This window comes from Pimephales promelas, chromosome 24, assembly GCF_988280905.1.
Source record: "Pimephales promelas chromosome 24, fPimPro1.hap1.1, whole genome shotgun sequence".
Lineage (NCBI taxonomy): Eukaryota > Metazoa > Chordata > Actinopteri > Cypriniformes > Leuciscidae > Pimephales > Pimephales promelas.
Genome location: NC_142792.1, coordinates 6,962,274 through 7,024,375, shown reverse-complemented (window position 1 = coordinate 7,024,375; position 62,102 = coordinate 6,962,274). Strand labels below are relative to the sequence as shown.

Below are 62,102 nucleotides of genomic sequence, written 5' to 3'. Positions count from 1 at the left end.
CTCTCTCAGCCCTCTTAGTCAGTGAGATATTAAACCCTCATCCTTACAGCTTGCTGTCCAGATCTTTGACTCAAAGGCAAACATCACCATATTTATTATGCTGGAGAAACAGCTTGTAAATTTGATTGTTTATCTGCGCTCACATGTTTCTCTTAAAATTGTCCTCAAATGACTCATCAGAGAATACTGAATCATGTTCTGGATGAAACAGGCTTTGCAACTCTTGAATATCTTATACATGACAAAAGTCTTCAAAGTTGCTGGCGAGTGTAGTTATTATCCTCTTAGCATCTGATTTTTAAGAAAGCTAATCAAGAGTAGCAACTTCATCTTGATTAAGGAGTTAAAGGGCACATAACACTGCCAATCTCCTGTTAATCTTGAGTACTTAAAGTGTAGCATTCTTCATATCTCTGAAGAGTCTCAAATTATCAGATTTGTAAAAGACCGACATGCTGCAATTCTTTCTGAAAACAGCAGAGCTCCTGAAAGCATGCCACGTGTTGTCTTTCTTTAAGGTAAAGGGTGCTGGGTTTGTTATTTTGTTATATAAAGTGATGACTTGAATGAATGGCCAAGCACTTTTCAAGAGTTTTTAAATTCTATGAATTAAGCTCTCTGACATACCTGAAACATTCACCAGTGAGACATTTAACCAAGCTTGATTCAGATCAGAGTGTTGCTTTTACATGACTAACAAATCCATACCACATAAAACCTTCACTCAGCGTTGGTTTACGGGGGTGAAATATTGAAAGAGATTTTCATTCATTCTCCACTGATACCAACCCACCATCACAACCAGAGAGTCTATTCATGGATGTAAAGCAGTCATTTCCCTTCAATAGGATTGCAAAAGCAGGTCTATGGCAGAGGTGTTTGTGTTATTTATAGTGGTATCGAGACTGTTGAAAAGTCATCACCTTATGTAATCAGGTGCACTGGGTTATATAAGAGGGGAGGGGCTTATATAAGATCACTGGACAGGAGTGAATGGTGTTCTGTGAATGATCAGGATTGACATTCCGATCACAATGTTCTATTGCACATCCCTCTTGTAAACCCTGAGGTTTAAGACATTTATAGTGAATGCTTTTTATTCTCTTTTTCTGTCGATTTTCCTCATCAGGATGAAACAGTGGGTTAAAGGAGCATTTCACCCATTTCAACATTAATCTTTATTAAAAGTGGATCATATATGTAGTCAAAATGTAAAAATAATTTTTGAATTTGGTGCCCTCTTGACCGAGAAAAGACAGAAAATAACTGAAGGGCGCATTTGAATGTAAGACAGCAACTCCCACAATGCACCACATTGCACAGCTCCGCAAGCCACACCCACTAATCCGGAACAGCGCAAACAGAGAAATCACTCTTCCGTCTACAAGGCTAATGTTAGCTGTCACCAGAGTTTGTGGGGACACTAAAGTGTCCCTTTAGTGAATGCACAGGTATTCATCTTAATAATTTATACGTAGTTTATGGGAGTAACTAAATAGGTGAAAGATGACGCTGTTGAACTAATTGATCTAATAAATGTAAACAGAAATATATTTCTTTCTTTCATTTGTTTCATTATTATTTCATTAAAACTCTCTTAGAGGCTGTGCTATATTGTGAGTGCATTTTCTTTTCACAGCTGTTTATATCAAATTGGTTTTAGCACAGCTGAAACACTGTATTGACCATTTAGAAGCTAGTACCAGAACTTTCCATTTTAGAATTGATAATTACAAGTATTCAGTCACAGCAAATTCCAATTAGAATGCACTAACATTATTATAAACCATTAAAACATGAAGAAACATGGATGTCAAAACCATAATGTGTGCCATGATTTCAAAACCATGTGCAAAACAACTAACTAAAAATAACACAGCATTCAGTATGCACTTGTCTTTAGATGCAGTAGCAAACACTGGAGCTTTTCTCTTTGTATGCATGCAAGGTGTTGTGCTGCTACTCTGCGGATGATCTGTGACCAGAATAACCACTGGCAGCAGCTGTACATGTTCCACCGCTAGCCTTTATGTGCTCACTGCCCTTTTGGGTCCACTGTCGATGTTATCAGACCTTTTCCTTCCACCTGCCCTGTCACACCTGACAGTGAGACACTTTTGAATACTTTGGAGACCAAAAGTGTGCAAAGATTGTTATCATGGTTGACTTTTGTGGTTTCCTGTTTAACTTTTATCTGTTTGCTCACACAGGTTTATCTCTACACACATTCCCACTGAGATGGATTCTTCGAGGAACAAAAAAACAGAAGCTGAGAAAGAGTGAGTAAACATTGTAGCCAGTTGCATTGCTTTTTACATTTGTTTAATACTTGTTTTTTGTGATTAGAGATCTTAATGCATGGGAAATAAAACAGTTTTTGTTGTCATTTTTATGAAACTTTTTTTAAAAAATAATGATTATTTAATTACACATTTTTCTTGTAAAGAAGACACTGAAATATTTCCACATCTACACTTTTTACACATCTACATACACTACTGATAGTAGTGTCCTAAAAACTATCCAATCGAGTTGATAAATTAAAAAAAAAAATCAACATTTTCACATCAGTCTAAAAAAATGTGCCTTTGACTGGACATGTGCATTAAAACATGATATTATATCTAGTGGTTCACTGTATAAATGTCATATAAGCTGTCAGGCTGATCGATGGCTATACGGATGTTTGTATCTGGATGCCAGGAGGTCACCAAAACAACCAAGTCAAACAGAGTGGCACAACAGCACAAAAATCAATACAATAACATTATAGGGACATTTCAAAATGTACCAACAGTCCAGGTAAAGTTCTCAAACCTCACTCAGACAGAATGCAACACAAAAGAAATTATATCTGGATCTGATCCCACAGTCAGTGTATTCAGCTGTCGCTTTTTCTCTGAACTCGCGTCCGCTCAAATATGAAGGTTTTTGGTGACAGGAGATAAATGGACCAGGCTTTCAGTTTACAGACAATGTTAATCAGAAAACGTCAAGGACAGGACGTTCTCATTCTGTGCCCCTTGACAAAAACACCATGTTCATGCGCGTAAACAGCACATGCAGATACAAAGAGGCCATAGAGATGTTCAAGGAACATACAGTAATCGTTCAGAAGGAGAAAGACTACTTGCTTTGTGACATATTTCTTTCTTCTAGTAAAGAAAACCCAAACCCAAACATATTCATCATCATCATCATAACAGCCACAGTCATCATTAATGATTTAAGTAATACTTATTTATTAAACAATTTTGAAGTAGAAGTAATCAGTTTTGATATTTACAGTTGCCATATGTCATGACTTCGGTCTGATCGGCTGTGTTTTTGTCTTTTCTCTGTGTCTGTGTGCTTTGTTGTCTTTGAGTACATGTGGTTTGTTTTGACAGCTCGCCATGTGCTCCGCTGTCATTGTGGCGTTTCCCCTCCCTCTCGTTATCCTTGATTATCTATTGATTTCACGTCACACTTGTTGCTGATTTATCCCCATACAAAGGTATACCCATACAAAGTCACTTCTCTGTCTTTCACTGCCCTGACGAGAATGTCGGTCTCCTCGGCTGTGAACGCTCCTGGCGCGCGCCTGGTAAACCCGCCGTTATAATAACAATCCGTCATGCAATATGCGCACCTGCTCTTACTGTAAAGGGTGTGTTGGATGGCGCTCTCATTGGTTTATTTCACGTTACGCCCAAACAACACCTATGAATAATGAAGCTTGCGCCGGGCGCAAGAGTCATTTATCCCGCCGGGAAAATAGCAACAGCGCCGGGATCCGCCCACAAAGATACTTGCGCTTTGACACTTGCGTTTCAGATCGTTAAAATAGGGCCCTGAGACTTGACTTGGACCCCATAGACTTTGAGACTTGACTTGAACCCCATAGACTTTGAGACTTGACTTGGACTCCATAGACTTGAGACTTGACTTGGAGCTCAAATACTTGAGACCTGACGTGGACCTCAAAGACTTGAGACTTGACTTTGATTTGGACCCCATGCTTGAGACTTGACTTGGATAGAGACTTAAAGGGTTAGTTCACCAAAAAATGAAAATTAAGTCATTAATTACTCACCCCCATGCTGTACCAACCCCGTAAGACCTTCGTTCGTCTTCGGAACACAAATGAAGATATTTTTGATTAAATTTGCGAGAATTGCGATCTGCTTACACCAGCTTACACCACTTCAGATCGCAATTCTCTCGCATGCGTCGTGGAAATCTAAGGAAGTATCGTTCTGGCCTACAAGGAAGAAAAGAAATAGTGGAATAAACTCGTTATTTTTTTTGCACAAAAAGTATTCGCGTTGCTTGATAAACATATAGTTGAGCCACGGTAGTCACTTGGGATATTTAAACATTTTCTTCATTGACTTTCTGGGCCGTCAAGAGGCAGTCCTTTAGGAGCCAATGTGGTAGTTATACAGCTCTCAAATTTAATCAAAAATATCTTCATTTGTGTTCCGAAGACGAACGAAGGTCTTACGGGGTTGGTACAGCATGGGGGTGAGTAATTAATGACTTAATTTTCATTTTTGGGTGAACTAACCCTTTAAATCCATACTTGTTTGGTACTTTCTCCTTATATGCATATTTGTCTTTTAACTTAGCTTATTCTGAACTTTTAACGCTAGATCTACTTTTTGGTTCCTTGTTTTTTTTTTTTTTTCATTTACTTAATCTCTTAAATCTAAGTCTGCTGCATAATAAGATAAAAAAATCAATAATGTTTTATCTACACATAAGTGGTTTCTAACGAAAACAGGGAGATAAACAGTAAATACTCCAATTAAGTGAAAATCAATTTCAAATATGGTACTTTAAGAGATGGATCATGATATGTACATGAAAGGCTGCATCATTGCCATAAAATCATTCAATGCAACACCTGGTGAAAACCGCCAACTGTGAGAACTGATTAGAAACTGATACGATAGAAGTTGTAACTTCACCTCCAGCATGGGGGAGGTTTTGCAATAGAAGAGCATTCTGAGAAACAGCAAAAGTGTGTGTCGACAGAGATTTGCAAGCATGAAAAAGGCAGCCAGCATGACATCAATAATGGCCTCTGATAGCTACTCCAAAAAAGACTTTAGCATGGTGTGTTTGCTCTCTTTCCTCTAGCGACAGTGAGTTTCTCGCTGGTTTAATTGGACTATTTAGTGGATTAGAGGATACTCAAGAGCTTGACACTCAGCGTAATGTGATAAAACACACAACAAACCTTGTTACTATATAATAGACATAACAATATTTATTTGTAGATAGGACTGAGTGATTTTGTTTTTTCATAGAGTCCACTATCTAGTCTTTATGAAAAAAGGCATTCAGGGTTTTCTGAGATTTGGATCAGCACTGAATCATTATGATGATGAAGTTTGAATTTCATGAGCTCTTGTTTCTCAGCCTCATCCCCTCTTAAGGGTCTTGTTTATGAATTGCTCCAACGGATAACGCAGTAATCATATTTGGGTCATGGAATATGCTTAAAATGGCAAAGATTGTGAGTCAGAAAATTGTTCTATGCTCAGAGCCAATGCATTATAATAAGGCTAGTTTACGAAAGCTGACCTGATTTCACAGCTTGAATATGAGTATTTGTATTATGTGCCCACATTACAGTGCCTGGCTTGACACTAAATCCCATTTTTAAAAGAGATAATACCCAGTGTTGTGCAAAAGATAATAAATAACATCCTATTTGTCAGATATCTGCCAAAAAATGTAGTAAATATACAGTAAGATGCTAGCAGCTTATGGAGCTTATTCAGGGTAGACCAAGAGATCAAAGTTTTGCTGGTTAGCATGACTTGGTTAGACCAAAAAGCCTTAATCTCTTTATTGATGATTATTCAAAAGTAGCCATGCATTCTGCTTAAAAACTATGCCAAAAACATCTAAATTTGTATCAATTGTTTTACCAATGTCCAATTCTTTGGAGGGGCTCTTAGAGGCATGCAATTGGTGTTTTTGTGACATGACCTTATGACCATATTCTTATACAATCAGTTTAAAGGGGATACGGTATATGTAGAATTCACAATCCCTTGTTGTTGGCGACGCTGTTAAGAAAATTGCAGCCAGCAACTTGTTTGAGACTATAGACTATATCTGGCAATGTGAGACTAGTTTGAATGAATACCTTTTCTTTGCATGATACAAGGTATTTCGGCATTATCCTGAACATTGTATAAGCATTCGTTTCATGTGTCATAGAACGGACAAGAGTCTCTCATGTGTGTGCGTAAATGTCACATCCTTTTGATGTTCCTGGCAAAAATGCCCCGAGTCCTTTACGTAAAAATCAATCTACAGTCTTCTACAGACAAACAGTCGTTTTTTACAAGCTGTTCACAGATTGGCTATAAAAAGCGAATACGTGAAAATTCTTAAATATAGCCCCTTTAAACACAAAGGCAACGACTTTCTGTACATTTCATTCATGATTATGTTCTTATGTACTTATAGTTGAATTAAATTCAATGGGTTTCATGAATAAGGGTCAGGTTTTTCTTATGAAATGATGTGCAGACAAGTTACAGTAGCTGTCACAATGCTATTCACAAGCTAAAGGCCTTCATATAGATCAATTCCATTTATTAATTCTGTCAGTGTGCCACTAGTAATGTAAAGACCCAAACTTTGTCTGTTCTCATTAAACTGTGAATAAAATGATCAAATTATGTGGTTAAATTTGACCCTTTCCATGGTCACGTCTTTGGCTGAAGTGAGTCCGAGGGGAAATACAGTGATTTAGTATTCAGTCCCATTCTACTCAATGCTTCAAATCTTTATTTTAGCAGTGCCAAAAAGTAATCTGATTTATCCACAGTTTGATTGCCCTCTCAAATCTGCCATAATGTCAAGAGCTCCACACACTTAAGCACATAGTGGAATAGAATAAACCTGAATGGGACTAGCTGGGTAATGGCTACAGATTTCTTAAACCATTTGTTGTTCAAAAGTGCCATTTTATCTTTAAAATATGAGAATGCTGTGACAATCCTTCCAAAGTGAAGCTTTTATGTGCAGTTTAGAGAATGCTCCATTCTTTAAACCACTTAAACCACGGAAACATGACTGTCATTGGATTGGATAACGAAATATCAAACTGTGTCATTTATAAAAATAAATAAATAAATAAAAACACATTTGCAGGCAAAAAGTTTAACAAGAATTTGGCTGTAAATTCTCTGAACAATAAAGCACTGTCTCTAACAGCAGAGCACTACAATTAAATAATCGCACTGCACTCCACTATCCAATTAACCCAAGACATGGTAATATTTTAAAACGCTTCATTATTGTTTATTATATTATTTTAGAAATAGTATTTTAAAGTGAAACATGAGCTTATTTTGATGTTCTTCGTATACTCTCAATCTTTCTTACTTATTTTTTTTTGTCTTTATATAAATCAGATTTTAAAAAGCTGAGCTTTATAAAAACAACAAGTTAGAATAGCTCTGCATTTCATTACAGGCTCAAATTTATTTATTTGTTTGTTTGCTATATTAAATCATCTCATATATTACATAAAATCATATTGCTGTTGCATTCTCGGGTGAGTGCAATAATGGTCTCTTTTCTTTTGGGCTTGTGTTTATCTTCGTCACATTCGACTTTCTTTGTTTTACTCTCCATCAGCTAGCATCCTCCCCGCATTCCTCTCATTATTGGATCAAAACTGCTTTTACATACATCCTGCATCATAAACAGCTTTTGTCCTTGCTTTTGGCTACCCTCTAATATTCAAAACAGTGGCGGTGACCCATAGCCAGATGTTATTCATTACAGCCAAGCAGAAAAGGGCCTCTTTTCAAGGTATTTTTGAGCTGTAAGATATTTACTTTACAAGCTGCCTTATGTCTTGTGCAGGAACAATATGCATAGAGCTTCTGCTCCTACAAGAAAACATATTGCATATTAACATCAAAACCAAAAGAAAAAAGTTTTTTTTCTTTCTTTTTTTTAATGATGCATTGCAATGTGGACGAAGCACAGGGAAAGCAATTATAGAAATTAGTGAGTGGCATGATTTGTGATACTCATTTTTGTTTTTGTCACACAGATGAATCACAAACACATGCATACATGAAAGAACATGACAGTGACTGTGCCAGAAGGTTTCACCCCTCTAACCTTTGGATTCATTTCCATTTCTCAAGCTGGGCGGTGTCTCTCCTATCACCCTAAAGGTTAATTGATTTCTCCCCTTGAGCACCGAATGCTCCGGAACACTGACATGAATAATAGAGCAGGACTGTGAATGGTGCCGACACACCTGGTGTGTCGATCGTGCAGATCATCTGTGTATTATGTCAAGATCATGTAAAACAGACGTCTCCACTGAGGAGGTGGAGAAAAAAAGAATTCAAACCCTCAATATGCTGGCTAAATCATGATTTGACCTAAATAAACGTTAATTTAGTATTTTTGTGTGTAACACTTTATTTCAATAGACCGTCTGCCTAATATCTACTAACACTTTCCTTTTAATTTTAGAAATTTAATGTGCTTTTCTCATTTGTTTTTTCCCCCCCAAAACAAGGGGAAAAATATTTCTATTTAGGTTTCTTTTTTTATTTCAGTTTTACTTTTTTATCATTTCAGCAGTTCAACTTAAACTTGTTTTATTTCAGTAAGCTGCCAAGGCAATGTTTTATGCGTCTTTTTTCATGTAATATTTATATTTTATTTTGGCTTTATTTCAATTAACACAAACAATATGAAAAAATATCTACTGAATACTGAATATTTTTTTTTACATTTAAGCTATTTCTCTTAACAAGAAGTTACAAAAAGCTGATTATCTTCCTGTAAGAGATTGTTGTGATTAAAAGATGATAATTTAGGAACATTTTATCCTTAGTGTTTTTTTTTTATTGTTTTTTTTTTAGAATGTGATCTCAAAATGGCGGCCACCGAATGAGGGAATGGAATGAAAGCCACTGATGACTCAAGGTTTCGTCTTATGTGAGTACATACATTTTTTACTTATTGGTTTTTAGTTTTTGCTCATTGGTTTTGAAGTGGGAACAATGCAGTAATTTTCCAATTATTCAGGGAGCTTAGCAATATACATGTACATGTAAAGGGCAGTTTCAATCTCACCGGGGAGCTGCCACATAATGAACGATGAAAATCTTATCCTTCAGGCCACAAAGTAAAGGTCACCACGGCCAGTTATACTCTGCCTGGGGTCAAATAAATGTCTAAATGCTTAAACTCAAGCGAGGACTTTTATTTGCGTGTTTGGTCTTGCAAAACTCTTGCTCTCCTGCTGTGTGCGTCTCTCACCTGTTTTGAGTCAGTCAGCAAGCAGGTGGCCAAATCTATGCCATTGCCCTGCAGGGTCTGCCCAGATCGATTGGTGACACTTTAATGCCTGTGGTGGCTCTTTCACTCAAAATATGTGTCCCAACGGTTCAAGAGAATCAAAATGTCTGGGTTTAGCTTATCATAAATACCTACACAACAATCTTTAGCATCATGTCTGCATCTAAATGAAGGGAGCCAAAAAAGAGGTTTTTGAACGGAACACAAAAAGGAAGGCTCGTGGTGATGGGCTAAAAGATGATGGGCTAGTTAGCAGAAACACCAGGCAAATTGATTTGCTGGCTGACAGCAGCAGCAGCAGCAGTGTGGCCGTGCATCATGGGTTGCATAAGCGATCTGCCATCATGATCAGCACAGCAGGAAGAAACATGCCAGCGCTCCACCGCCGGCGAGATTGACAGAGACGGGGTCGGTGGCATGGGTTACAGGAATTGTGAAGTGGAAAGCGGCTTAATACCTTTTGACATGCTTTGATGATTTTGACATCACCATGGTCTTGTTTTTTCTCATGTCTTCATTGGTGACTACAGAGTTAGCCTTGCTTAACCTCTTTAGCAACAAGCCAGCACTTTAAATCATGGGAATCGTTGAATCGTGGATATTTGTTTTAAATGAAAACTAGTTTTTTTTTATTCAAATGGCCTAACGTCTGAAATATATATGCATGAACTGACCTTGAAAAAATGTATAAAGATTAACATTCTTTGAAAAATGTGTCTTACAGTGATAAAGAAACAATGGTAAACCAATATTAATTGGAAAAAAAGTTATGCACAGTTTATTTTTTGATTTTGAAAAAAGTATCTTACGCTCACCATGGCTGAATTTATTTGATCAAAAACTGTAAAATGGTAATATTCTAATATTATAGCTATTAAAATTAATCGTTTTTTTTTATTTACATTTTGTTTTTAAATGTAATTTATTCCTGTGATGGCAAAGCTGGATCACTCCAGTCTTCAATGATCCTTCAGGATTCATTCTAAAATGCTGATTCAATGCTCAAGAAACATTTCTCATTATAACATTTTGTCTGCTTAATATTTTTTGTGGAAACTGTGAAACGATTTTCCAGGATTTTTTCAAAAGTACATTTACAGCATTTACGGCATAGACTGTAAAAAAATATGGACAAAGCGTCTGTGACGTCACCCATAGACTCTCTGAAGGACGGGTTTGAGGCTGTTTATGGGGGGTATGGGTGGCGCCATACTGGAAAATCTTGGGAAATACAAAATACAAAAGTTTCAGAAAGGATACAGAGGTGGTATGATGTGTTGTCAGATCATGGCCGATACGTCAAATTCACTCGGTGCAGCCCGTTATCAGCTGTCAATCAAAGTTAACCACCCTTATTTGTCATACATTTTATATCTAAATATGATCTAAACTAACGAGTTAGAAAAAAATTCACCCCCTCACAGTTGTCAGGCACGCGGAACATATTGAAGATTACAATAAATGTCCTGGGACCAAACTGTAAACATATGAATTTATGCTGTGAAAACAGATATTTTAACATGACGTCTATGGATATTTGCTCCCTTTTGGGACCGGCCTCTAGCGGATTTGAGATGTATTGCAGTTTTTCGCACTTCCTCGTTGGCTTCAGCTTTCAGATTAGAATGTTGCGGCTTGATTTACGGTAATTTTTGTAAATACATTAAAGTCTTTACTTTGTAATGTAATGCATCCTTAATGAATTAAAAAAAAATCATCCTCACATTAACTACCTTATTTGTGAAATGGCATATGCATATGATTTTCCACAAAAATGTTTTTGAAATCCATAATTAATTATAAATGCATGCTTCTTGGCAGCACATTTGCACTTCAATTGCAGTACTTTGGCTTAACAGCTTTCACTGTTCACCAGCAGCGTTAGACTCTCTGCCCTGAGATGGCTTTCACATCCGGTGACCCTACAGAGAGTTCAGTGGCAGAAGAAAACAAAGACGAATAGTAGCAGAAGTCTAGTAGTCAACCGCAGGGGCCAAATAAAACGAAATCAAGCATAGAAGAAAGCAAGCAGCCGTTGGCTGACAGGTAATAAGTATCGAAGTCTGAGGTTGCGCTCCGGTGTGCTCAGGATACCCGAGTCAATAACCATGAGACGTCCGCGTTCAGATGTTGACATTCAGCTTGACTGACTTGCTGGGAGAGGGAATGCCAGCTTCTACTGTAGAGTAACACACAAACACAGCTGTCCCTCTGGGTCTCCTGCGATGAAGACAAAGTGGCAGTGACTTTATTCGATTGATCCTATGTGCTGAAATCAATGCCCGTGCACACAACATGATCTAAATTGTCACACGCCTCTCCACAAGGCCAGATGGCAGAAGGTCATTTAAACCATGATCAGATTCACAACAGGTGAGCTTAAGCTTGTGTTCTTGGCCCCACGTTGTCACAATTTAGTGCCTCTGAACAATAGTGATTTGTTTCTTAAAATGATGATGGCACAAAGCATTCAAAAACGCATTTGAACAAGAATACATTATGATTGTTATGGTATTAACACATTTTTCTTTTTCAATTCATTTGTTGAAACTCATTAAAACAGCAGGAAGTAAGCGCATGGTAATGATTCAGGTCCGTCTTAAGCCATCTAGCAAAACGCTTCGGGTATTAGGGGAATTTTTCTGTCTATTAATATTTTTTAGTTTGGCTCATGGCTTTTGGTGCTTAGAAACCTTTCATTATAACTTTCCTCACATTTTAGGATCTAAAGTTATTTTTTTTCATGGATCAAGCTAGTGTATAACATGTTTGGTTTAAAAATAAAAAGAATAATTGTGTGTGTGTTTGTGAATATATATATATATATATATATATGTGTGTGTGTGTGTGTGTGGGTTTTTTTTTTGGATGATGGATAGATTTATGGGTAGGGTTTGTGTAAGTGGAGAGAATATACAGTTTGATATACAGTTTGATATACGGAATAAAAAAAACATTACGCCTATGGATAGTCCCCACAAAATAGTGCTTGTGTGTGTGTGTGTAAACTGCTATATTTACAATGCATCTTTTTTTTTTGTTTTTGTTGTTAAACAAATCAAAGCTAATGTACGTTTAACAATTAATTTGACATAAAAAGCCAAACTCTATTAAAAAGCGTAATAATTATGCAAGTAATTATGGATAGTTTGTTTATTTATTTTTTTATGTTTATGCTTTTATGTCCCTATACAAATTAATTTAAAAAAAAAATCAAAGCACTTTTAACTAGCAGGAGTTTCAAGCAAAATATTCTGCCTTCGAAGAATCATTCAGAGAATCAGAGAATGGGCATGGGCAAATATTTTGTAGATCTGTTTCTCACAACCAATCTGATTGTCCTGCCAGCATAATGTCAGTCACACACAAACACACGCACACACACACACACACACACACACACACACACACACACACACAAACATCTTCCTTCTCTCTCCTCTCTCTGCCCTTGTCTCGCCTTTTTAATTAACCTCCAGTCCACCCTTAAATCAATTCACACTGCAGAGACCGTCTTGCGGATAACCTATGGTTCCTCTCAGAGCCCTTCCATGATTGGCTGTCTCTCCTTCAGCACTTCCTGATTGCTTGACAAACAGCCATCCGGTTTGTGAAGCTGGAGGTGGCAGAAATGATTTTGTGGCAAATTCATTCTGATTTTACAGCATTTAACTATATAAATGGGATCTATTCACTTTTACCACAGAGATTTACCACAGGTCAGTGGGAGCAGGGATTGTCCCCTTTGGACCCCTGTAACTAAAGTAATAGGTTTCTACTTTTGTTTTAATTGGTCATTGAGCTGCTCTGTTGCAGAGCTGCAGTTCAGCCTTCAGAGCTATTAGAGCTGATTGAGGTCAGATGTTAATAGCAGACTAGTTCTCATATGTGAATCTGTCTGTGAAACCCATTACGGCAGCTGAGATCTACATTACTGTATATCAACACAAGAGAAACGGGGGGCAGATGAGACTGTGTAATGATACAATATGTGACAGGATAGTATAGCTGCTTTCGGTGTTTAAAATCTGATGTGACAACTTGAATTTCTAGATACAAGATTTTGTCTTGCTGATATTGCTGCTGTCTAAACAATTTGTCTTAGATGTTTGTGTGCTTTCTATATGATGGGTAAAAAGTCTTAGTTCTAATTGGATTTTTGGAAGTGACCTCTAAGATGGATCTGAGCGCTTAATTCTTACATCCAGTTGAGAAACACCTGGTCAGGCCAAACTGGGCTTCAAACTTAGCATTTGATTGCTGTTTTCTTTTCATTTGTCTTTGCATTCGTATGTGTGTTTGAGTCTAAGTCTAAGCATCTGTTTTTATTGATTTCGTTAAGCACAGAAAAGTGCAGAAAAGAATGCAAAATCATATGCAAGATTTCTCTTTGATTTAAAGGGTTTGCTTCCTCGTTCCTCCAACTGCTGTTGTCTCAGCTGCATTGTTTGATAAAAATGCAAGAGTGCCAATATGGCCACAACTGTGCCATTAGAAAACCAAGAGCAGACATCCATCTTTGTCCTCGGGGTATGTTGTCTAAGACTCAGCAGGTTTAGGTGTCTTGCTAGGATTTATCTGTAGCTGGTGCTGGATGCACAGTAGGTCTTGACTGGTTCTGTGAATGTGCACTTATACCTTCCTTGTTAGAGCTGTTCACTCGCACTCAGAGATGAAAAATGGGAAAAAAGTGTGAAATTAGTTGCCAAAGATCATTTTTATCAACCTTTCAAGCATTAAACCAAGTGTAAAAAAGTAGAAAACACCTGAGGATGGAGATTAAAAGAGGTGTGTGTGTGTGTGTGTGTGTGTGTGTGTGTGTGTGTGTGTGTGTGTGTGTGTGTGTGTGTGTGTGTGTGTGTGTGTGTGTGTGTGTGTGTGTGTGTGTGTGTGTGTGTGTGTGTGTGTGTGTGTGTGTGTGTGTGTGTGTGTGTGTGTGTGTGTGTGTTAGGGGACTTGGAGCAGGTGAGAGATTACAAATAACAAAAAAAGAGAAAAGAAATTAGCTAGACTGGCAAGAACAGGACTAGCAAGAGCAAGAAAAAGAGTGTGAGTGTGTGTGCATGTCTTATTTGTCCTGATGTCTGTCAGTTTGAGTGTTTTTCTAAGAGTAATGAAGGACAGGGCAGAAGGGATATTGAAAAGGTTTAAAGTGGCGCAGTCACTATGTGCTCTCTCTCCTCATAAACAAGGAGGACGGCTTGCACGCTGCAGAGCTAATAAAGTCTTTCTAATGGCCTTGAAATGTATTATTTACCTCAAAAAGCTGGGCTTTGTTCTCTGTAGTGAAAAACAGTTTGCAAAAAGATGTTCCACCATTTTCAGTGGCTGACATGGTGTGTGCTACAAAGCAACATTATTAATAATTAGTTACAAAACTTAATTAGAGTTTTGAAACGTAAAAGTTGTAAAGGTTACAAAAACATTTTTTTTACATGGATGATTAAGACATACATTTTAGTTGACGAGTATTATGAAAACCCTGAAAAACAGTCTGTCCTCATACACAGGAGCAACAGAGTTTGTAATTAAAAAGTGGTTTATTATGTTTAATAAATGGTTTAAAATCTTATGAATGTATGAGGTGGCAAGTTTGGGCCTTTAGTAAAAGTCTCACCAGCATGGGGCAAAAGTCATGCATTGTTTATAGAAATATTTCTGTTAAAAGTTAATTCTTGTTCAACACAATCACTTTAGCATTTTTTGTTGAAAATATACTGCCATTAAAATTTGTTAAAATAACAATTTATTCTAAAAAATACATAAACAAAATTATTTTTTCTCATATACTACTCAAATATACAACATTTAAAAAAACATAAAATATGAATCAAATTTAGCACAGAATCAACATTACGCTGCTGCCCGTGATTGCGTCAAGGATCAGCCAAATTTATAAATAATGATTTCAATAGTGTTAATACAGAGCCCCTAAAGGGACCTTTGCAAAAATAAAATATCAGACTTCCATGCTCATGAGAAATGAATTTCGCTGGCAATTACAGTACCATACTGTACTATACAGGACACACCAATGACTGCACACTGAGATTTCACTCATAATTGAGTATACTGAGACACTTAAGATTTCAACTTGCCATTAGGTCAAGTTATGAAATTCATTCAGAGGTCAATATCATATTCCTCAAACAGATTTATGGTTCAGACTTTCAGAGATTGCAGTCCAGGGCAGACAGACTGAGGGTTGAAGTCATCAGGAACAAAATCACTTCAAGCCTTCTGTCACTGCTCTTCAATCAAGTGTGGGTCTTTATGTGCGTATGCAGATGTAAGTGCTTAAAACCTTGAACATTTGCTTGGGAAATGAATGCCCTTCCACTTGATGCTCTAAGAGAAAGTATACCCTGACATTTCAGCTACTGTGTATGCACTACAGTATAAAGGCAATTCCTGACAACCCTTTATGTAATTTAGATAATGAAAGGATTGATTAATTGATTGATTGATTGATTGATTGATTGATTGATTGATTGATTGATTGATTGATTGATTGATTGGTTGATTCATTCATTCATGCATTCAACAAATCAATCAATGCAGACTAAAATAGCATTATTTAATTTTAAATCAATAAATGATATAATTTTGCATTCATGAAACTGCTCTAAGCTCTGGAGGACTATCTGCTTTGTGAAGATACATAATTGGATTTTCATCTTTCATCTTGTATGTTTTGATGTTGACATAATTTTTTATCAAAAATTTGTTTGTTTTGCTGGCATTTGGTTAATGCTGAGGATGTCTAGACATAGCCTGACCTTTATGAAGTTCTTGTTGGGTAAGACCTCAAAGCATTTGGCACAGTATTAGCATAGCCGCTGACGATCGTGCACATGTTTGACCTTTTCCTGAGACAACAGTCTTGTCTTGTGGTATGGTTGACTTTGAGATTACAAGTACTTGCTTACCCTTACAAGAACATCTCATTGTTTGAGGACTGTCAGCTGTTTGAGGTCAACCATATAGGTAGTTCTAGAGATAAAAATGATTTATCTTTAAAATCATTTTGCAAAGTAATGATTTATGTTGAAATGATTTTCATAGGACACATAAGACTTGGCCTAATATGCCTTTCTGTGTACAATCTTCTCGGCTTCCTCACAAAATCACACATTTGATGTTTTTTATTCAAAGCGTAAATGATCAATTGTGCTTCAAAGCAAAACCAATTTCCTTCAGAGTTGCCTGTTACATATGGATAATCAAATCCTAACCTTGCACATGCAAATTGCCCCTTCTAAGAGTTGCAATACATTTCACAGAATGTTTTTTTACAGGATAAACATACCTTTGAAACACGATTTTCAGCTATACTCAAAAGAAAATTGAAGCTAATCTATCCCTCGGTTTCACAGACAAGGCGTAAACCATGTCCCAGATTAAATTGCATGTTTGTGCTGTTTTAAACTTTCACTGATATCTTAAATTATGTCAGTGCCATTATTTCAGCCATTATCACTGTGTTTTTTGTTTGGTATCAGTTGATTTTGAAAATTGATCATTATTGGATATTTAATTGTGATAATTCTCACTTAAAGTTAATATGCAGAAACACTAATAATCTACTAACATGATATAATGTCATCTTTAGCAAAGCTCAGTATGTAAAGTGTACATTGTGATGCCTAAAGTCACATTATCATTTAAAACTATTTATGTCATGACAGCTCTCTTGAGTGTTTGGTATGGTAATGAATTTGACAATATTGATATGTTTGGTCTTGGTGGAAGAGATCCGCTACGCTGCTGTTATTAAAGCTGTTGTTATTGCTGTAGCCGCAGAGCAAGTTCAGGACTTGCTACTCCCAATACACACAACACACTGCTGTGCAAAATAGGATACATACATTACCCATAGCAGAGACAGGTGGAGCTGGGGAAGGTGGAGGGTTTCTGAAAGCACACTGCAACTAACAGAAAATGCTGACCTGGCTGTTTTTTTTAGGGTTGAGCAGTGAGCTCATTGGCTACTGATACAGCAGGAACCAATCAGCTGTGCCCTATAGAATGATGTGACTGCAAGCAGATTGAGTTAAGGACCTATCAGCCTGCATCATCTAGAGTTTGATGACAGAACTTTAAACTTTTAATTATTAGTCACTAACATAAAAAAAAAATCAATGGTTTATTTATTATAAAAAAGTTTGTATTAATAGTTCAATCATAAAAACTATGGGAATAGATTTAGCATGTTATTTAAGAGGTCAAACAGCCTGTGTCATGCGGTAATGATGTGATTGCTTGTAGATCGCATGTAAAGGATCAACCTGCACCTTTTATAGTTTCATGACTGAACAAACTATTTCATTTACAGACAGATTTGTAATATCAGCGCATTCCTTATTCACTTTGTTGCATACTTTTCATACAATTTCAGTGTTGTATAACTGCATTGCATACTTTTAGATTGGCCTTTTGTTGTTTAGTCCGTGTTTTTTCCCGGTTCTGCTGATTAATTATTGGATATTTAAACTTGGGATTGTGCCCAAGCCTTTTAGATGGTAGAAATGTAATGGTTTCAATGAGTTCAGTATTTCTGGCTGGTATGCATGTGGCATCGAGCTGCATCTGTGGCCTTTACATGTGAGCCAGAACCATCATTATGTAACGGTTAACCTTCAAGGTGGTTGCTATGTTGACACAAACTTCAAATGAGCGTTTGAGCTGGATATAATGATCTTGGTTAAAGTAATTATGTAATACTGACAGGCAATCAACTCCTTGCGATATCCCTCACCACCAGCACCTGAGCCAAACAGCGTCCAACACTGTTACATAATCGGCTTCGGTCATTAAACACAACAAATGTTTGCACAGGAGCCTCTTGCTAGATGTTTTTTTTTTTCACATTGTTTTCTTTAGGACGATGCGGGATGTCTAAAGAGGATTAGGCTTTACAAACATTTTCTGCAGAAAATCATTATCAAGTCTATTTCTTATCAAACTGAGCCCCCATATCGCCTGCTTCCAGGCTGATACTAGAATTAAAAGCTGCTCTGTTTTTACGGATACTGTAATTAATCATGCCATTCAAATTCAAAGTTGAGTAAGAATCATCATGCACACACACAGTACCGTAACTCATTCAAATGTTAGAAGGCATTTTGTTTGGATGACAAATCTACACACATTGGACTCCAATCAATGACAAAACTGTGTCTGAAACCGGTAGCTGTCTTGCTGTCTTGTCAATGTCTAAACAGGCAGTTTTTTGTATATGATTCTTTTGAACAACTTCCAAACTGTATTATAGGGTTGTGTGATACCATAGGTAGTGGTCAACATGCTGTATCACCAAGGTCAATATATCGGCTGAAATTTCCCATTGTTGATAATCATATCTCCCAAGTTTTGATCGATTGCCAGGACTTTTAGTGGGAGTTTTATTTTGACAGTGCAGAGAAACCACAGAGAAATTCACTATATAGTGTAAACCGGTCTTTATTTGGAGAAATTGTGATTCCCAATGTGCACGGATGTATGAGCGCATTATTGGGTACTGTGTTTACAGTCATTTTTTATTCAGGAATTTCTTTATTTGTGAAAACATTTCCTTACAGAACAGAAAATAAATGTTCGTTTTATGTAATTTTTCAATTTTTTAAATGTTAGCAATGTTGAGCTTTTCATTTACTATGTTTACATTAAATTGCTTTTAAACCCCATCTAGTTGAATGCTGATGACAAGATTGAATTTGGATGTGCTTTCCCCCCTTCCTGTCTACACCATTTGCAAAGGTATCGGTTTCAGCTTTCAGGTGTTGCCAAAATCAAGTGTTAAATTTGGCATGAAACAGAAGTTGTGATAGTCTTCCACATTGTGACGTATGTCTAAAGTTGAATTGATTGGATTGCTGTGGATTGCTATTGCTGATCTCATGTGACTGACAGGTTGTCCCTCCCTCACGCCACTAAACGTCATCAGAGTAGTAACTTTAATGAAGGTTTACTTGGACACATGAATTAAAAAGAAAATGATGTGCACAGATAAATCATTCCCATTCCCACGTGCAAGAGACCTTTGTAAATTCCCAGCCACTTACAAAGTATGATTTACAGCTTCTATCAGAATGTCATTTGTTAGAGTGCTGGACAACTGATCTAATGAGTGATATGATATTGGAACAGGTGGTCTAATGCGAGTCCCTCTGTAAGCATAATTATATTTATCTTGCAGATCTGTCAGTTTGCATAACTCAGGCTGAATGAAAATGAGAAGGGATTTGGTTTAGCCCGTCCCAACGGCATGAATACTCCTTTCAGATGTACAGTATAGGCAGCAAACGCCACCGTGCAAATATATCGGATTACTTCCATTTGCATGAAAACGACTTGGATTAATTAATTTGTCAATATTGTGTGTATTTTTCTTTTTTTGTTTTCAATGTGGCAATTAGACAGATAAGTGAGATGACTTGTTGGCAGCATATTGTGGTTGAAAGCTCTAGGGACAGATTCTATTTCATGCATTTAATTTGAGTTTCTCTTAAGGCAGGCGTTACTTAATTACAGTGTAACTTCAATACAGACAGATTGTTATTAAAGTGAATAATGAATAAAGGATCAGACGTATAAATCTGACCAGCCACTACAGCTTTATGTTCCATAAGTATGTAGACAGTTTTAGTCTTTATTCTTTCACATCTCTCATTCTCTCATCAGAAATGATGTAATTACACAGAGTAGCGGAGCAGATGAGATGGACTGTCTGAGAAGCTGTCTGTCGACTTCATTTATTTCAAAGGACAAATCATTATTATCACAAAAAGTATTATGCAGTTTGAGCAAAAGAAGTCAAGGAGACTTATGAACAAAGAATATAAAAAAGTACAGTGGAATTAGCAACAAAGACACTGGAGAAACTCTGCCATTGCTTGTTATCATTAAGAAACCATACCGTTTTTGAAGTAAACTTCACATTCAAATTTTGTAGTTTATATAAACATGCATAAACAGACAGAGAGACAGATAGATAGATAGATAGATAGATAGATAGATAGATAGATAGATAGATAGATAGATAGATAGATAGATAGATAGATAGATAGATAGATAGATAGATAGATAGATAGATAGATAGATAGATAGATAGATAGATAGATAGATAGATAGATAGATAGATAGATAGATAGATAGTGGTGACCTATTAGAACAGAGATGTGCAATGTCTAAATCATTATAGCTTGGCATAGCTCAAAGAATTAAACATGCCAATTGAGTGACTGAATATAATTCATAATCCTGTTTTTTTCTCTTGTTTTCCATGTCGGACAACTTTGTGAAGGTTGCATAGAAGTTTGCATGATTAATTGATAGTAATTTCCATAGTTTCATTTAAAAGTTAACAAGTAAATATAATATTTCAACCCATGGTAAAAAAAAAGAGATATATTGATGCTTTAACATTTGTTATGCATGAGTCACTGCTTGAGTCATTCAGAGATGGAGCAACTCTTAGTACTACTATGAATGACCATCAATACACTGTCTTAATTATCAGCAACTCCGTCTCCATCGCGCTTACGACAAACAATTAACATTGATGAGTTAAAAACATCTTTTTCTAAGAACTTTCTACAGCATTTAAAGTTCTTTCGAGAACATTTAGAGAGGGGAAAAAAAGTGTGCAGGACCATGAATAAATAATGTCCCTCTGGGATATGAAGAAGCTTGACTAAATAAAGAGCAATCTAACTGTGTTTCTTTCATGGAGCCCGAGATTCAACTCATCCATCTGACTACGTTATAGCCATTTCTTTACTAGGTGTCACAAAGTGGCTCCCCTATGGTGATTCCCCTGCTGATCCATGCTTGTTTCTTGCTTCCAGCTACCACAGATAATTACTGAAAGTCGCAGGGCCTTCCATTCTATGGAAGGCTATATGTAGACTTCTCCCTTTTTCGTTGGCTATTAAAGGCTTTAAAGGGACAGTTCACCCACGAAAGAATATTCTGTGGTCGTTTACAATGCATCACTATTTATAGCCTCATCATCTCATGGCGTAGGCCTACCACACTTTGTTTCGTCTGTGGAACATAAAAGGAGATATTCTGAAGACAAATAATTTCACTGAGGTCCAAAACAAGATTTTAAATAATATTTTATGTTCCACTCATAGTGACAGAACTTTTCGTTTAACACACTTATTGCTGAGTATATCGACCATTTATTCATGTCTTTGTGAATTATTATTAAAAGGTTAGTTCACCCAAAAAAAAAATAAAAAATACTCTTGTCTCTTATCTTGTTCCAAACCCGCAAGACTTTTGTTCATCTTCGAAACACAAAAAGATATTTTAAATGAAATCTGAGAGATCTCTGTCCCTCCATTGACAGTCCAACCAAATTACCACTATGACACTTCAAAAAGGTCATAAGGAGATCATAAAACATCCATTTGAATTGAACGGTTTTGTCCAAATTTTTTGAAGACGCTTGATTGCTTTATATGGTGAACAAATTGAATCTAGGCTTTATTTAAACATTAAACTAACGATTTGTAATGACACGAAGGTGAGTAATTGATGACTATTTTATTCCTCATCCTTCTTGAATGTCTTTCTTCTGCAGAACACAAAATATATTTTGAAGAATATGGGTGGAATAGCATATAAATTAATAATTAAAATTAGTAATTAAATAATAAATAATTAAGTTGCTTATACTTGACTCCTGCACATTCATTCTTGTGCGTGCACTGCATGGATGTTTGTGCATGTATTTTTAATCACATGCATTTCGACAAGTGCTCTATTTCTGTGAAAATGACATTCTTGCATGTGTTGAGGTGAGTGCAGATCAGTTGACCAGGTGAGAGGAAGATATTGCTGCTCTCCTTCCCGTTAATTAACGTGTTGTGTCCTTGGACACAGTGAGGTCATATCTGTGACTGTGACACCAGAATAGAAAGATGATTACATAAAAAGCCCTTTAGGTTCCAGTTTTGGTGTGGGATGTTTGCTGTAATGAGAGTCCTCTGTGGCGCTGGTTTCATTCAGAGATGGATTTAAAATGTCTCTTTTTTGTTATTGAGGATTTTAAATATCATAGGTATCTGCCTCTGCAGTATTCGCTTTGGCTAAATTAAGCAGTACCTGTGCCTACTCAAAATTGCTGGGATTCACATAGGATTTACTTTGATGCCAAGCCCGTATTCGTATTTTCCAGATTCATTAGCTTTTCCAGATTCAATGCTTTTAACAGTCCATTTTCTCCTGTTACGGAAGTGACAACTTGACCCAGATAGGGTACAAACTCTTGCCCCTGTGGGCAAAATAAGCGCAAATGTTTGTTCCATTGAGGAACAAGGACTAAAAATGATTCCCTGTGAGTCAGGTTGCCATGGACACAGAAGTGTCTCGGTCCAAAAGGGAGAGAAAACACACCAGATTTTACAGGTTAGTGGAAGTAATTTCGCTTGTGCTTTTTTTCAACGACTTAAGACAATAAATCATTGGATTCAGACTGCAAAGAGAGAACATCTAATCTCTATATCCTAAAACCACGAGTCTGTCTGGGAAGAACAATATTTGAACAGTGGGGACAGAAGGTCATTTTTTAGCACCAGTAAGCATCCAAGGCATAACTACATGGATAAATTAAATGCAAAAAATATAGGCTTAGTAAATGGGCTAATATTATCAATGTATTACAATAGGAGTCACATATGTGTAAAGTTGAAAGAAAGAAACAGCTGTTTCATCAAACTTCAACTGTAAATAGCTTGCATTTGCCTGCCATCTAGTGTGAAATGTTCGAAAACAATAGCATATTGTGATAATAAAGGCAGCAATAAGGAATATTAAGTAGCCTAGTCTACCAAAATCTGACAAAGACTTGTTTATTCCGCTACAAAGACGCTTGATTTCCCTCATCAAACAGCTCGGTATCAAATGGTTGTGGCACTGTAGGCTATACGTACGCTGTATTATATTTTGAACAGATTGTTATTGGGAAAAAAGTAAAAATGATCAACTCCTTCATTATCCACAAGAGGGCGACGTTCACCTTTTTGTCGGGAACTTTGGGCCGATATCAGATCATTTTGGAAACTTTTTGTAACCTTCCTTTCATTTGCATTACAATGTACTGTATATTCAAATAGTTAAAAATGTCAATACTTTAATAAGTAATTTTTTTGATTGCATCAAATTATTTTTTATGAATTATAAAAATGATTATAAAGTGAAACATTTAGTAAATAAAATGGATTTAACAGGAATATTGTTTGTGTGAGCATAATATGTAATAACTAACAAAATGGAGTAAAAGGTCCAGGTAATTTTGTTTATTTTAATTATTTAGACTATCAAAATATCAATCTGTTTACAACGAACCAAATGGATAAGAATAATAATGTAAGGGTAATTCATCTGAACTCAATTTGTACCCTCCGTTAAGCTTCATTTAAATCTCAACACGCTTTTGTCCTGTTGGAGATGTTAGTGTATTTAAACTAAAACCTTTTAGGACAAGCCTTAGAAACTCTGGAAACAGATACCACGTGATTAGACGACGTCTTACTGCTTCAGCACCAATAATTTAATTTATTTAAAAATAAATAAAAAGACGTTCATCGACATTGTAAATACTTTCTCTGGAGGTAATTAATCAGAGGAATTTGGAAATGGTTCTGGAGGAAATTAACAACGTTGGGTCGTTTATTGTTGTTGTGATTGGTTAGGCAGGCGCATGCGCACTCGAGCGCACAACTCTCAACTCAAGTCCGAAAGTTTCACTCCTGCTTTTGGAGTGAGGAGATGTGGGTTCAACCAAAGTCATATGAACACATTAATATGAGGGACGCTGGAGAATATTTGTTGATTTCGGACACATACATCTGTGAAGGAAGTTTACAATTTCACCCTCGTTAAGGACCCTCGTTACATTTGAAGGTAAGTCATATGTGATATTTGAAAAAGCGATTAAATAACGCACCTCATCTGTATCGCACCTGAGAGTCGTTTAATTGCTCGTTTTAAGATTGATGATAAGAATGATGTTTTTAGGCTTTCATTTGTTTACTTACTCATTGTCTTCTTTTTATCTCAGCTAATTATGGGTTGCAAACATTTTAAATACATTTATTTTATATAAAAAAGGTATTCGTTCAAAACTCAAATTTAATTGTCTGTTTTTACCTATTCACATTCGAAGATATTGGTAATCACTAAGTTAGAGATCTTCCACTTTTGTTTGTGAGTTAATGCTATCACTCACAGAAAAAAAGTGGAAAATTGTATCTTTATGGAACAGCTTGTCACTTGGGCGGTACCCTTAAAATAACATTTTTGTGCCCCCTTTACCCCTAAAAGTTGCATATTATTACCTTTACAGTAGCAATATTTACCTTAAGGTATTATGGGCCTTTTATGTGTAAATAAGGTACAATGATATTATTTTATGGCTACTGCCCTACTGAGTGCAGGAGCCAGAGGAACTTTTTTTTTTCTTTTTTTAACTTGTGAATGTACACATTCATTTGCAGAGCATAATTTGCTTGTGGGTGTGACTCTTGGTTGTGCACACAGTAAAGCAAAGCGCTTTCTTACTGTAACGACTCTAAACCTGGAGTCTGTGTATCCTGTGTTTACTGCGACTTCCAGGGTGGAACTGTGGCCTTTCATAGTGAAAAAGGTCAGCTATGACATCAGGGACATTTTTTTTTTCTTCAAATAAAAAACCCCAAATTGCTCCCATGCAGGCTTGAAGTGTGGGTCAGATGTTTCCTATCTTGTCCTCCACATGTTTCCTTGTATTCATTAAAAAAAAAGACAGACCAGCTACAATATGTCAGAATCAAAGCCATATGTTGTTGTGAGTGATTGAAAGAAAAGCTCTGTTGGCCATCATGATTGATCACACATATGATCACTTCTCCTTAATCACAGAAGTGCAGTGTGCATGTGGAAAGTTAAGGGTAGTATATATTTTTATTAAACTTGTAATAGATTGAATAAGAATGCATTTCTGTATCATTGAACAAGGGCTTTACTGATGGGACTGTTGGTTGGATAAGACCTAAATGGTTGATGTACGGTGAGTGAGGTGTCTCTGCTCTTCATCAGCCGACAGCTCACTTCTCTTTAAGAGGGATGCTGCTTACATACCTTTCCTTTAAAGCACTTTATCAAACTAAGTGATAAAAGAAGATGGGATACAATTTTACTTGCATTCAGGAAACTCAAGCATAGGATTTTCTTTGTAGAAAACTAAACTCCCACATCCAGTCGATGATTAATAGCGAATGAGACCTCAACACCAGGAGCTTTTTTTAATGCTGAAGGCCAAATACGTCACATTTGTGTGTTTGTATAGCTCAGTAGCACGACCCATCTGAGGGGTTGGTTGTATTTAGTACTAGGCTCAGCCTGGATAACGGCACGGGCAGTGGGTTGTTTTTCTTTCAGACTGCCCCCACTCCATCCCCTATCTCCACATCTGGCCAACGTCAGAGTATGTAAATAAATAAAAATGACTTCTACCTTTGTACGCATAGGCCTGTCTGGGCACTGAGCCAATCATTACTGTCCCTCCTACGGTGCTTTGGTTAACAACCCTTTAAGGGAATATGCGGTCTGCTGATTTACTAGCAAAACATGTGAATTAATCTGACAGTAAATTGGCCTGAGGGCGAACTGTACGGTATCTATGTTTAGAGGAAGGGCTGATTGTGAAGGTATGTGAGAGGGAGTGCACATCTGGAGGAGTTTTTCAGGCATCTGGGAGAAGGGGGAGGGTCAGAGTCTCGATGGAGCTGGTCATCTGGGTCATGGAGCGATTGGTGCATGGTACTCGCATAGAGAGTGCTAAACCTCATCTGTTAAGAAACTGGAGAGAAAAAAAAAAACCTTTGGTGCTACGGCCAATTAAGTCAATCCAACTGTTTTTTCCCCCTTCTTTCCGTATGGAAATGCAATTCGTCACTCCATTTGTGCGTGATTAAAGTCTGCTGCGATCACTACTGGAAAGTATTGTTCAAAAGGTTGTTTGGAGCCAAAGATCTGTTCACACCATTATGAGGGGCTCGCTTTTATCCATATGATTTTCCGTCCAAGCTTTGTAAAATGGAAAATCGAAATATCCATGAGATGAACAGAATGGAACTGGTTCTCATCAGAGATTGAAACACAATATGTGTGGTCATACTTGGGTCAGAATGTGAATGCAGAGAAGATAAAGAGGATAGCCTACCTAACACTATTATAGGTAAGAAATACTGTACAAAACATCTGGGTTTCATGTAGTATTGAATTCTTGTTGGGAAAACAAATTAAACTAAACAAATTACATTCCTGATATAAAGCAAATAATCATTTTTTTAGAGTTTCTCCTTGCACTATTTGGAGAAGCGGCCAGAAGTCCAGGGCTTCCCCATAGGAAGTGATGCAGGCAGCTGACTAAATACAGCTCCTTTCCCTCCAGGGATGTGAAGAATGTTTTCCGTTAGCCAAAAGTAACTTGAAAAGCCGTAGATTTCAAGTTGGGGCGGACCTTCACTTTGTTTCTACAGGTGGTAATGGGTCTGGATGTCATTTAAAATCCAGTTTATCTTATATGGCACTGTTTCATATTAATGTGTGAATTTTCGGTGAGGATTTAGGCTAGTTGCTTTGTGGTCAAAGCTTGACTTTGTCATGTGGGCTCTAACACAACTTTGGTTAGAAAAAAGCTACTCGCCAAATTGTGCATTTTGAACAAGCATTGTAAACAAAGGAATGATTTAATATAATCTGAAATAAACAAAGCCCTAGACAACTTCTCTTGCTAAATAAAAGCTGTGAGTGATGTGGGCCGGTCTTGCCCTTTCTGCAATCCTCGTTGATCAGATAAGTGCATAACTGAATAGATTTGTGTTAGAATGAGAATATAGCTTGTATCTGTTCTCTTTCTCTGGGGGTTGGTGGTAAACAGACAAACAAAGACTTCTGTGTTTAGTAAGTTGTTGAGATTTTCAGCTCTCTTGCCCAGTCAGTAACATAATTATAAGGGTAATTTGGAGTCTTTTACCCTATTCTGTTTTGGCTTGTCGTTGTGACCAGTAGTGTACAGCATCTTGTCCTATTAGAGATGGGTCAGTATAGTTTAATAGTGGTTAAGCAGTGTTTTAGCATGCTATAGCAAGCTTGAGCTGTTTAACATTGTTAAACTCTAAAAAGTTGTTCACCCCCCTTTAAATCGTCTTTGTAACATCCATGCACATTTAGAAGGCCGTCTTCGGCCATATTGCATCTCTGTTTCCTCCTTATAATATTGCAGTGCAACTAATAAAATGGAACATTTTTGTTTTTATCTTAAGATCCCTGTAATCCGTTTAACACATCCTTTGTCATGTAAGTTCACTGAACTTATATGACTAGGGACGTGAAAATTGATTTTTTTTTTTTTCTTTAAGGCCAATATTAATACAAATTTAATGTTAATACTTATTCGTATTTCTATTCAGATTTGAGTAATTGTAGTATGTTATTTCGGTTTATTTGCTAAGGCAACATTTCAAACTTAGTTTTTTTTAATTCGGTTTTTAAGTAGTTTTCTAATATTTATACTTTTGATCTTCAGATGTATGTCATTTAATAAAAATAACTGAATAGTTTTAGACAACAACACTGTCCTGCATACCTTAAGAATGATTTAGTACTTGTTAGCACATGTGAGCTGCTGCACATGCATGTTTTGACACTTGTTGCTACAAATTTTTAGATTCATCTTAAGTGAGGCATATCCATCTATTATTTTTAATTTGCCTTGCTAATATAAATTCCTTTTGGAATGGCGTTTCTGTGATTCATTCAGGGATCCCAACCTCTCTTTGGTGGAGTAGTGAAGCTTCTCTTGGCCTGTAAGCCAATGGCAATAGCATGTTGGTCATGAAGGCTGTGGGACTTTGGTTTGATGGTCTGGAATTCCAAGCATTCCAACAACGCACAGTGCAGAAAAGTCCTGGGAGAATCATGCCATTATCCCACACACACTTAACCCCCCCATTCTGCGTAGAAAGACAGAAACTCCTCATCTTAGTGCCAGGGAGGAGAGAGAATATTAGATAGATGGATTTGTTCCGTTATCTTTTACTAAAATTATTATAAAAGGTAGTGTGATTAGGGATCAACTTTTAATCAATGATACTGTAATATTTCTGCACCACTAATGCCAGTTGAAGAGCCACGTCCTTGCTTACCTTTGAATGTCTCATTTGCAGGTTTCAAAGAAGGTGATCATGATGTGTGATGCCAGTGAAATGTTGGCAGCTGCTCTGGAGCAGATGGATGGCATCATTGCAGGTACAACTAAATAAATGGGGAAAAAAATACTGTGCGCAAAAATTATTCTTTCTCTTCTTTCTTATGTGTACTATTCTGCCCTACAAAGCATGAAAGCAAAAAGGCAGTTACCACACAGAGTGCAGAACGGTGAAAAATGACTTTCACTAGGGCTTTTTGCAGTTACTGCACAAACGACTACCATTTTTCTCCAAAACGACACACATTTTAGGTAAGATGTTTTGTCGCATAACAAAGGATGCCTTGAATGTCATGAAAATGATAACTAATTTGTAGGGCTATACAGAAGTCAACCCCTGATCATGTTTATAAAAAAGTAGACAGAGAAAGAAATTATTTGAAGGAATTTTAAGAACAATGCACACAAACCCACGAAGGGTATGCATTTGGACTGTGAGTGTTTCTGCAGATTTGCAAGACTGAGAGAAATGCTACATTACAAGCTTTTTCCACTATTTCAGCAGTGATGAAATCTAATGCTTATTCAGTATGCGACCACAATACTGTCCATCTCTGGGAACATCAGAGAAAATGAATGCGTTTGCTTGGAGCAACCTTGAAGGTTATGCTTTCCCATTCACTCTATAATTATGGCTCTGTTTACATCATCTTGCGATAAGCCATCCGAGTTGTGCGGTCACAGTCATCCAAGCTGGGTATTATTATTTGTATTTTTGGGGGGAAAGTGCTAAAAGTGGCGACAGCAAAACATACAGATTTAAAGGTGAATTCTCCCAAAAATTGCATTTAAAATAAATAATTTCAGTTATTTACTCACCCTATTTTTTTGTTTTAAACAAATATACTGGTTTTCCCCCAGGTTTTACGTTTGTTTTTCCACTTTGTTGATTAAATACATTCCAAAAAGGACACAAAAATCACATTCTATCAAAAAATCTCTGTGTGATGAACCAATAAATTTCATTCATTAATCACTGATAATCTTCATCTAGTTTTATGCTAATACTGCAGGTTTACATCATGATTTTTTTTATTTTTAATTATTATTATTTCCCATAATAAAACAAGATGAGGGTCATTCATTGCTGGGGAAAGATGAATTTTTATCATCAACTGCCCAACACATTTCACCCATGCTTAAATCCCTTTACTGATCCTCATTCCTGCACTTGCCTCAGGTTCTAAGGCCATAAACTACACCAACGGCCTGTTTGATTGTCAGTCACCAACTTCGCCATTCCTGGGCAGCCTTCGGGTGCTGCATCTCCTGGAGGACCTGAGGGCTGCTTTGGACCTTACGGATCCAGAGGAAAAGCAGAGTCTGCGCAGTCAGGTTTCCGAAACCACAGCTGAGGGTCTGATGGAGTGGCTGCAAGGACGACTGGTGGGTTTCCATCAGATTTTGTTAAAGAGACGACTGTTAGGTGCTACTACAAAAACAGTCCTTAACAATGATGTTGACCTGTATATTTTAAAATACAATCTAATTTTAAGTAAAAACAAAATTCTACATATTATTATCTTAATATTCTTCCTAACTTCTTTTATACCTAATTTTAGTCAATTTGGACTCATTTAGATAACCTGTGTGGTACACAGCCTGTGCTGTTTTGTCAGCCTGAAGGTTTCAATGATCTTCTATTTTGCACCCAAATCAAAGCTTTAATAAACTATTTTTTTTTTCCTTTTTAAGAATATCTATTGCAATTTTGGCAATAGTTTTGTGAACTCTTACCTATTTACTTTCTCTGAAATTAACAATACCATCGACTCTCTCTTTTTTTTAATAAAAAATGTATTCGTCTGTATGACTGAGGCTTTTCTCCCTTCACATTTTCCGTCCTTTACTCCAGCCATGATTCATCTGGATTAAGCTCATTTCAGCCCCCCAGCCCCTTTTTCCATTTTCAACCTGAAGCGTGCTTGCTTTACAAAATCTCCACCCCTGGGCTTCAAAATCTTGCAACGTGAAAACCTTTCACATGCATCTCATATAGCAGAGTATCATCCATATGAACCCCACATGACTCACAGATGGTAGCATGTGATTTCTTTTCTAGGTCCCACTGGCATTCTCCTTTATATGGTCATTTCAGTTCATTTCACTGTGTTTTGTTGATTGTTTAGAGCCTGCTAATTTAAGGGTGCACACCAGACTACCAGTAAATCTGTTGTGCTTATTTGGAAGTGCGTTTCTATGTATGTTTTATGTAGAATAAATCTATGTCTAACTCTTAAGCATTTATGTTTCCAGACCAATGGCCATGGATCTGCAGCAGGGGATTTGGTCTACCAGGAGCGCCTCTCTCGCTTGGAAAGCGACAAAGAATGTCTAGTGCTCCAGGTGTGTTGTCGAGAGACTTTATGGTTTGTGTGGGATTTTCTTGTCGGATTTGAAGTTGTGCACTGCTACTTTCCTATTGGCAGTCAGTCTGAATACGGCCATTTTGGTTTCTAAATGTCACATATCATCACACAAAACTCAATATATATGCACTCTTATCCCTCAGGTAAGTGTTCTGAATGACCAGGTGGAAGTTCAAGGAGAAAAAATAAGGGACCTAGACTCGAGCCTTGAGGAACACCGCATGAAACTGAGTGCTACAGAAGAGTTATTACAGCAGGTGTGTGGTTTTATAATCTTAGGCAGTAACAAAACTTACAATAACAAAAGTGCACAGCGTTTAAGCAATTTCTTGTAGTGGTGGTCAGTATTGAAGAAATACATTTCCCAGAAAACATCTAATTTGTATTGTGTAGGAGCTGCTTGGTAGGAGTGCTTTAGAGGCGGAAAAATTGGAACTGCTGACCGAGATAGCGAGTCTGAAACTAAAGCTAGCCGCTGCAGAAGGAGATTGCAGAGAAAGTGAGGTAATGAGCACACATTTGTACCTTTGCCACGGTGAAATTTCAGGTACAGACTAGTGGGACCAGGGTCCCACAGGCCTAATAAATTAAAGTAATTTAATCAGAACCTTAAGTGCATTCAATGCAAAAGAGATTGAACTGTCCTGACAACCTGAACATTTAATGAAATTAAACCTGGCTATTATGGTTTGACCAGCCTGTGGTTTCCATAGTGGCAATCATTGCTGCTTAAAGCCTTCAGTTTCAGGGTGAGAGTGAAACTCTTAAGTGCCAGAGCCATTTCCTGTTATAAAACTTTTTTGCCCGTTTGAGTCCAGACTACACTGGTCTCATTCAGCTTTCTTTTACTTGCATAAGCCCAGGGGGAGATTCGGTTTCAGAAAACAGAAATCCACGGTGGACCAAAAGAATGGGATAGGTTTCCTCCACGTTAGAAAATTTATATTTCATTTTAAGTATACTTCATGAAGTTCTACATTTATATTTTAGTATCTTTCGAACAAAACTCCCAAGTATTTAGCATTGCATGTCTTTTAGCTTGTCAATTTGTAAACAAAACCCTTCTTTAGTCTTTTGACTTCTGTCTCTTCAGGGTCTTTATCAGGATGTGAAAGACATGCATTTTAAGTTGACTTCAATGGAGAACGAGAGACAAGAATATGAGAGAAGCCTCAACTCAACCAAAGTAAGAGTGCCTCATGGTCAGGTGATAATTTACACAACATAGGATTAACAGCACTGAAGTGTAACAGCTAGCACTTGTCCATGATTCACTTAACCACAAAAGAGTAATCCTTCTGTAGTTCACCCTGACCTTACAGAGTAGCCACTGGAATCTGTCAAGCTAATGAACATTATCCTTATGCTCAAAGCTGGGGGAGTCTCTTGCTCTATTTTTTCCCGCAACTCTGTCTTTTTTTTTTTTCTTCGACCATTTAAATAGCATTTGTTCACACTACATTATAGTTACCCATTGTTTTCTAGTTATTGCATTTTCTGTGCTTCGTTTTAAATCGAGAACTAAGTCAATTTGGGTTTGGCACATAGTGAGCTTATTTTTAGTTCTTAAATTGGATGTGCTGGGAGATGCTAATTTGGGTTTTGATTGATCAGGTGGAGCTGAAATCACTACAAAAGCAGTTGGAAGAGAAAGAGCAGACACTTAGAAGACTTCAGGACCAGGCCTTCCCAGAAAACCCAAACACAGAACAGTCACAAAGCAGAGAAAAAGGTACAATATGAACATACTGCTATCAACATGTTAACGTTCATTTGGAATGTAACTGAGTGGATTCAAAATCAAATTTAACCCTGAATGTGAAGATGAATATTAATATATCTCCATACAGTCAATAGTCCAATAATGCACTTTCTTCTGTATACAGAGATGCATTTATATGTGTATATATAGTTTATGTGCGAATTTTTTTTTACTGTCTCTGTTCATGATTTTGTATTCGTAATCATTATTTTGTCGTGCTAATGGACATAATAGTGGATGTGCAAAAAAAAAAAAAAGTTACATGATCAAAACAGATAAAGTAAATATAAAGCGTTGTCTCAGACTTTTGGAACCCACTGTATACGCTATATAAATGGAGCCATACACGGACACATTTTGCTGCTAATAAATCCATTTGCAGCTGAGGCTATACACTTTAAATGGATGACACCGAGACAAAACATTTAAGCGTAATAAAGGAGAGACTATTCCTGCACATTGTAAGAAAAAAAAAAAACATTGTGTTGGAATGTATGAAGTATTAAGGTTTGTATAACGCATGTCTAGACGTGCTTTTTGATTGATGTGACCTGATTTTGGCTGCAGACTCTCCTGCTCTTGTAACTGTGCTGTGCTGGATGTGCTTGTATTGTCTCACAATATTTATTCAACACTACAAATCATCTTTACTTCCAGCAGGCTGAGTATAACAACAGTGCAGTGTCTGGGTTATTTATTTTAGTGTATAACAATGCTGTCAAAGGCTTCAGTCATGTTCTGAAATGTTTAGCATGTTGAACGACATAACATGTTGTTTTTGTGTGTGTTCAGAAATGGAGGTGCAGAGAATGAGGAGTGCTGTTGAGTCTTTGAAGGCAGCTAATGAAGAGAAGGTAAAAACAATATGATGATGTCCTGCTATTTTGCTGTAACGATCACATCATCCACCTGTCAGCAGGACACAGATTACTTAAACCATGCCTACGATCTTTCTAATTAAATAAACTTTGTATAGCTGCATGTATGTAAAAGTAGGCGATCTTATATATACTATAATTATATATATATAGAATTTTGTAATTTTTAATCTGAATCTTTTTAGGATCTTAAGATAAAAGAGCTGCACCAGTCTCTGATCCGTTACAATAGAGTTCAGGATATGGTGATGTCTCTGCAGGTATCGAAAGGTGAGCTTTCTTTTCCTTCTGCTATAATGTGATCCAATGGTCTTCAGTAGGTGAATCTCCTGTTACCATTTACAAGTTACTTGTTAGTAATATTTAAAAAAAAAAAAAAAAGGTATATCAGCTCTTATTTTCTTTGAAATTACCTTTAAAATGTTGTCATGAAACAAACTGCTTGTTGATATTTGCAGTCTTCGAACAGTGGATCTCAACATTGTTGACTTCAAGGAACACCCCCCCCCCCATCCCCCCCCCCCCCCCCCCCCCCCATGTCCACAACAATATTTAAACCCCCTCACAATTTCCATCCAGTAAAATGTTTTGGAGCTTGAAATAACTTTAAAGATGTATATTCTTTATAAAAAACCCAAAAAATAAGAAATATCTAATGTTTTAATGCTTGTTTTGGCTCATTTCAATGAATTTTAAGCAATCTTGAGGCCCCCTGGTTGAGAACCACTGGTCTAGAGTGATGTGAAATTGCTCAGTTTTTATCACTCGCATCTCATTTTCTAACGTGTAGCCAAAAGATTATTTAGCTCTTCACAATATTACCCAGAAAGCTTTTGTCTACATCCCAGTCTAATAGCTTGGCTGACTTACCCTGTCTCATGACTTTGCTGTTTTCCCAGACAAACCCATGGAAGAGGACACAAGAGAGTGTGACACCGAGACAGTCTCCACAGGAGGCACAGAGGAAACTGATGAAGTATGAAGGGTCTTACACACACATAGTTATGATCACAGGATGTTCCTCAGACTTCCTTTTAAACCCCCTCCTTGCAGTACTTTCATTGTGATGGTCTGACAGAGAATAACAATTTAACCATAACCCTTTTGACGGGGAACGTCTCTGTTGTTTTTGTTTGGGAGCAGCATCCTGTGATTCCCGGCCATTTCAACCCTGCTGCTCCTCTTGTTCATTGAAATTTGAGTCCTCAGGGAAAATCCTCATCGCTGCTGTTCTCTTGTGCATCAGTGTTGTTGTCTCTCTCACAGCCTCAGCTTATTCCATGTTCAGAGCTGCTCCCTGAAGTCCATCTCATCGGAGTGACCCCACTCGGACCCACAGACAGGTCTGTTCACTTACTGTACTCATCTTTTACTCGAAGTGTGTTTATACAAAAAAGTATTAACATGTTGATTCAGACTTAAATAATAATTAAAAAATACATCTAAGGTAAATATAAGAATTTAAAATTAGCCAATTAAAACATTGATTACAGTATGATCTTTAGAGAGAATTAGTGCCTTTATTCAAAGAGTAATGGGATACCTTTTTGTACCCTATTCTTATTTATTTATTTGTATTACTTGAATTGTTAATGTTTGTGACAGATTCATTTTTCTTTTTCAGTGTCTCTGCATTACAGCAGCCTGAAAGTTCTCGTTTGACAAGCAATAATGAGGTACTATTTTAGAAATTATAAAATGTATATTACTAGGTTCTGTAAAAATGTTGTAGACTGCATATTCAGCTTTCTGGCACCCCCTGTTGTTTTAAAACTCTTTTCACACAAAAGCGTCACTGTCCTCATGTTGAGCACAATGGTTCCCCCTACAACATCTTGCCATACATGACACAAGCAAGTGTACTTAACTACAGTAGTCAACATTTGAAGTGGATCAAAACCTTTCAACAAAATCATATATGAATTTTGAACAATACCCGTTCTTGTCTTAGGACAACTTTTGATCTTCTTCAAATGTTGACTACTGTAGGTAATTATGAACTTAGTTCAACATGAGTCAGATATTTACGATACATTAGCCACTTGACTTGCATTGGACACATTTTATGAATGATGCTTGTTACAAAGAATCTAATTTGTTTTTATGTAGAATAATCACTTCAATGGTTTTTAAAATCAATTGTCAAAACGTTCAACATCTTAACCAAGACCTTTAAACTTTTGCTTGTAATATTTTAGGATGAAGCCAGTAAAAATGGAGGCTCTCCATCTGTCTCCCCGACTCAGCCCAGCTCAGGGAGGAGTGAGAGTTTTGGCTCTAAAAAAACACGTTCCTCTTTTGGACGTGGCTTTTTCAAGAGCAGAGGAAACAAGACAACCAGCACCCCCAATCTGGGTGAGTATAAAGTGTTATATAACGTTTTCCTTGATTAATTGAAATAATATAGCAAATTTTCAGCACCTTTCTTTGTACTGTTTTTGTAATATTACCCCTATTCATGAATTATTGGCAGTCGAAGGAGAGCGCAAGGGGACGGAGCACTTGGACTTGGCAGGAGCACAAACTCCGAAGCCGAAAGCAGTAGAGACACTCTCTCCTGAAGGGAAGAAGAAATCAAAGGGGATCATGAAGTTTCTTGGAAGGTCTTTTTTTTTTTTCTAATGTCTTTGTTAATATTCTAACAATGTGCTACACTGGTTATGAAGATATTAACTCTTTTACACATGCTTAATCCCTGCATCAGGATGAAGAGAAGCCAGTCCACGTCCTCTGACCTGGACGATTCTCCAGAGTCAGAGTTTAGGAGAGGTGGAGTCCGAGCTACAGCAGGACCCAGGCTGGGGTGGTCACGTGATCTGCAGCGAGGCAATAACAAGTATGTACAGTTTGTTTGTTAAGGAAGTTATTATTGGAGTTTTTTTCTTTTGTTCATGAGGCAGGATAACGTGTTGTTGACGTCTCTCTCAGCGAGCTGGACAGTCCATTCTCACGCTGGAGTAAAGAGCAGGTGTGCGTGTGGCTGCAGGAACAGGGACTGGGCTTGTATGTAAATCATGCTCAGCAATGGATCAGCTCTGGACAGACCTTACTCAAGGCGTCTCAGCATGATTTGGAAAAGGTCTCCTGAACAGCCCTTGCGCATACTTGGCTTTTCTTGTCAATGTTTCTTTATTTAACTTCAGTTTATTATGTGTGCTGCTGTATGATATTTGCCTCTGTGCTTCAGGAACTGGCCATCAGAAATCCTCTACACAGAAAGAAACTGCAACTGGCTCTTCATTCGCTGGGCTCAGGGGAAGATGCCATGGGTAAACTGGACTACAACTGGGTTACGCGTAAGTTACAGCAATCAGCCCTTTGCTTTAACTAAAAAGATTAAGCCTTATGTCTTAGAATGCAATTAATTACAAATGCTTTTTAGGACTGATAGACCTAGTAGTAGGAAAGCACCAATAACTTTTTGTTACAGAGTGCGAGTACTAACATTATTATTGTAAAAGGATGGCTGGATGACATCGGACTGCCTCAGTATAAATCTCAATTTGACGAGGGCAGAGTGGACGGGCGCATGCTTCATTACATGACAGTGGTAGGTGTTTGGAATCTGTTTTTGTAAAAAATCTCTTGTTGATCATTTTAATATGCTGATATGGTGCCTCAAGAACCATTTTTTCTTACTACTGAGTTAAAAACAGTTTTTACTGCTTAACATTTTTGTTGAACCCGCAATTCTAAGGTTCTCAACATTTCTTGGGTTAGGATGACCTGCTAGGTCTGAAAGTAGGCAGTGTGCTTCACCATCTCAGTATTAAGAGGGCCATCCAGGTGCTACGTATCAACTGCTATGACCCTGACTGTCTCCGACGCAGACCGACAGAGGTAGCACACCCTCGGTAGACATCATGCTACCATGCACACTTTAGATCCATTCACTTACAATGACTGACTTTTGCTCCATTTATTTTCTTCTGATTAGAATAATGCCACACCAGCGGAGATCTGTCAATGGACCAATCACAGAGTGATGGAGTGGCTTCGTTCAGTGGATCTGGCAGAGTACGCACCCAACCTGAGAGGAAGCGGAGTCCACGGAGGCCTAATGGTACATACAGTGGTGAAGAAAACAAGCAGGAAGTTTCTATCCAAGTTCCTTTTATACTTTTTTTTTTTTTACTTGCATTTCTCAGGTTTTAGAGCCTCGTTTCAATGTTGAGACAATGGCTCTGCTTCTTAACATCCCACCAAACAAAACACTGTTGAGACGTCACCTTGCGACTCACTTCCATCTCCTAATCGGCTCAGAGGCACAAAACCTGAAACAGGAGTATCTCGAAAACCCAGATTACGCCGTCCTCACAGCTACAGCCAAAGTTAAGGCAAGTGACCGTAATCGAGGTTGCCTCTGAACTTCCTTTATATATGGAATACAACACTAAATGCCTGTTTGATAGCTTGTGAAGTTTTACCTGTCCTTTCCCATCCTTTCCTCTTTTAGCCAAGACGTCTGTCATTTGGAGGTTTCGGGACATTGAGGAGGAAGCGACAGGAGGAGACGGAAGAGTATGTTTGCCCCATGGATGTGCAGACGCCTCAGAGCAGCAGTTTTCATAAAGGCCACTGCATATATGAGGGCAGCTTGGATCACCTGGAGCAGGTATAGACAAATTCATTGACCAGGATGCAAACTGCTTATCATAGTGCAAATCTGTTGGCCTATTCTGGTCATAGCTGTATGTTGTTGCCATTGTATAAATGTTGTGTATCTCTCTGCAGATGGAGGACTCAGAGGGCACAGTGCGTCAGATTGGTGCCTTCTCGGAGGGAATCAACAACCTGACTGTAAGACGATCACATTAATACTACAGCATATCTGCTGTCCTGCCCTTACCTCGGTTCCTCCTAACACTCATGTCCTGTGTTCTTCAGAGTATGCTAAAAGAGGACGAGTCCTTCAGGGAAGCATCCTCCCGTTCCCCTGACACAAGCACCTATGATGAAGACTAAGAATGTTTCAACAGTCATCACTCAAGAGTCAAGACTGTAGCTGTGAAATTTCCCGACAAGCTGAAACCCTCCAGACACAGATTTTTACATGAAAGCAATAAGCTCCACTCACAGTGAAACTAAAAATAATTACACCACAAATGCAGTAGCTATGGAACAACTATGGAATGTTATTTATTAATTTAGGATCTGCCGTATATACAGGATAAACTCAAACAGTATGTATGTTTCACCAAGCTAAGACCAAAGACTACATATCGAATCAGCTGTTCGTTCTTAAAAACTAATTAGTTCTTGTCTTTTATACTCTAGGGTATTATTATGTGACAATTTGCTGCATGTTTTCACCATTTTTCTATTTGATTACGTTTTATTGGGAGGGAAAAGTTGTTTATTTTGCCTGCAAACTCTTGATATTGTTATGCTATAACCATATCAGTGAATACCATGTACTATGTACTGTTTTATGCATGTGTGTTTTTGTGTGAGTGTCAAAGATTAAAAAAAAAATTCCAAATCCAATCTCTGTTTTTTTAGATTATGTAAGTTAGACTTACGTTTACTAAAATAGAATAATATTATCAATGAATCTGTGGATCCGCTTACCATCCTGCCATTTGCACTGCTATGTGCCAAAAACAAACAAAAGAAAAACAAGCTTTAAAGAATTAATAAAGTTCTCAGTGACAATTATGATTGTAGATTTGTTTCAATATTTCAGTTTCACGTGTTTAATTGCATGACTGATGATCTCTGACTTTGTGGTTTGTGGATATATTGAACATTTTCCCTCTACTTTTTACCATACCAGTTTATTTCGATACAATTTCCATTAATTCAATTTTGATAGAATTGATTTGATATATCAGCAGCACCTATTTTATTATACTCAGAAGAAATCACAGAAGGTAGTTTTAAAAAAAGCAAATCTGTTTCCATGAGAATGACAAAAAAAATGTGATGTCATTTAAACATGAATTTTAGTTAAACTGAATTTCGTCTAAGAGACACAAAACACTATCGCACTACTACAAACTTTGTGGATAATCGTTCATCCATTAAAGCCTTGATTCAAATTCCGATTGCTTGTGTTGAATTGTTATTGATGCTGCAGTGAAACATTACAAGGTTTTTGGCTCAGTGGTTGATTCTTGTCTATCTTTCATGAAAGTCTGGGTTCAGACCCCATAGAAGTGAGTATTTTTCATTTTTTTTAAATAAATAAATAAAAATCTCAAGAAAACTGTCCAAAAAGACCGTTCAAATCACATGGCTCAGGAGACAAAATGCTGTTTTAATCGTGGGGACCTGGGTTCAAATCCCACGTTAAATTGTTATAGATGCTTTTGCTAATCTAAACAAAAAAGCCAAAACCACACAAACTCTGTAGCTCAGTGTATGATTGACTATCATCGGCGGTTTTGACGCATTAGAACCCCAAGGCAGGTGAGGTCTAGTATATCTATGAAGCAGCAGAAGCGTCAGACTGAAGGAGAACCCGCTTCTGCCACCTCGAAGAGCGGAGGAAAACTGCACTTTACTCTCGTCGGGTTATAGTGGAGAAATCACATCTGAGACTTTGGATTAAAGTTCCTGTAAAATTGCAGCAGCAACATGTTTTACAAGCTCTGTGGTGCAGAACAAATTGATTTGCCTTTGAATGAGAAAGCCTAGTTTATATATATATATATATATATATATATGTGTGTGTGTGTGTGTGTGTGTGTGTGTGTGTGTGTGTGTGTGTGTGTGTGTGTGTGTGTGTGTGTGTGTGTGTGTGTGTGTGTGTGTGTGTGACGTTATGTATGTATGTATGTATGTATTTTAACAGAAGAACAGAACAGAGAGGACAGAAAAAATTTGCAGCGTTGTAATTCACACAAATCACCACAGGAAGGCGAAACACTTATGTTTATTAGACTCGATCGGACTCGGTTTGCAACGGTGTGATTCACACAAATCATCACTTTTCTTTTACTCTCTTATGTAATTCACACAAATCACCACAGGAGGGCGAAACACTTATGTTTATTAGACTCGATCGGACTCGGTTTGCAACGGTGTGATTCACACAAATCATCACTTTTCTTTTACTCTCTTATGTAATTCACACAAATCACCACAGGAGGGCGCACCACTTATGTTTTTTACACTTGATTTGCAATAGTGTACTTCACACAAATCACCACAGGAGGGCGAAAATAATTTTAGATCTGACTTTTTTTGCTTTCACATTTATATAGACAGACGATGTATTTTTAGATGTATTTATATACACAGCTGTGCAATATCTGCTGAAGCGCAGTTTTCCATCCGCTACACTAGGCGGCGTAATCGAAGTTCAGGTTCATTCTGTCAGCAGCAGCAGCTTCAGATGATTGACAACATGGTGCTTGATATTGATAAGTCAAAGCCACAACATGTGCAGTTTGTTTTAATAAAGCTGCACATTCTGTAGATGACAGCTCGGTGACAGACTCATAATGTCACTTAACAGCACACATTTCAAGCCATAAACAGAGAAAACAGACAAACCTCTGCTCTGGAAGGGGCTAGAGCCTCCATTTTTGCACGACAGAAACTTAATTTTTCGCCCCAAAAAAAAAACCGTAAGGGGTACCACTGTCGTTTTTTTTTCGGGCCGAATTTTTGAGTTTCCATATCTCAGCTCTGGAAGGGGCTAGAGCCTCCATTTTTGCACTCAGGTCTAAGTCTCATGGCCCTCTATCAGAATTGAGAGTTTTGGGAAGATTGGAGAAACTTAATTTTTCGCCCAAAAAAAAAAAAAAACAACGTAAGGGGTACCACTGTCGGTTTTTTTTTTCGGGCCGAATTTTTTAAATTTCCATATCTCAGCTCTGGAAGGGGCTAGAGCCTCAATTTTTGCACTCAGGTCTAAGTCTCATGGCCCTCTATCAGAATTGAGAGTTTTGGGAAGATTGGAGAAACTTAATTTTTCGCCCAAAAAAAAAAAAACAACGTAAGGGGTACCACTGTCGGTTTTTTTTTCGGGCCGAATTTTTGAGTTTCCATATCTCAGCTCTGGAAGGGGCTAGAGCCTCCATTTTTGCACTCAGGTCTAAGTCCCATGGCCCTCTATCAGAATCCAGAGTTTTATGAAGATTGGAGAAACTTAATTTTTCGGCCAAAAAAAAAAAACGTAAGGGGTACCACTGTCGTTTTTTTTTTTCGGGCCGAATTTTTGAGTTTCCATATCTCAGCTCTGGAAGGGGCTAGAGCCTCCATTTTGGCACTCAGGTCTAAGTCTCATGGCCCTCTATCAGAATCCAGAGTTTTGGGAAGATTGGAGAAACTTAATTTTTCGCCCGAAAAAAAAAAAGTAAGGGGTACCACTGTCGTTTTTTTTTTTTCGGGCCGAATTTTTGAGTTTCCATATCTCAGCTCTGGAAGGGGCTAGAGCCTCCATTTTTGCACTCAGGTCTAAGTCTCATGGCCCTCTATCAGAATCCAGAGTTTTGGGAAGATTGGAAAAACTTAATTTTTCGCCTGAAAAAAAAAACGTAAGGGGTACCACTGTCGTTTTTTTTTTTCGGGCCGAATTTTTGAGTTTCCATATCTCAGCTCTGGAAGGGGCTAGAGCCTCCATTTTTGCACTCAGGTCTAAGTCTCATGGCCCTCTATCAGAATCCAGAGTTTTGGAAAGATTGGAGAAACTTAAATTTTCACCCGAAAAAAAAAAACGTAAGGGGTACCACTGTCGTTTTTTTTTTCGGGCCGAATTTTTGAGTTTCCATATCTCAGCTCTGGAATGGGCTAGAGCCTCCATTTTTGCACTCAGGTCTAAGTCTCATGGCCCTCTATCAGAATCCAGAGTTTTGGGAAGATTGGAGAAACTTAATTTTTCGCCCAAAAAAAAAAAAACGTAAGGGGTACCACTGTCGTTTTTTTTTTTCGGGCCGAATTTTTGAGTTTCGATATCTCAGCTCTGGAAGGGGCTAGAGCCTCCATTTTTGCACTCACGTCTAAGTCTCATGGCCCTCTATCAGAATCCAGAGTTTTGGGAAGATTGGAGAAACTTAATTTTTCGCCCAAAAAAAAAAAACGTAAGGGGTACCACTGTCGTTTTTTTTTTCGGGCCGAATTTTTGAGTTTCCATATCTCAGCTCTGGAAGGGGCTAGAGCCTCCATTTTTGCACTCAGGTCTAAGTCTCATGGCCCTCTATCAGAATCCAGAGTTTTGGGAAGATTGGAGAAACTTAATTTTTCGCCTGAAAAAAAAAAAACGTAAGGGGTACCACTGTCGTTTTTTTTTTTCGGGCCGAATTTTTGAGTTTCGATATCTCAGCTCTGGAAGGGGCTAGAGCCTCCATTTTTGCACTCAGGTCTAAGTATCATGGCCCTCTATCAGAATTTGGGAAGATTGGAGAAACTTAATTTTTCGCCCAAAAAAAAAACGTAATGGGTACCACTGTCGTTTTTTTTTCGGGCTGAATTTTTGAGTTTCGATATCTCAGCTCTGGAAGGGGCTAGAGCCTCCATTTTTGCACTCAGGTCTAAGTCTCATGGCCCTCTATCAGAATTTGGGAAGATTGGAGAAACTTAATTTTTCGCCCAAAAAAAAAACGTAAGGGGTACCACTGTCGTTTTTTTTTCGGGCCGAATTTTTGAGTTTCAATATCTCAGCTCTGGAAGGGGCTAGAGCCTCCATTTTTGCACTCAGGTCTAAGTGTCATGGTCCTCTATCAGAATTTGGGAAGATTGGAGAAACTTAATTTTTCGCCCCAAAAAAAAAACGTAAGGGGTACCACTGTCGTTTTTTTTTCGGGCCGAATTTTTGAGTTTCGATATCTCAGCTCTGGAAGGGGCTAGATCCTCCATTTTTGCACTCAGGTCTAAGTCTCATGGCCCTCTACCAGAATTTGTGAAGATTGGAAAAACTTAATTTTTCGCCCAAAAAAAAAACGTAAGGGGTACCACTGTCGTTTTTTTTTCGGGCCGAATTTTTGAGTTTCGATATCTCAGCTCTGGAAGGGGCTAGAGCCTCCATTTTTGCACTCAGGTCTAAGTCTCATTGCCCTCTATCAGAATTTGGGAATATTGGAGAAACTTAATTTTTCGCCCAAAAAAAAAAACGTAAGGGGTACCACTGTCGTTTTTTTTTTCGGGCCGAATTTTTGAGTTTCGATATCTCAGCTCTGGAAGGGGCTAGAGCCTCCATTTTTGCACTCAGGTCTAAGTCTCATGGCCCTCTATCAGAATCCAGAGTTTTGGGAAGATTGGAGAAACGTAATTTTTCACCCGAAAAAAAAAAAAACGTAAGGGGTACCACTGTCGGTTTTTTTTTGGGCCGAATTTTTGAGTTTCGATATCTCAGCTCTGGAAGGGGCTAGAGCCTCCATTTTTGCACTCAGGTCTAAGTCTCATGGCCCTCTATCAGAATCCAGAGTTTTGGGAAGATTGGAGAAACTTAATTTTTCGCCCGAAAAAAAAAACGTAAGGGGTACCACTGTCGGTTTTTTTTTCGGGCCGAATTTTTGAGTTTCCATATCTCAGCTCTGGAAGGGGCTAGAGCCTCCATTTTTGCACAAAGGTCTAACTCTCATGGCTCTCTATCGGAATTTGGGAAGATTGGAGAAACTTAATTTTTCGCCCGAAAAAAAAAAACGTAAGGGGTACCACTGTCGTTTTTTTTTTCGGGCCGAATTTTTGAGTTTCGATATCTCAGCTCTGGAAGGGGCTAGAGCCTCCATTTTTGCACTCAGGTCTAAGTCTCATGGCCCTCTATCAGAATTTGGGAAGATTGGAGAAACTTAATTTTTCGCCCAAAAAAAAAAACGTAAGGGGTACCACTGTCGTTTTTTTTTTTCGGGCCGAATTTTTGAGTTTCGATATCTCAGCTCTGGAAGGGGCTAGAGCCTCCATTTTTGCACTCAGGTCTAAGTCTCATGGCCCTCTATCAGAATCCAGAGTTTTGGGAAGATTGGAGAAACTTAATTTTTCGCCCAAAAAAAAAACGTAAGGGGTACCACTGTCGTTTTTTTTTTTTCGGGCCGAATTTTTGAGTTTCGATATCTCAGCTCTGGAAGGCGCTAGAGCCTCCATTTTTGCACTCAGGTCTAAGTCTCATGGCCCTCTATCAGAATTTGGGAAGATTGGAGAAACTTAATTTTTCGCCCAAAAAAAAAACGTAATGGGTACCACTGTCGTTTTTTTTTCGGGCCGAATTTTTGAGTTTCGATATCTCAGCTCTGGAAGGGGCTAGAGCCTCCATTTTTGCACTCAGGTCTAAGTCTCATGGCCCTCTATCAGAATTTGGGAAGATTGGAGAAACTTAATTTTTCGCCCAAAAAAAAAACGTAAGGGGTACCACTGTCGTTTTTTTTTCGGGCCGAATTTTTGAGTTTCAATATCTCAGCTCTGGAAGGGGCTAGAGCCTCCATTTTTGCACTCAGGTCTAAGTGTCATGGTCCTCTATCAGAATTTGGGAAGATTGGAGAAACTTAATTTTTCGCCCCAAAAAAAAAAAACGTAATGGGTACCACTGTCGTTTTTTTTTCGGGCCGAATTTTTGAGTTTCGATATCTCAGCTATGGAAGGGGCTAGAGCCTCCATTTTTGCACTCAGGTCTAAGTCTCATGGCCCTCTATCAGAATTTGGGAAGATTGGAGAAACTTAATTTTTCGCCCAAAAAAAAAACCGTAAGGGGTACCACTGTCGTTTTTTTTTTCGGGCCGAATTTTTGAGTTTCCATATCTCAGCTCTGGAATGGGCTAGAGCCTCCATTTTTGCACTCAGGTCTAAGTCTCATGGCCCTCTATCAGAATCCAGAGTTTTGGGAAGATTGGAGAAACTTAATTTTTCGCCCGAAAAAAAAAAAGTAAGGGGTACCACTGTCGTTTTTTTTTTCGGGCCGAATTTTTGAGTTTCGATATCTCAGCTCTGGAAGGGGCTAGAGCCTCAATTTTTGCACTCAGGTCTAAGTCTCATGGCCCTCTATCAGAATTTGGAAAGATTGGAGAAACTTAATTTTTCGCCCAAAAAAAAAAAACGTAAGGGGTACAACTGTCGTTTTTTTTTCGGGCCGAATTTTTTAAATTCGATATCTCAGCTCTGGAAGGGGCTAGAGCCTCCATTTTTGCACTCAGGTCTAAGTCTCATGGCCCTCTATCAGAATTTAGGAAGATTGGAGAAACTTAATTTTTCGCCCAAAAAAAAAACGTAAGGGGTACCACTGTCGTTTTTTTTTCGGGCCGAATTTTTGAGTTTCGATATCTCAGCTCTGGAAGGGGCTAGAGCCTCCATTTTTGCACTCAGGTCTAAGTCTCATGGCCCTCTATCAGAATTTGGGAAGATTGGAGAAACTTAATTTTTCGCCAAAAAAAAAAAACCGTAAGGGGTACCACTGTCGTTTTTTTTTCGGGCCGAATTTTTGAGTTTCGATATCTCAGCTCTGGAAGGGGCTAGAACCTCCATTTTTGCACTCAGGTCTAAGTGTCATGGCCCTCTATCAGAATTTGGGAAGATTGGAGAAACTTAATTTTTCGCCCAAAAAAAAAAACGTAAGGGGTACCACTGTCGTTTTTTTTCGGGCCGAATTTTCGAGTTTCGATATCTCAGCTCTGGAAGGGGCTAGAGCCTCCATTTTTGCACTCAGGTCTAAGTCTCATGGCCCTCTATCAGAATTTGGGAAGATTGGAGAAACTTAATTTTTCGCCCAAAAAAAAAAAACCGTAAAGGGTACCACTGTCGTTTTTTTTTTCAGGCCGAATTTTTGAGTTTCGATATCTCAGCTCTGGAAGGGGCTAGAGCCTCCATTTTTGCACTCAGGTCTAAGTCTCATGACCCTCTATCAGAATTTGGGAAGATTGGAGAAACTTAATTTTTCGCCCAAAAAAAAAACGTAAGGGGTACCACTGTCGTTTTTTTTTCGGGCCGAATTTTTGAGTTTCGATATCTCAGCTCTGGAAGGGGCTAGAGCCTCCATTTTTGCACTCAGGTCTAAGTCTCATGGCCCTCTATCAGAATTTGGGAAGATTGGAGAAACTTAATTTTTCGCCCAAAAAAAAAAAAAACGTAAGGGGTACCACTGTCGTTTTTTTTTCGGGCCGAATATTTGAGTTTCGATATCTCAGCTCTGGAAGGGGCTAGAGCCTCCATTTTTGCACTCAGGTCTAAGTCTCATGGCCCTCTATCAGAATTTGGGAAGATTGGAGAAACTTAATTTTTCGCCCAAAAAAAAAACGTAATGGGTACCACTGTCGTTTTTTTTTCGGGCCGAATTTTTGAGTTTCGATATCTCAGCTCTGGAAGGGGCTAGAGCCTCCATTTTTGCACTCAGGTCTAAGTCTCATGGCCCTCTATCAGAATCCAGAGTTTTGGGAAGATTGGAGAAACTTAATTTTTCACCCGAAAAAAAAAAAAAACGTAAGGGGTACCACTGTCGGTTTTTTTTGGGCCGAATTTTTGAGTTTCGATATCTCAGCTCTGGAAGGGGCTAGAGCCTCCATTTTTGCACTCAGGTCTAAGTCTCATGGCCCTCTATCAGAATCCAGAGTTTTGGGAAGATTGGAGAAACTTAATTTTTCGCCCGAAAAAAAAAAACGTAAGGGGTACCACTGTCGTTTTTTTTTTCGGGCCGAATTTTTGAGTTTCCATATCTCAGCTCTGGAAGGGGCTAGAGCCTCCATTTTTGCACTCAGGTCTAACTCTCATGGCCCTCTATCAGAATTTGGGAAGATTGGAGAAACTTAATTTTTCGCCCGGAAAAAAAAAAACGTAAAGGGTACCACTGTCGTTTTTTTTTTCGGGCCGAATTTTTGAGTTTCGATATCTCAGCTCTGGAAGGGGCTAGAGCCTCCATTTTTGCACTCAGGTCTAAGTCTCATGGCCCTCTATCAGAATTTGGGAAGATTGGAGAAACTTAATTTTTCGCCCAAAAAAAAAAAACGTAAGGGGTACCACTGTCGTTTTTTTTTTCGGGCCGAATTTTTGAGTTTCGATATCTCAGCTCTGGAAGGGGCTAGAGCCTCCATTTTTGCACTCAGGTCTAAGTCTCATGGCCCTCTATCAGAATCCAGAGTTTTGGGAAGATTGGAGAAACTTAATTTTTCGCCCAAAAAAAAAAAACGTAAGGGGTACCACTGTCGTTTTTTTTTTCGGGCCGAATTTTTGAGTTTCGATATCTCAGCTCTGGAAGGGGCTAGAGCCTCCATTTTCGCACTCAGGTCTAAGTCTCATGTTCCTCTATCAGAATTCAGAGTTTTGGGAAGATTGGAGAAACTTTATTTTTCGCCCAAAAAAAAAACGTAAGGGGTACCACTGTCGTTTTTTTTTTTTCGGGCCGAATTTTTGAGTTTCGATATCTCAGCTCTGGAAGGGGCTAGAGCCTCCATTTTTGCACTCAGGTCTAAGTATCATGGCCCTCTATCAGAATTTGGGAAGATTGGAGAAACTTAATTTTTCGCCCAAAAAAAAAACGTAATGGGTACCACTGTCGTTTTTTTTTCGGGCCGAATTTTTGAGTTTCGATATCTCAGCTCTGGAAGGGGCTAGAGCCTCCATTTTTGCACTCAGGTCTAAGTCTCATGGCCCTCTATCAGAATTTGGGAAGATTGGAGAAACTTAATTTTTCGCCCAAAAAAAAAACGTAAGGGGTACCACTGTCGTTTTTTTTTCGGGCCGAATTTTTGAGTTTCAATATCTCAGCTCTGGAAGGGGCTAGAGCCTCCATTTTTGCACTCAGGTCTAAGTGTCATGGTCCTCTATCAGAATTTGGGAAGATTGGAGAAACTTAATTTTTCGCCCCAAAAAAAAAACGTAAGGGGTACCACTGTCGTTTTTTTTTCGGGCCGAATTTTTGAGTTTCGATATCTCAGCTCTGGAAGGGGCTAGATCCTCCATTTTTGCACTCAGGTCTAAGTCTCATGGCCCTCTACCAGAATTTGTGAAGATTGGAAAAACTTAATTTTTCGCCCAAAAAAAAAACGTAAGGGGTACCACTGTCGTTTTTTTTTCGGGCCGAATTTTTGAGTTTCGATATCTCAGCTCTGGAAGGGGCTAGAGCCTCCATTTTTGCACTCAGGTCTAAGTCTCATTGCCCTCTATCAGAATTTGGGAATATTGGAGAAACTTAATTTTTCGCCCAAAAAAAAAAACGTAAGGGGTACCACTGTCGTTTTTTTTTTCGGGCCGAATTTTTGAGTTTCGATATCTCAGCTCTGGAAGGGGCTAGAGCCTCCATTTTTGCACTCAGGTCTAAGTCTCATGGCCCTCTATCAGAATTTGGGAAGATTGGAGAAACTTAATTTTTCGCCCAAAAAAAAAACGGTAAGGGGTACCACTGTCGTTTTTTTTTTCGGGCCGAATTTTTGAGTTTCGATATCTCAGCTCTGGAAGGGGCTAGAGCCTCCATTTTTGCACTCAGGTCTAAGTCTCATGGCCCTCTATCAGAATCCAGAGTTTTGGGAATATTGGAGAAACTTAATTTTTCACCCGAAAAAAAAAAAAAAACGTAAGGGGTACCACTGTCGGTTTTTTTTGGGCCGAATTTTTGAGTTTCGATATCTCAGCTCTGGAAGGGGCTAGAGCCTCCATTTTTGCACTCAGGTCTAAGTCTCATGGCCCTCTATCAGAATTTGGGAAGATTGGAGAAACTTAATTTTTCGCCCAAAAAAAAACCCCTAAGGGGTACCACTGTCGTTTTTTTTTCGGGCCGAATTTTTGAGTTTCAATATCTCAGCTCTGGAAGGGGCTAGAGCCTCCATTTTTGCACTCAGGTCTAAGTGTCATGGTCCTCTATCAGAATTTGGGAAGATTGGAGAAACTTAATTTTTCGCCCCAAAAAAAAAAACGTAATGGGTACCACTGTCGTTTTTTTTTTGGGCCGAATTTTTGAGTTTCGATATCTCAGCTCTGGAAGGGGCTAGAGCCTCCATTTTTGCACTCAGGTCTAAGTCTCATGGCCCTCTATCAGAATTTGGGAAGATTGGAGAAACTTAATTTTTCGCCCAAAAAAAAAAACGAAAGGGGTACCACTGTCGTTTTTTTTTTTCGGGCCGAATTTTTGAGTTTCCATATCTCAGCTCTGGAAGGGGCTAGAGCCTCCATTTTTGCACTCAGGTCTAAGTCTCATGGCCCTCTATCAGAATCCAGAGTTTTGGGAAGATTGGAGAAACTTAATTTTTCGCCCAAAAAAAAAAACGTAAGGGGTACCACTGTCGTTTTTTTTTTTTCGGGCCGAATTTTTGAGTTTCGATATCTCAGCTCTGGAAGGGGCTAGAGCCTCCATTTTTGCACTCAGGTCTAAGTCTCATGGCCCTCTATCAGAATCCAGAGTTTTGGGAAGATTGGAGAAACTTAATTTTTCACCCGAAAAAAAAAAACGTAAGGGGTACCACTGTCGTTTTTTTTTTTCGGGCCGAATTTTTGAGTTTCCATATCTCAGCTCTGGAAGGGGCTAGAGCCTCCATTTTTGCACTCAGGTCTAAGTCTCATGGCCCTCTATCAGAATCCAGAGTTTTGGGAAGATTGGAGAAACTTAATTTTTCGCCCAAAAAAAAAACGTAAGGGGTACCACTGTCGTTTTTTTTTTTTCGGGCCGAATTTTTGAGTTTCGATATCTCAGCTCTGGAAGGGGCTAGAGCCTCCATTTTTGCACTCAGGTCTAAGTCTCATGGCCCTCTATCAGAATTTGGGAAGATTGGAGAAACTTAATTTTTCGCCCAAAAAAAAAACGTAATGGGTACCACTGTCGTTTTTTTTTCGGGCCGAATTTTTGAGTTTCGATATCTCAGCTCTGGAAGGGGCTAGAGCCTCCATTTTTGCACTCAGGTCTAAGTCTCATGGCCCTCTATCAGAATCCAGAGTTTTGGGAAGATTGGAGAAACGTAATTTTTCACCCGAAAAAAAAAAAAAAACGTAAGGGGTACCACTGTCGGTTTTTTTTTGGGCCGAATTTTTGAGTTTCGATATCTCAGCTCTGGAAGGGGCTAGAGCCTCCATTTTTTGCACTCAGGTCTAAGTCTCATGGCCCTCTATCAGAATCCAGAGTTTTGGGAAGATTGGAGAAACTTAATTTTTCGCCCGAAAAAAAAAACGTAAGGGGTACCACTGTCGTTTTTTTTTTCGGGCCGAATTTTTGAGTTTCGATATCTCAGCTCTGGAAGGGGCTAGAGCCTCCATTTTCGCACTCAGGTCTAAGTCTCATGGCCCTCTATCAGAATTTGGGAAGATTGGAGAAACTTAATTTTTCGCCCAAAAAAAAAAACGTAAGGGGTACCACTGTCGTTTTTTTTTTCGGGCCGAATTTTTGAGTTTCCATATCTCAGCTCTGGAAGGGGCTAGAGCCTCCATTTTTGCACTCAGGTCTAAGTCTCATGGCCCTCTATCAGAATTTGGGAAGATTGGAGAAACTTAATTTTTCGCCCAAAAAAAAACGTAATGGGTACCACTGTCGTTTTTTTTTCGGGCCGAATTTTTGAGTTTCGATATCTCAGCTCTGGAAGGGGCTAGAGCCTCCATTTTTGCACTCAGGTCTAAGTCTCATGGCCCTCTATCAGAATCCAGAGTTTTGGGAAGATTGGAGAAACGTAATTTTTCACCCGAAAAAAAAAAAAAACGTAAGGGGTACCACTGTCGGTTTTTTTTTGGGCCGAATTTTTGAGTTTCGATATCTCAGCTCTGGAAGGGGCTAGAGCCTCCATTTTTGCACTCAGGTCTAAGTCTCATGGCCCTCTATCAGAATCCAGAGTTTTGGGAAGATTGGAGAAACTTAATTTTTCGCCCGAAAAAAAAAACGTAAGGGGTACCACTGTCGTTTTTTTTTTTCGGGCCGAATTTTTGAGTTTCCATATCTCAGCTCTGGAAGGGGCTAGAGCCTCCATTTTTGCACAAAGGTCTAACTCTCATGGCCCTCTATCAGAATTTGGGAAGATTGGAGAAACTTAATTTTTCGCCCGAAAAAAAAAAACGTAAGGGGTACCACTGTCGTTTTTTTTTTCGGGCCGAATTTTTGAGTTTCGATATCTCAGCTCTGGAAGGGGCTAGAGCCTCCATTTTCGCACTCAGGTCTAAGTCTCATGGCCCTCTATCAAAATTTGGGAAGATTGGAGAAACTTAATTTTTCGCCCAAAAAAAAAACCGTAAGGGGTACCACTGTCGTTTTTTTTTTCGGGCCGAATTTTTGAGTTTCCATATCTCAGCTCTGGAAGGGGCTAGAGCCTCCATTTTTGCACTCAGGTCTAAGTCTCATGGCCCTCTATCAGAATCCAGAGTTTTGGGAAGATTGGAGAAACTTAATTTTTCGCCCAAAAAAAAAAACGTAAGGGGTACCACTGTCGTTTTTTTTTTTTCGGGCCGAATTTTTGAGTTTCGATATCTCAGCTCTGGAAGGGGCTAGAGCCTCCATTTTTGCACTCAGGTCTAAGTCTCATGGCCCTCTATCAGAATTTGGGAAGATTGGAGAAACTTAATTTTTCGCCCAAAAAAAAAACGTAATGGGTACCACTGTCGTTTTTTTTTCGGGCCGAATTTTTGAGTTTCGATATCTCAGCTCTGGAAGGGGCTAGAGCCTCCATTTTTGCACTCAGGTCTAAGTCTCATGGCCCTCTATCAGAATTTGGGAAGATTGGAGAAACTTAATTTTTCGCCCAAAAAAAAAACGTAAGGGGTACCATTGTCGTTTTTTTTTTCGGGCCGAATTTTTGAGTTTCAATATCTCAGCTCTGGAAGGGGCTAGAGCCTCCATTTTTGCACTCAGGTCTAAGTGTCATGGTCCTCTATCAGAATTTGGGAAGATTGGAGAAACTTAATTTTTCGCCCCCCAAAAAAAAACGTAATGGGTACCACTGTCGTTTTTTTTTCGGGCCGAATTTTTGAGTTTCGATATCTCAGCTCTGGAAGGGGCTAGAGCCTCCATTTTTGCACTCAGGTCTAAGTCTCATGGCCCTCTATCAGAATCCAGAGTTTTGGGAAGATTGGAGAAACTTAATTTTTCGCCCGAAAAAAAAAACGTAAGGGGTACCACTGTCGTTTTTTTTTTTCGGGCCGAATTTTTGAGTTTCCATATCTCAGCTCTGGAAGGGGCTAGAGCCTCCATTTTTGCACTCAGGTCTAACTCTCATGGCCCTCTATCAGAATTTGGGAAGATTGGAGAAACTTAATTTTTCGCCCGAAAAAAAAAAACGTAAGGGGTACCACTGTCGTTTTTTTTTTCGGGCCGAATTTTTGAGTTTCGATATCTCAGCTCTGGAAGGGGCTAGAGCCTCCATTTTTGCACTCAGGTCTAAGTCTCATGGCCCTCTATCAGAATTTGGGAAGATTGGAGAAACTTAATTTTTCGCCCAAAAAAAAAACGTAAGGGGTACCACTGTCGTTTTTTTTTTCGGGCCGAATTTTTGAGTTTCGATATCTCAGCTCTGGAAGGGGCTAGAGCCTCCATTTTCGCACTCAGGTCTAAGTCTCATGGCCCTCTATCAGAATCCAGAGTTTTGGGAAGATTGGAGAAACTTAATTTTTCGCCCAAAAAAAAACCGTAAGGGGTACCACTGTCGTTTTTTTTTTTTCGGGCCGAATTTTTGAGTTTCGATATCTCAGCTCTGGAAGGGGCTAGAGCCTCCATTTTTGCACTCAGGTCTAAGTATCATGGCCCTCTATCAGAATTTGGGAAGATTGGAGAAACTTAATTTTTCGCCCAAAAAAAAAACGTAATGGGTACCACTGTCGTTTTTTTTTCGGGCCGAATTTTTGAGTTTCGATATCTCAGCTCTGGAAGGGGCTAGAGCCTCCATTTTTGCACTCAGGTCTAAGTCTCATGGCCCTCTATCAGAATTTGGGAAGATTGGAGAAACTTAATTTTTCGCCCCCAAAAAAAAAAACGTAAGGGGTACCACTGTCGTTTTTTTTTCGGGCCGAATTTTTGAGTTTCGATATCTCAGCTCTGGAAGGGGCTAGATCCTCCATTTTTGCACTCAGGTCTAAGTCTCATGGCCCTCTACCAGAATTTGGGAAGATTGGAAAAACTTAATTTTTCGCCCAAAAAAAAAACGTAAGGGGTACCACTGTCGTTTTTTTTTCGGGCCGAATTTTTGAGTTTCGATATCTCAGCTCTGGAAGGGGCTAGAGCCTCCATTTTTGCACTCAGGTCTAAGTCTCATTGCCCTCTATCAGAATTTGGGAATATTGGAGAAACTTAATTTTTCGCCCAAAAAAAAAAACGTAAGGGGTACCACTGTCGTTTTTTTTTCGGGCCGAATTTTTGAGTTTTCGATATCTCAGCTCTGGAAGGGGCTAGAGCCTCCATTTTTGCACTCAGGTCTAAGTCTCATTGCCCTCTATCAGAATTTGGGAATATTGGAGAAACTTAATTTTTCGCCCAAAAAAAAAAAACGTAAGGGGTACCACTGTCGTTTTTTTTTTCGGGCCGAATATTTGAGTTTCGATATCTCAGCTCTGGAAGGGGCTAGAGCCATCATTTTTGCACTCAGGTCTAAGTCTCATGGCCCTCTATCAGAATCCAGAGTTTTGGGAAGATTGGAGAAACTTAATTTTTCGCCCAAAAAAAAAAAACGTAAGGGGTACCACTGTCGTTTTTTTTTTTTTTCGGGCCGAATTTTTTAGTTTTGATATCTCAGCTCTGGAAGGGGCTAGAGCCTCCATTTTTGCACTCAGGTCTAAGTCTCATGGCCCTCTATCAGAATTTGGGAAGATTGGAGAAACTTAATTTTTCGCCCAAAAAAAAAACGTAATGGGTACCACTGTCGTTTTTTTTTCGGGCCGAATTTTTGAGTTTCGATATCTCAGCTCTGGAAGGGGCTAGAGCCTCCATTTTTGCACTCAGGTCTAAGTCTCATGGCCCTCTATCAGAATCCAGAGTTTTGGGAAGATTGGAGAAACTTAATTTTTCACCCGAAAAAAAAAAAAAAAAACGTAAGGGGTACCACTGTCGGTTTTTTTTGGGCCGAATTTTTGAGTTTCGATATCTCAGCTCTGGAAGGGGCTAGAGCCTCCATTTTTGCACTCAGGTCTAAGTCTCATGGCCCTCTATCAGAATCCAGAGTTTTGGGAAGATTGGAGAAACTTAATTTTTCGCCCGAAAAAAAAAACGTAAGGGGTACCACTGTCGTTTTTTTTTTCGGGCCGAATTTTTGAGTTTCCATATCTCAGCTCTGGAAGGGGCTAGAGCCTCCATTTTTGCACTCAGGTCTAACTCTCATGGCCCTCTATCAGAATTTGGGAAGATTGGAGAAACTTAATTTTTCGCCCGAAAAAAAAACGTAAGGGGTACCACTGTCGTTTTTTTTTTCGGGCCGAATTTTTGAGTTTCGATATCTCAGCTCTGGAAGGGGCTAGAGCCTCAATTTTTGCACTCAGGTCTAAGTCTCATGGCCCTCTATCAGAATCCAGAGTTTTGGGAAGATTGGAGAAACTTAATTTTTCGCCCAAAAAAAAAAAACGTAAGGGGTACCACTGTCGTTTTTTTTTTCGGGCCGAATTTTTGAGTTTCGATATCTCAGCTCTGGAAGGGGCTAGAGCCTCCATTTTTGCACTCAGGTCTAAGTCTCATGGCCCTCTATCAGAATTTAGGAAATTGGAGAAACTTAATTTTTCGCCCAAAAAAAAAACGTAAGGGGTACCACTGTCGTTTTTTTTTCGGGCCGAATTTTTGAGTTTCGATATCTCAGCTCTGGAAGGGGCTAGAACCTCCATTTTTGCACTCAGGTCTAAGTCTCATGGCCCTCTATCAGAATTTGGGAAGATTGGAGAAACTTAATTTTTCGCCCAAAAAAAAAACGTAAGGGGTACCACTGTCGTTTTTTTTCGGGCCGAATTTTCGAGTTTCGATATCTCAGCTCTGGAAGGGGCTAGAGCCTCCATTTTTGCACTCAGGTCTAAGTCTCATGGCCCTCTATCAGAATTTGGGAAGATTGGAGAAACTTAATTTTTCGCCCAAAAAAAAAAAAAACGTAAAGGGTACCACTGTCGTTTTTTTTTCAGGCCGAATTTTTGAGTTTCGATATCTCAGCTCTGGAAGGGGCTAGAGCCTCCATTTTTGCACTCAGGTCTAAGTCTCATGACCCTCTATCAGAATTTGGGAAGATTGGAGAAACTTAATTTTTCGCCCAAAAAAAAAACGTAAGGGGTACCACTGTCGTTTTTTTTTTCGGGCCGAATTTTTGAGTTTCGATATCTCAGCTCTGGAAGGGGCTAGAGCCTCCATTTTTGCACTCAGGTCTAAGTCTCATGGCCCTCTATCAGAATTTGGGAAGATTGGAGAAACTTAATTTTTCGCCCCCCCAAAAAAAACGTAAGGGGTACCACTGTCGTTTTTTTTTCGGGCCGAATTTTTGAGTTTCGATATCTCAGCTCTGGAAGGGGCTAGAGCCTCCATTTTTGCACTCAGGTCTAAGTCTCATGGCCCTCTATCAGAATTTGGGAAGATTGGAGAAACTTAATTTTTCGCCCAAAAAAAAAAACGTAAGGGGTACCACTGTCGTTTTTTTTTTCGGGCCGAATTTTTGAGTTTCGATATCTCAGCTCTGGAAGGGGCTAGAGCCTCCATTTTTGCACTCAGGTCTAAGTCTCATGGCCCTCTATCAGAATTTGGGAAGATTGGAGAAACTTAATTTTTCGCCCAAAAAAAAAAACGTAAGGGGTACCACTGTCGTTTTTTTTTTCGGGCCGAATTTTTGAGTTTCGATATCTCAGCTCTGGAAGAGGCTAGAGCCTCCATTTTTGCACTCAGGTCTAAGTCTCATGGCCCTCTATCAGAATCCAGAGTTTTGGGAAGATTGGAGAAACTTAATTTTTCGCCCCCCACAAAAAAACGTAAGGGGTACCACTGTCGGTTTTTTTTCGGGCCGAATTTTTGAGTTTCGATATCTCAGCTCTGGAAGGGGCTAGAGCCTCCATTTTTGCACTCAGGTCTAAGTCTCATGGCCCTCTATCAGAATTTGGGAAGATTGGAGAAACTTAATTTTTCGCCCAAAAAAAAAAACGTAAGGGGTACCACTGTCGTTTTTTTTTCGGGCCGACTTTTGAGTTTCGATATCTCAGCTCTGGAAGGGGCTAGAGGCTCCATTTTTGCACTCAGGTCTAAGTCTCATGGCCCTCTATCAGAATTTGGGAAGATTGGAGAAACTTAATTTTTCGCCCAAAAAAAAACGTAAGGGGTACCACTGTCGTTTTTTTTTCGGGCCGAATTTTTGAGTTTCGATATCTCAGCTCTGGAAGGGGCTAGAGCCTCCATTTTTGCACTCAGGTCTAAGTCTCATGGCCCTCTATCAGAATTTGGGAAGATTGGAGAAACTTAATTTTTCGCCCAAAAAAAAAACGTAAGGGGTACCACTGTCGTTTTTTTTTCGGGCCGAATTTTTGAGTTTCGATATCTCAGCTCTGGAAGGGGCTAGAGCCTCCATTTTTGCACTCAGGTCTAAGTCTCATGGCCCTCTATCAGAATCCAGAGTTTTGGGAAGATTGGAGAAACTTAATTTTTCGCCCAAAAAAAAAAACCGTAAGGGGTACCACTGTCGTTTTTTTTCGGGCCGAATTTTTGAGTTTCGATATCTCAGCTCTGGAAGGGGCTAGAGCCTCCATTTTTGCACTCAGGTCTAAGTCTCATGGCCCTCTATCAGAATCCAGAGTTTTGGGAAGATTGGAGAAACTTAATTTTTCGCCCAAAAAAAAAAAAACGTAAGGGGTACCACTGTCGTTTTTTTTTTCGGGCCGAATTTTTGAGTTTCGATATCTCAGCTCTGGAAGGGGCTAGAGCCTCCATTTTTGCACTCAGGTCTAAGTCTCATGGCCCTCTATCAGAATCCAGAGTTTTGGGAAGATTGGAGAAACTTAATTTTTTTCGCCCAAAAAAAAAAAACGTAAGGGGTACCACTGTCGTTTTTTTTTCGGGCCGAATTTTTGAGTTTCGATATCTCAGCTCTGGAAGGGGCTAGAGCCTCCATTTTTGCACTCAGGTCTAAGTCTCATTGCCCTCTATCAGAATTTGGGAAGATTGGAGAAACTTAATTTTTCGCCCAAAAAAAAAAACGTAAGGGGTACCACTGTCGTTTTTTTTTTCGGGCCGAATTTTTGAGTTTCGATATCTCAGCTCTGGAAGGGGCTAGAGCCTCCATTTTTGCACTCAGGTCTAAGTCTCATGGCCCTCTATCAGAATTTGGGAAGATTGGAGAAACTTAATTTTTCGCCCAAAAAAAAAAACGTAAGGGGTACCACTGTCGTTTTTTTTTTCGGGCCGAATTTTTGAGTTTCGATATCTCAGCTCTGGAAGGGGCTAGAGCCTCCATTTTTGCACTCAGGTCTAAGTCTCATGGCCCTCTATCAGAATTTGGGAAGATTGGAGAAACTTAATTTTTCGCCCAAAAAAAAAAACGTAAGGGGTACCACTGTCGTTTTTTTTTTCGGGCCGAATTTTTGAGTTTCGATATCTCAGCTCTGGAAGAGGCTAGAGCCTCCATTTTTGCACTCAGGTCTAAGTCTCATGGCCCTCTATCAGAATCCAGAGTTTTGGGAAGATTGGAGAAACTTAATTTTTCGCCCCCCACAAAAAAACGTAAGGGGTACCACTGTCGGTTTTTTTTCGGGCCGAATTTTTGAGTTTCGATATCTCAGCTCTGGAAGGGGCTAGAGCCTCCATTTTTGCACTCAGGTCTAAGTCTCATGGCCCTCTATCAGAATTTGGGAAGATTGGAGAAACTTAATTTTTCGCCCAAAAAAAAAAACGTAAGGGGTACCACTGTCGTTTTTTTTTCGGGCCGACTTTTGAGTTTCGATATCTCAGCTCTGGAAGGGGCTAGAGGCTCCATTTTTGCACTCAGGTCTAAGTCTCATGGCCCTCTATCAGAATTTGGGAAGATTGGAGAAACTTAATTTTTCGCCCAAAAAAAAACGTAAGGGGTACCACTGTCGTTTTTTTTTCGGGCCGAATTTTTGAGTTTCGATATCTCAGCTCTGGAAGGGGCTAGAGCCTCCATTTTTGCACTCAGGTCTAAGTCTCATGGCCCTCTATCAGAATTTGGGAAGATTGGAGAAACTTAATTTTTCGCCCAAAAAAAAAACGTAAGGGGTACCACTGTCGTTTTTTTTTCGGGCCGAATTTTTGAGTTTCGATATCTCAGCTCTGGAAGGGGCTAGAGCCTCCATTTTTGCACTCAGGTCTAAGTCTCATGGCCCTCTATCAGAATCCAGAGTTTTGGGAAGATTGGAGAAACTTAATTTTTCGCCCAAAAAAAAAAACCGTAAGGGGTACCACTGTCGTTTTTTTTCGGGCCGAATTTTTGAGTTTCGATATCTCAGCTCTGGAAGGGGCTAGAGCCTCCATTTTTGCACTCAGGTCTAAGTCTCATGGCCCTCTATCAGAATCCAGAGTTTTGGGAAGATTGGAGAAACTTAATTTTTCGCCCAAAAAAAAAAAACGTAAGGGGTACCACTGTCGTTTTTTTTTTCGGGCCGAATTTTTGAGTTTCGATATCTCAGCTCTGGAAGGGGCTAGAGCCTCCATTTTTGCACTCAGGTCTAAGTCTCATGGCCCTCTATCAGAATCCAGAGTTTTGGGAAGATTGGAGAAACTTAATTTTTTTCGCCCAAAAAAAAAAAACGTAAGGGGTACCACTGTCGTTTTTTTTTCGGGCCGAATTTTTGAGTTTCGATATCTCAGCTCTGGAAGGGGCTAGAGCCTCCATTTTTGCACTCAGGTCTAAGTCTCATTGCCCTCTATCAGAATTTGGGAAGATTGGAGAAACTTAATTTTTCGCCCAAAAAAAAAAACGTAAGGGGTACCACTGTCGTTTTTTTTTTCGGGCCGAATTTTTGAGTTTCGATATCTCAGCTCTGGAAGGGGCTAGAGCCTCCATTTTTGCACTCAGGTCTAAGTCTCATGGCCCTCTATCAGAATTTGGGAAGATTGGAGAAACTTAATTTTTCGCCCAAAAAAAAAAACGTAAGGGGTACCACTGTCGTTTTTTTTTCGGGCCGAATTTTTGAGTTTCGATATCTCAGCTCTGGAAGGGGCTAGAGCCTCCATTTTTGCACTCAGGTCTAAGTCTCATTGCCCTCTATCAGAATTTGGGAATATTGGAGAAACTTAATTTTTCGCCCAAAAAAAAAAAACGTAAGGGGTACCACTGTCGTTTTTTTTTCGGGCCGAATTTTTGAGTTTCGATATCTCAGCTCTGGAAGGGGCTAGAGCCTCCATTTTTGCACTCAGGTCTAAGTCTCATGGCCCTCTATCAGAATCCAGAGTTTTGGGAAGATTGGAGAAACTTAATTTTTCGCCCAAAAAAAAAAACCGTAAGGGGTACCACTGTCGTTTTTTTTTCGGGCCGAATTTTTGAGTTTCGATATCTCAGCTCTGGAAGGGGCTAGAGCCTCCATTTTTGCACTCAGGTCTAAGTCTCATGGCCCTCTATCAGAATCCAGAGTTTTGGGAAGATTGGAGAAACTTAATTTTTCGCCCAAAAAAAAAAAACGTGAGGGGTACCACTGTCGTTTTTTTTTCGGGCCGAATTTTTGAGTTTCGATATCTCAGCTCTGGAAGGGGCTAGAGCCTCCATTTTTGCACTCAGGTCTAAGTCTCATGGCCCTCTATCAGAATTTGGGAAGATTGGAGAAACTTAATTTTTCGCCCAAAAAAAAAACCGTAAGGGGTACCACTGTCGTTTTTTTTTTCGGGCCGAATTTTTGAGTTTCGATATCTCAGCTCTGGAAGGGGCTAGAGCCTCCATTTTTGCACTCAGGTCTAAGTCTCGTGGCCCTCTATCAGAATTTGGGAAGATTGGAGAAACTTAATTTTTCGCCCAAAAAAAAAACGTAAGGGGTACCACTGTCGTTTTTTTTTCGGGCCGAATTTTTGAGTTTCGATATCTCAGCTCTGGAAGGGGCTAGAGCCTCCATTTTTGCACTCAGGTCTAAGTCTCATTGCCCTCTATCAGAATTTGGGAATATTGGAGAAACTTAATTTTTCGCCCAAAAAAAAAAAACGTAAGGGGTACCACTGTCGTTTTTTTTTCGGGCCGAATTTTTGAGTTTCGATATCTCAGCTCTGGAAGGGGCTAGAGCCTCCATTTTTGCACTCAGGTCTAAGTCTCATGGCCCTCTATCAGAATCCAGAGTTTTGGGAAGATTGGAGAAACTTAATTTTTCGCCCAAAAAAAAAACCATAAGGGGTACCACTGTCGTTTTTTTTTCGGGCCGAATTTTTGAGTTTCGATATCTCAGCTCTGGAAGGGGCTAGAGCCTCCATTTTTGCACTCAGGTCTAAGTCTCATGGCCCTCTATCAGAATCCAGAGTTTTGGGAAGATTGGAGAAACTTAATTTTTCGCCCAAAAAAAAAAAACGTAAGGGGTACCACTGTCGTTTTTTTTTTCGGGCCGAATTTTTGAGTTTCGATATCTCAGCTCTGGAAGGGGCTAGAGCCTCCATTTTTGCACTCAGGTCTAAGTCTCATGGCCCTCTATCAGAATCCAGAGTTTTGGGAAGATTGGAGAAACTTAATTTTTCGCCCAAAAAAAAAAAACGTAAGGGGTACCACTGTCGTTTTTTTTTCGGGCCGAATTTTTGAGTTTCGATATCTCAGCTCTGGAAGGGGCTAGAGCCTCCATTTTTGCACTCAGGTCTAAGTCTCATGGCCCTCTATCAGAATCCAGAGTTTTGGGAAGATTGGAGAAACTTAATTTTTCGCCCAAAAAAAAAAAAACGTGAGGGGTACCACTGTCGTTTTTTTTTCGGGCCGAATTTTTGAGTTTCGATATCTCAGCTCTGGAAGGGGCTAGAGCCTCCATTTTTGCACTCAGGTCTAAGTCTCATGGCCCTCTATCAGAATTTGGGAAGATTGGAGAAACTTAATTTTTCGCCCAAAAAAAAAACCGTAAGGGGTACCACTGTCGTTTTTTTTTTCGGGCCGAATTTTTGAGTTTCGATATCTCAGCTCTGGAAGGGGCTAGAGCCTCCATTTTTGCACTCAGGTCTAAGTCTCGTGGCCCTCTATCAGAATTTGGGAAGATTGGAGAAACTTAATTTTTCGCCCAAAAAAAAAATGTAAGGGGTACCACTGTCGTTTTTTTTTCGGGCCGAATTTTTGAGTTTCGATATCTCAGCTCTGGAAGGGGCTAGAGCCTCCATTTTTGCACTCAGGTCTAAGTCTCATTGCCCTCTATCAGAATTTGGGAATATTGGAGAAACTTAATTTTTCGCCCAAAAAAAAAAAACGTAAGGGGTACCACTGTCGTTTTTTTTTCGGGCCGAATTTTTGAGTTTCGATATCTCAGCTCTGGAAGGGGCTAGAGCCTCCATTTTTGCACTCAGGTCTAAGTCTCATGGCCCTCTATCAGAATCCAGAGTTTTGGGAAGATTGGAGAAACTTAATTTTTCGCCCAAAAAAAAAACCATAAGGGGTACCACTGTCGTTTTTTTTTCGGGCCGAATTTTTGAGTTTCGATATCTCAGCTCTGGAAGGGGCTAGAGCCTCCATTTTTGCACTCAGGTCTAAGTCTCATGGCCCTCTATCAGAATCCAGAGTTTTGGGAAGATTGGAGAAACGTCTCGGTTACGTATGTAA

The 62,102-nt window shown here is 38.9% G+C and overlaps 1 protein-coding gene across 4 annotated transcripts; it reads left to right on the top strand.

The window, feature by feature from the left end:
* Positions 1-1,363: 1,363 nt before the first annotated feature.
* On the top strand, positions 1,364-39,094 carry ppfibp1a (PPFIA binding protein 1a). 4 transcript variants are annotated; one of them, XM_089126742.1, is made up of 28 exons: positions 1,367-1,451; positions 2,211-2,279; positions 8,072-8,198; positions 8,901-8,976; positions 28,563-28,644; positions 29,784-29,989; positions 30,860-30,949; positions 31,116-31,229; positions 31,366-31,476; positions 32,066-32,158; positions 32,587-32,704; positions 33,527-33,588; positions 33,798-33,882; positions 34,512-34,588; positions 34,879-34,955; positions 35,237-35,288; positions 35,811-35,967; positions 36,086-36,215; positions 36,317-36,448; positions 36,541-36,691; positions 36,800-36,908; positions 37,074-37,162; positions 37,333-37,452; positions 37,550-37,675; positions 37,761-37,949; positions 38,069-38,227; positions 38,347-38,412; positions 38,500-39,094. In XM_089126742.1, the coding sequence occupies exons 5-28, from the start codon at positions 28,581-28,583 to the stop codon at positions 38,575-38,577; spliced, it is 2,655 nt and encodes an 884-aa protein (XP_088982868.1). In that variant the 5' UTR covers positions 1,367-1,451; positions 2,211-2,279; positions 8,072-8,198; positions 8,901-8,976; positions 28,563-28,580; the 3' UTR covers positions 38,578-39,094. The 4 variants fall into 4 exon arrangements, with proteins under 4 accessions (XP_088982867.1, XP_088982868.1, XP_039521303.2 ...); XM_089126741.1 differs by lacking the exon at positions 8,072-8,198 and having other exon boundaries at positions 1,364-1,451; XM_039665369.2 differs by lacking the exons at positions 1,367-1,451; positions 2,211-2,279; positions 8,072-8,198; positions 8,901-8,976 and adding an exon at positions 23,966-24,255.
* Positions 39,095-62,102: the final 23,008 nt, after the last annotated feature.

Bases quoted from the DNA above. Each gene is read 5' to 3' on its own strand.
- ppfibp1a (XM_089126741.1), top strand. From the start codon at position 28,581: ATGATGTGTGATGCCAGTGAAATGTTGGCAGCTGCTCTGGAGCAGATG. The intron at 35,289-35,810 runs GTACTATTTTAG...GTAATATTTTAG, and splicing joins GTTTGACAAGCAATAATGAG to GATGAAGCCAGTAAAAATGG. The intron at 38,228-38,346 runs GTATAGACAAAT...ATCTCTCTGCAG, and splicing joins GCTTGGATCACCTGGAGCAG to ATGGAGGACTCAGAGGGCAC.